This window comes from Macaca mulatta, chromosome X, assembly GCF_049350105.2.
Source record: "Macaca mulatta isolate MMU2019108-1 chromosome X, T2T-MMU8v2.0, whole genome shotgun sequence".
NCBI classification, from domain to species: Eukaryota; Metazoa; Chordata; class Mammalia; order Primates; family Cercopithecidae; genus Macaca; species Macaca mulatta.
The window spans coordinates 108372468-108444556 of record NC_133426.1 but is presented as its reverse complement, the minus strand read 5'-3'; the positions used below and the strand labels follow the sequence as shown (position 1 = coordinate 108444556).

Genomic DNA, 72089 nt, shown 5'->3' with positions numbered 1-72089 from the left:
TTCTTAGCTTCCTTGCATTGAGTTAGAACATGCTCCTTTAGCTCAGACGAGTTTCTTATTATCCACATTCTGAAGCCTGCTGCTGTCAATTCGTCAAACTCATTCTCTGTCCAGTTTTGTTCCCTTGCTGGCAAGGAGTTGTGATCCTTTGGAGGAGAAGAGGCATTCTTGTTTTTGGAATTTTTCAGCCTTTTTGCACAGGTTTCTCCCCATTTTTGTGAATTTATCCCCCTTTGGTCTTTGATGTTTGTGACCTATGGATGGGGTCTCTGAGTGGATGTGCTATTCCTTTCTGTTTGTTAGTTTTCCTTCTAACAGTCAGGTTCCTCTGCTGCAGGTCAGCTTAAATTTGCTGGAGGTCCACTCCAGACCCTGTTTGCCTAGGTATCACCAGCGGAAGCTGCAGAACAGCAAAGATTGCTGCCTGTTCTTTCCTCTGGAAGCTTCATCCCAGAGGGGCACCTGCCAGATGTCAGCCAGAGCTCTCTTGAATGAGGTGTCTGTCGGTCCCTACTGGGAGGTGTCTCCCAGTCAGGATACACGGGGGTCAGGGACCCACTTGAGGAAGCTGTCTGACCCTTAGCAGAGCTCGAATGCTGTGCTGGGAGGTCCACTGCTCTCTTCAGAGCTGTCAGGCAGGGACATTTAAGTCTGCTGAAGCTGAGCCCACAGCTGCCCCTTCCCCCAGGTGCTCTGTCCCAGGGAGATGGGTTTTTCATCTGTAAGTCCCTGACTGGGGCTGCTGCCTTTTATTTCAGAGATGCCCTGCCCAAAGAGGAGAAATCTGGCAGTCTGGCCACAGCGGCCTTGCTGAGCTGCAGTGGGCTCCGCCCAGTTTGAACTTCCTGGCAGCTTTGTTTACACTTTGAGGGTAAAATCGCCTACTCAAGCCTCAGCAATGGCAGACTCCCCTCCCCCCACCAAGCTCAAGTATCCCAGGTCAATCTCAGACTGCTGCTGTGCTGGCAGCAAGAATTTCAAGCCAGCGGATCTTAGCTTGCTGGGCTCTATGGGGGTGGGACCCACCGAGCCAGACCACTTGGCTCCCTGACTTCAGCCCCCTTTCCAGGAGAGTGAACAGTTCTGACTTGCTGGTGTTCCAGGTGCCACTGGGGTATGAAAAAAAAAAAAAAAACTCTGCAGCTAGTTTGGTGTCTGCCCAAACGGCCACCCAGTTTTGTGCTTGAAACCCAGGGCCCTGGTGGGGTAGGCACTGGAGGAAATCTCCTGGTCTGTGGGTTGCCAAGACCATGAGAAAGGTGCGGTATCTGGGCCAGAGTGCACGGTTCCTCAGGCACAGTCCCTCACAGCTTCCCTTGGGTAGAGGAGAAAATTCCCTGACACCTTGTGCTTCCCATGTGAGGCAATGCCCCACCCTGCTTCAGCTCACCCTCCATGGGCTGCATCCACTGTCCAACCAGTCCCAGTGAGATGAACCAGGTACCTCAGTTGGAAATACAGAAATCACCTGCCTTCTGCATTGACCTTGCTGGGAGCTGCAGACCAGAACTGTTCCTATTCTGCCATCTTGCCAGCAATCCCTCATGTCAATCTATTTTTTAAAATCAGTTGTAGTCCTATATACCAGTAGCAAACAATAGGAAAATGAACTTTTAAAATCCAGGCCATTTAGAATAGCATTGAGAAGCCACAAAATCTTAATAATTATCCTAACAAAGTATGTGCAAGTCTGAATCTGAATGCCACCTTATTGAAAGAAATTAAAGAACAAAAGAATGAGTAGTAAACCATATTAATGGAATGAGTAACTCAATATTGTAAATGTGAAATGTGTTAATTCTCACCAAATTGGTCTGTAGATTCAGTGCAGTTCCAAACAAAATTCCAAGAGTGTGTGGGTGTGTGTGTGTGTGTGTAATTTGGCAAACTTATTTTTTAAATCTATATGTAAATGTAGAAATATCAAGAATAACCAAAATAATGTTGAAAAAGAACAATAAAGAGGATTTATATTAGCAAATATCAAGTTTTACAATAAAGCTGCAGTAATTGTGACAAGGTACAAGAACACAGGTGCAAGGATAAAAAATAGACGAATTGAAAGAATAGAAAGTCCCAAGATAGATTCATACATATATAGCAACATAACTATTACAAAGGTGACACTGTAGTGTAGTGGAGGAAAGAATGGCCTTCTCGAGAAATGGTGCTGGGTCAATTGGATATCCATATGTGAGGAAATTGAATCTTGATCCTTACCTACATCACATACAAAAAATAAATTCTAGGTGAATTATAAATCTAAATGTGAAAGGCAAAATTATAAAGCTTCTAGAAGATAATGTAGATAATCTTCATGACGTTATAGTAGGATAACGTTTCTTTAAAAGAATAAAGTAAAATGAAGGAAAATATTGATAAATTTTCCTCTATCAAAAGACACCATTACATAGTGAAAAATGAAGCCATACAACCTTAATATCAAAACTTCATGATGAGAAAGATACTTGATGATGATACATTAATCCCACCAATGAATGTACATGCAAAATTTTAAATATATAACAAATATAATCCGTAAGGCAAAAAATACAAATTAATCAATTGCTACAATGAGAATTAAATCATCGAACTCCAATGTCCTTCTTACACTTGTTTAATTTTTTTTGTTTTTGTTTTTGAGATGAGGTCTCACTCTGTTGCCCAGGCTGAAGTGCAGTGGCGCCATCACAGCTGCCTTGACCTCCCGAGTCTCAGGTGATCCTCCCACCTCAGTTTTTGTGGTGGGGGGGGGGGGATTTTGGTAGAGATGAGGTTTCACTATATTCCCCAGGCTGGTCTCAAACTCCTGGGCTCAAGCAATTTACCTGCCTCATCTTCCCAAAGTACTGGGATTACAGGCTTGAGCCACCGTGCCCAGCCTCACTTATTTCATTTTATCCCTTGTGTTATTTTCTCTATTTGTACTCAATATCTTTTTTAAAGTTATATTTATATCTTACCCACTTTGTCAGATAGAATGTCACTTTCTCTTGCAAGTGCCTGCAAAGATGTCTTGATTAGTATTGCTCATGTCTCTAAGATCTAATAGCATGTTTTGTGTTTCTGGGATGTCTCATCCTTTGGTTGCAAGGCACAGATAATATGTAACTTGAAGAACAAGATTAGCCAGCAGACTGAAAAATGCTCAAACACACTGATTAGCTCATTCATTGTCATGTATCCAGAGACAGAAGATATTATGAGTACTTTAATTGCTGACTCAGAATTTTTTTTGTCCAGACCACCTTTTATAAATTGTAAAATTGAAGAATTTTAATAGCCCAAAGTATATTGTAGCCTGCTCAATGGTGTTTTAGGGTCTTTCATAATGGACTTGTGACACAATTAGTATCACAACCTTTCCTAAGTTATGTGTCATCCTAGACTCACTTGGCCCCACTATGTATCCTGAGCCCTGATCAACTTCCTTACTTCCTGACCAGAGGAAGCAGCAATGATCTATGCTGTTTCTACATTCTTAGAGCCTAGGCCACTGCCACTGCCATTGCCATTGGTGTTCCAGCCACAGCTTGAAGTCACCTAACATAGTGTCACCTAACAAGGACAGAATATTACAGTTGCAAACTAGACAGACTAGATGCATAGATATACAGAGGAATTAATGTCCCATGGAGCTAACTTTGATCAATGGAAATCTGGCTACTCAAAAGAGCTGACAGCAAAAATCTTTTTTATTTCTGCCACTTAGATAGACTGTTCTTAGATGCAGTAATTTTAGATGTACTTACTGAAGACATCACATGAGATAAAATAATCAGCTGTGTTTTTGTTGACAAGTTATGTCCAGATGGGTAACTCACCGCCTCATATTTGCTTTCTGTCTTTCCTTGCCTCACTTGCCTTTTCTCCTCACTTGTATTGCACATCCCAGCAGCATCACCAGGTAAACCTTTGCCCCAGGTTCTGTTTTCTAGACCTGAGCTAAGAAACCACCCAAACCATTAATTCTATTTTTAATAAAACAAGCTCTGCAGTATAGGACTTCACCAATAGTAGCTAGTAGCTCAGTGCGCCATGCCTCCAAAGTAGCAACCATAAAAATAAAGATCCTATTTATGGAAAAGAATAATACTCTGTAAATAACCAAAGACTAATAGAATATAATATGTCTTCCAAGAAGTATGCTATCTGGGAAAAGTGTTGAGAATAGATGTCTACTTGTAATATACATGATTGTGTATAATAGAAAAAAAATTAAACAAAATGTTAAAATGTGTATATAAAATGCTTGAAGGGAATATGAGTCTATTTTTATAACCTAGAGCTTCCTCAGCATGACCAAAAACCTAGAAGCCACAAAGGGAAAATATGTAAGATTTGATCACAAGTAGGTAATCACCTATAAAGGAAAAAACATGAACAAAGCTAAATGAATTAGGGAATCACAAGACCCTCCAACTTTGATGGCACCAACCTCTAGTTAAGTTGGTTAAGTTTCCTGAGCATTAAATAAATAAATAAATGATAATGTGGTTTCCGATGTAGATTGATCTTAGGGAGAGAATGTTCTGAGCAGCAAACACTAAGGATCTGGTCTGCTTGATAATTATATTTTTTTACAGTAACGTAAATTATCATTTTGAATTTTTTTTATTTTCAAAAGGGAATTCCACCCCATTTGACAGTATGTCATGTCCTCTGCAAACTTAAAAATGCTCCATAAACGAAGAGGCTTTATGCCAAAACGAAGATGCTAGTATCACACCTACTCTTTCACTTTTTAAAATGTTGATGATCAACAGGGCCAGAGACTGACACTTAGCCCATTCTTAATGGTGAAGTGAATTACATTTTCAAGACCCTATCAGGATAAAAGTACCCCCTCCGATAAGGCTTTCTTCACTCCATCCTCCCTTCTCCCTCCTCTCCTGCCTATCCCCAAACACAAACATTGCCCAAGCCCTTAGTACAATGCCTGAGAGGGCCCCAATGGAGAGGGTCAAGCAAGAAGCTATGCTACTCTGATAAGTAAATACCCCCTTTCCTGCTAATACCACACCCTTAGGGCAGAGCAGACCAGAGCCCCCAGGATGGTGGTGAGACAGCTCTGGCTTAAAGGCAAGGAATGAAACCCCCTTTGCAAAAATTATAACTGAGAAAATTATGACAGTGAAAGAGATCTGACCTAATCAACTCCATCTTGCTTCTAACCTCCAAGCTGTCCTTGTTCATTCCTGGGTATAAGCTGAACTAACTTTGGGAGGAACTTAATTTATAGCTTAACTTTGAAATAAAGATAATAACAGTCCTTTCCAAAAACAAACCCCCTTTCTTTATTTCAGGAAAGGGCTATTTGAGAACCAGACTGCCTTTGTAGGACTAAGAAATTAGACATAAGATTAGAAATTATGACTTAGGGCCAGGTGCGGTGGCTCACGCATGTAATCCCAGCACTTTGGGAGGCTAAGGCAGGTGATCACCTGAGGTCAACAGTTCGAGACCAGCCTGGCCAACATGGCGAAACCCATCTGTACTAAAAATACAAAACTTAGCTGGGCATGGTGGCACGCGCCTGTAGTCGCAGATACTTGGGAAACTGAGGAAGGAGAATTGCTTGAACTTGGGAAGCGGAGGTAACAGTGAGCCGAGATCACGCCATTGCACTCCAGCCTGGGTAACAGAGCAAGATTCCATATATATATATATATATATGACTTAGGAGTCACGCAGCTAGAGGCCACAGGATTCTAAACCTCCCCAGTTGTTCCTACGGATAACATCACTATTATAAAACCTAGGATTGGTGCTCCAGATATTTTTCAGACCCTGTACTCAATGGATCAGCTGGCACCACCCAGATCAATAAACTGGCTCATCTGCTCTTGTGGCCCCCACCCAGGAACTGACTCAGCACAAGAGAACAGCTTTGACTCCCTATGATTGCAATCTCCAACCCGACCAGTCAACACTCCCCACTCCTTGACCTCTTATCCACCAACTTATCCTTTAAAAACCCCAGTCTCCGAATTTGGGGGGAGATTGATTTAAGTAATAACTCTGTCTCCGGCGTGGCATGGCTGGCCTCATGTCAATTAAACTCTCTTTACTGCAATGCCATGGATTGATTTTATTTGTGTAGCCAGCAGGAAGAACTCATCAGGTAGTTGCAGGAAGAGCCATGGCTTAAAGAGAGAAACCAGAGAAAACCTTCATCCTAGGATGTGATGCAAAATTAATGTAAAAAGTTAGGCTTGAAAATAGTATGAATCATTATTTTAAAAACCATTTTCAAGGGAACTTAGCAGAGAAATTAATGACAAGAGCCGTAAACATAAATTTTGCCCGAACCACATCAATTTGCTAAACATACACTTGGAATGTCTTCTGAAACAAGATAGGTAAAATGTGAATTTAAAAAAAAAAGATTTCCTGAGCTTTGAAATATTATATATATTGGTTGACAATTTATGACAAGACAAATCTTGAAATATTATGTATACTGGTTGACAATTTACAACAGGACAAATACCTACCTTTTTTTTTTTTTTTTTTTTTTGAGACAGAGTCTCACTCTGTTGCCCAGGCTGGCATGCAGTGGCATGATCACAGTTCAATGCAGCCTCAACCTTCCCAGGCACAAGTGATCCTCCCACCTCAGTCTCCCAGGGTGCTGGGACTACAGGCACATGCTAACATGTCCAGCTAATTTTTGTATTTTTTTTAAGAGAGGGGGCTTTCACCATGTTCCCCAGACTGGTCTCAAACTCCTGGGCTCAAGTGATCTTCCCATCTCAGACTCCCAAGGTGCTGGGATTACAGGCGTGAGCCACCAAGCCCTGCTAAAAACATGACTTTTGTAAAATCACCTTTGATCACATTTCAACTGGGATAGACTCACTTATAGTCCTAAAACTGTTAAATGAGAACAAAATAGCAGGACATCCTCTGAGTTTCTAGTTTCCTTGGTTTCCCAGGAGCTGCCATCCTCTCTAAAGTAGAGGACACTGCCTCCTCCCTGCCACCATTAGCCACTATCCTAGAACTCTGCCCTTCCCAAAAGGATTGGGAGTGACAGCATCCCATGTGAAAACATTGGGACATCAACGTGTGACCTGGCTGCCTGGACCCGGCAGTCACACATCTATCTCATACCACCTTTCCCAGGCTCCGGGTTATTCAGTCTAAATAAGACCAGATGCAGGACATCAAAAATTCATGCAGTGCACATGTGGCCATGCCAAGCTAAGACTAGTTCCGTCTCAGTCTCTGTTCTGTTCAGCAAAGTTTCCAAAAATTCTTGGCATCCAGTCACACCCAGGGTCACCTTATGACTAGAGCAACGACAGTTGTTATTCTGTATTGAATGCCCACTGGTACATGGCATGGTGTCATGGAAATTGAAGGGTCAGAAAAGCCCAGGGAGGCTACCACCAATGACGTCCCAGAAGGAGGAAATAAAGATAAGTAGGAGGGAGGAAGTGGAAAAAAGAATGAGAAGGGACAAGGGAAAGGGGAAAGGAGCAGATGGATGCTATTCAGACCTGCCTCACTGGGACTTTTCACTGCTCAAATTAGCCTCATTTTTACTCCAGGTGTAAAATTCACTCTGCATCTCAAGTTCAATGTATCAATACAGAAATTATTATTTGCCCCATACCCAAACTGCTCATCCTGTCACACAGAAGCAGCAATATAAATAGTAGTTTATCTGTTCCTCATCCGAGTCTCACCTATTGGCAATTCCTGAGATTTTGCTCTTTCCTCTACATGTTGCTGTGTGGGTATCTATAAAGTTATGGGCTCAACAAGAAGAATCTCACATCCTTCTTCATCTTCATCAAGAGGTGGTTTTGTGTTGAGTAACTAAAGAGGCGTTATACAGGTGTTTGTCTCCATATGAAGTGATTTTAAAGCAACCAATTACTCACGTTTGGAAGGCCATTAGCCCTGCTTTTTAGTAACTGAGTGATCTTGGAAATTTTACCTAACTTCTCCAAGTCTTATTTCTTCTGCAATAAAGGTGTAATAGTGCTTACTTGACAGGACTGTTGAAGAAATTGAGTGGAGAAAAAAAATATGTGAAGCGCCAAACAGTGTCTGATAAATATTAGGTGCGACCCACCTCTTTTCTTCTATAATATACATGTCTTTGACATAAGTGGATTGCTTATAAAATTTGAGTAATATTATTCTAAAAAGGAGAAAACTCCTCAAAGGCCCCTATCATTGTTTGAAATTATTTTTATTATGATGTTACTTAAAAATTTACATACCTAAAACCAAAAACAAATGCTTCAAGAATTTTATACACACATTTTAATGTTTTATTTTAAAATGTTTCTATTATACACAATCATGTATATTACAAGTAGACATCTATTCTCAACACTTATCTTTTTCAGACAGATGGCATACTTTTTAGAAGAAATTTTATATTATATTAGTCTTTGTTCATTTACAGCTTTCACAGAAAGTATAAAACAAAGCGACTTCACAAATTAAAAATAAGCCAAGATATAAAGCCAAAGAAATGTAAATAACATATAATTTCATGAGATTGATAATGTTGCTTTGGCAGCCCTAAATCACAATCTGTAACATGAACATGGTATTGATGACAACACGAACTCTCTTAATTTAAACATTCCTTCATTAAGGAGAGCCTGATGATACAATCTCATCCTTCTGCCAGTGTCCTTACTCAAACTCCTGCAAAATCTCTGCAAGTACAAACTTATGTATTATAGAGGAAATACATCTGCTGCATATTGAGTACATCTTTACATTTTTGTCATTGACTAGAAAAAGAATTTCATTAATCTATGATGCCTCTGATTATTAAATACATAATTATTTTATTTTTATTTTATTTATTTATTTATTTATTTTATTTATTTTTTTAGATGGAGTCTTGCTCTGTCACCCAGGCTGGAGTGCAGTAGCGCGATCTCGGCTCACTGCAACCTCTGTCTCCCAGGTTGAAGCAATTATCCTGCCTCAACCCCCTGAGTAGCTGGGATTACAGGCTTGTGCCACCACACCCAGCTAATTTTCGTATTTTTAGTAGAGACGGGATTTTGCCACGTTGGCCAGGCTGGTCTCAAACTCCTGACCTCAGGTTCTGCCCACCTCGTCCCCCCAAAGTGCTGGGATTACAGGTGTGAGCCACCACACTCAGCCTACATAATTATTTTGTATACCACTAAGAAGGAAAAGTTGGCCGAGCGCAGTGGCTCACGCCTGTAATCCCAACAGATTGGGAGGCCGAGGTGGGTGGATCACCTGAGGTCAGGAGTTCAATACCAGTCTGGCCAACATGATGAAACCCCGTCTCTACTAAAAATACAAAAAATTAGCTGGGCGTGGTGGCGGGCACCTGTAATTCCAGCTACTCAGGAGGCTGAGGCAGGAGAATCGCTAGAACCCGGGAGGCAGAGGTTGCAGTGAGCCGAGATTGTGCCATTGCACTCCAGCCTGGGCAACAAGAGCAAAACTCCGTCTCAAAAATAAACAAATTAATTAAGTTAAATTAAATTAAAAATAAAGAAAAATACTTCTAATTAAACTATGACACAATGCTAAGGTATCATCAGTTGTAAGTGCATCATAATTTTGGAGATACTAAACAAGTCTATCTTATGATGAATGAATACAATAGTGCTGCTTAGTACCATGACAATATTTAATATAAACCCAAAATTTGGCTCCAAAATCACTGGGTAACACGTTAAAATACAAAATATATTTATAACGAATTTATTTAAATTACCAGTGACCTGAAAACAACATTTAAAAGACATTTCTAGGGAACTTGTGAAACCTAAAAACATATACATGCATTCCTGGTATTCCACCAACACTACTTTGAGAAACACTGACTTAGGCTTCATGTCTAAACCACAGTAACATCACTGAGACATCAGAAATGTCGTAGAAATTGACAAGATCACAGCAAGGAAGCATTCTCAATTCTTAAAAGAGAACAAAGACCCTACACCTAAGAGAAATTATTTTAACATTTTGTTTACCAAATGCCACTTATGTATGATAGAATGACACCTTAGAAAAAAAGGAAACCAAAAATTTTCGACTCTGCCATTTTGAAAACTAAGGGTGTTCACTTTCAATAATTAACTGCTATATTCCAACACTATTTTAGCATTTTATGTACATTACCCCAATGTGATATTATCCACATCTTCACAATACATCTATAATTTTAATGCATCTCCCTTTTTGTTGTAAATATTTTCCACTCAGTATGTGTTCCAAAAATATCCATGTAAACTCTGCCATTCTATCATCTCCTTAACTTCCAACCTTACCTGAATTCGACATTTTTCTTTCCCAACAATTACACAACTCAACATCTATTATAGATAGGAAAACATACATGAGAATAAAAGAATAAATATTAAATTCATACATTATCATTTTACCAATAAATAACTACTCTTCTCATTTGGGTATATAGCCTTTGAGAAGTTTTAATGCATATAAAGCTTGATACTTCTCAAAAATGGGATATACTGTGTATATAGTCATGTAACCACCTTTCCTATTTAAAATTATATGCTGCATTTTTTCCATGTAAATAAATGTAGATGTCAATCAATATTTTCAATGGCTGCAGAATATTTAAATATGCAGATATATCTTAATTTTATGGGTAAAAAGTCGATAAAATCATCCATAGAGAACTAATAACATTCTCGGAGTATGCAGCAGAGTTTATGCAGAGATAATTTAGATATGTTTTCTTCATAAAAAGTGTGGCATGTGATTTTACAGCCTACTTTTCCCACTTAAGATTATATGCTGCCGTTCTCTCTTATTTGTGGAAGATAAAAATTCAAACAATTGAACTCATAAGAGAGTAGAATGACGGTTACCAAAGACTGAGGGGAAGTGGGAAGTGGGAATGCTTAATGGGTACAAAAAATGGATAGACTACAGAATGGGAGAAAATTTTTGAAGTCTACTCATCTGACAATGGTCTAATATCCAAAATCTACAAGGAACTTAAATAAATTTACAAGTAAAAAACAAACAACCCCATCAAAAAGTGAGCAAAGTATATGAACAGTCACTTCTCAAAAGAAGACATTTATGTGGCCAAGAAACATGAAAAAAGGCTCAACACCACTGATCATTAGAGAAATGCAAATCAAAACCGCAGTGAGATACCACCTCACACTAGTCAGAATGGCTACTATTAAAAAGTCAAAAAACAACAGATTCTGGCAAGGCTGTGGAGAAATAGGAACACTTTTACACTGTTGGTGAGAATGTAAATTAGTTCAACCATTGTGGAAGACAGTGTGGTGATTCCTCAAGGATCTCGAACCAGAAATACCTTTTGACCCAGCAATCCCATTACTGGGTATATACCCAAACGATTATAAATCATTCTACTATAAGGACACATGCATGCGTATGTTTATTGCAACACTATTTACAATAGCAAAGACATGGAACCAACCCAAATGCACATCAATGATAGACTGGATAAAGAAAATGTGGTACATATACACCATGGAATACTATGCAGCCCTAAAAAGTAATGAGATCATGTCATTTGCAGGGACATGGATGAAGTTGGAAGCCATTATCCTCAGCAAACTAACACAGGAACAAAAAACCGAACACCGCATGTTCTCACTCAGAAGTGGGAGCTGAACAATGAGAACACATGGACACAGGGAGGGGAACAACACATGCCAGAGCCTGTTGGGGGGTAGGGGACAAGAAGAAAGAACTTAGATGACAGGTTAATAGGTGCAGCAAATCACCATGGCACACGTACACCTATGTAACAAACCTGCACGTTCTGCACATGTATCCCGGAACTTAAAGTAAAATAAAAATTAAAAATAAATAAATAAAACTAAATGGTTAGAAATAATGAATAAGATCTAGTATTCGATAGCTCAACAGGGTGACTATAGTCAATAATAATTTAATTGTACATTGTAAAATAGCTAAAAGAGTATAACTGGATTGTTTGTAACACAAAGGATAAATGCTTGAGATGATCGATACCCCATTAACCCTGATGTGATTATTATACATTGCATGCCTGTATCAAAATATCTCATGTAACCCATAAATATATATACCTATTATATACCCACAAAAATTAAAAATTATTTTTTTTAAAAAAACTATATGCTGAATTTCTGATGTAGGTAAATGTAGATGTCCATCAATATTTTCAATAGCTGCATAATATTTAAATGTGTAGACATACATTAATTTATTTAGCTAACTGCCTATCTTGAGATACTTGAGTCATTTACAACTTTACACCTTTCAAAACAGTTTGAAGATGCACAGCTTCCTACAAGCTAATTATGTGATTATTTCCTAAAGATACATTTCTACAAGTGGAATTACAGGGTCAAAGGATGTGCATATATTCCAATGGACCTTGTACCAGTGTATACTCCCACCAGCAGTTTGAGAGTGCTCCTCCCCTGACACCCTCACCCTCACTAAGGCGTGGGAGTGAGGTAGATTTTCTATGTGTATCCCAACAACACTCTCTATGGTTCCATAAAGGCCCCACCTTAACCAACCTTATAAAGGAAATCTGATACAAGCACTAAAACTTATTCTTTCTTATTATTCCAAAGTTGTAACTGTTTACTTACATGAATACCAGAACTGGCCAAGAGGACATTTTTCTGTCAAATACCCCAAGGACCCTAAAATAAAATTGGTCCTCTTTGTATGTCTCCAGAATACATCTCAGCACTTTTTGGTTCAAAAGGTCTCTCATTTCCATCCTCTCCTTACCATTCCCATGGCCACTAGTAAAACTTCACAACTTTATTATCTCATGCCTGGACTAACTTGTGGTAGCTTCCTGTTTTTTCCAATCTCCAGTCACCACTCCTATCCCCACCCCAGCTTGGACTCCTGTTGCACATAAATCTACCATATCGTTTTCCTTTCATCTTGTCATTCCTCTGATCACAAAAGGCCTTGATGTCTCCCAGGGGTGGATGCAGTAATATTCACACACCCCAGTTTAGCAGTTAGGGGTGCTCCATGAATAGGACTCACCTTTACCGCCTGACTCTCTCTGTCATCACTACCCTCCCTACACTTACCATTCCAGCAGGTCAGCACTTCTCTCTGGAGAAGGATTCCCATCTCCATGCCTTTCTTTTCATCCCTCCTCCTGTCTTGAGTGCCCTTCTGACTTTTTGTATCCTGTCCTTCAAACCCAGCTTACTTAAGAGTTCTCCTTTGTAAAACTTTCCTTGCGCACTGTTGCCTGCAGCTGTTTCTGCTGCCTCTAAGCATTGATGGTCTCCTGGGTTTGTTAATATCTCTTTGTTTTAGTTTCCATATATCTTACCTTTCCAAACAGATCATAAACTGAAGGACAAGGACAATGTCTTTTTTTTCTGCTGCTTAAAACACAACTTTATTGATGGAACACAAGTCTTAGATTAACAAATATAAACTAATATAAAAGTGTAGCTTATTCATGATGTATAACTAATTCATTGTCAGTTTAGGTAGAGGAAAGAGTAAAAATATCTCAATCTAGGTAATAAGATCAAATCAATAAATTCTTTCTGTGTACAAGTACTAATATTCCATTTGGCATCATTAAAATGGTTCATCCTCAACCCAACCATTAAAACCAACATCAGTCACTGTTATGATATATGATAGTCATTATTCCAAAATAGCAGCTGAAAAGATCTCTTTACCATATATTCACAATGAAAAACAAAGAATTTACAAAACACATCGTACCAAGTGCAAATACCTCAATACTCTTTGGGACAGACTCCAAATTAGAGTTTGGTTAATACTTTCAGGACTTTTACTTTCACCACCAGATCATTGTGATTTGCTAGTGCTTTGATTTTCTTAACACAAACTCCAGACTCTTTGAATAAGAAAAAAAGTGAACTTCTGCTGAATTCTTTCCTGGATGATGCAAGCCCTTCATTTTTTATGTTGTCATTTATATTCTCAAATAGGGTAAGGATATTAAGAAGAATCTCTCTATCCCATTCTTTATTAAAAAGGGAAATCAATTCTGATGGTACTTTACAACTGACCAGCTCTCTTGTCATGGCTGGATTTTCAGTAAAGTTTATAATTAGTTTCATAGTCTGTATCTTGGTGAAGTGATTTCCCAGGAATAACAAAGCAAAAAAGTCTGGAAAAGAATAGGAAAGCAAATGTTGGTAATGATTAGTCACAGTCATGTTGGTTAACAGTCTTAACCCAGCCATCTGCACAGCTGAGTCCAAGCGACAGACCATGGTGTCATCACACACTTGACTGATGTACGTCTTAATCTTACCCTGATTTTCTGCATTCACACTCAAGTTATTAAGGGCATTGTAAGTCTTTTCTCTAATTATGGGGTCTTTCGTTTTTATCAGTTTTGCAATAATTGGGACACCACCCAATTCACGTATGGCATTCTGGTTAAATGAATATGCTGCATTGTTACCCAGAGTGACCAAGGCTACTTCTTGAATAAAAGGATCATTTGTTCGCTCCAGTATGTTGAGGACCTTTTGAAGATCGGGAGCACTCAGAATATCATCAATTTTATAAGGAAAGTTGAACTTGCCTCGGCGGACAGGCCATGTTGTAGCTGGAGCCCTGGTGCTCTTACTTCGGGCCTTTCCCTTGGATTTTCCACTTGCCCTGCTCCCAGCCCTAGATCCACTCCTGGTAGGGTGGCAGCCTCCACCCCTGCCTCCTGGGCAGGGTAAACTCGGTGCAAGGGTCCTGTTCCCAGAGATGGTACCCACCCTAGCCCCTTTGCCTGCCTTTGCACTTGCCTGTTCCTTCAGCGTGTTGAAAAGGGCCTTGGCCTTGGCCTCTAGGCCACCTCCACTGTGGGATCCTGAATGGGCCTTCTCTTTTACACCTGGACAATCCTCGAGTCCCAAACTCACCTCAGGCTTGACCTTTGAATCACCCTGAAGTTTGGCCCCAGACCCTGCCCCAACGTTAGTTTTAGCTCCTTTCACAGTCTCAACCCCAGTCTCTGAGGTGTCCGTAGACTCCTCGTCTTCATCCCAGATTTTCTCGTTCTCGTCTCTTCCCCAGGCCAGTCTGTATACACAGTAGCAGGCACCAGCCCCGATAACCACACCAGCGGCCACGCAGCCAGCTTCCCGAGTGCGGCCCATGGTATAGCCGGGACAAATCTCTTAACCGGAGCACAGAACAGGCTCGCTCTGGCCCAGAGAAGCGCGAACACGTCGCGGGCGGAGTCTGCAGCTACTGCTGGCCGGCTCTGAGGCAGCTTGACCTAGGAATAAAGGATGCAGTTCAGATTTCAGGCTCCTCCTCCTTTTGTGTCTTTGCCACGCAAACAGACTGAAACAACGGCAAGACAAACAAACGTACAAAAATACAGATATATTGGCAAACTCGGGGCTTAATATCTAGATCACTGATTCCTTTCTTCCATCCGGAAGCTAAGTTTGGAAATTTTCCCCACTTCAAGACTGTCCAACCTCACGTTCCACCACGTCGCCCCAGAATGTTAAAGTTCCCTGCCATCCTGCCCTTCAGATGTCCTGGGAACAGTGGCGCCCCCACATGCACCCACAGAGGTCCAGGCAGTTTTTTCCTTCTCTTTCTTGCTTCCAAGGGCACTGCTTCGTGCAAACCTGCAGACAAGGACGCGAGGAGGGGGTGCCGAGAGCTAGGGGGACATACAGATATCACCCGGGACGGGACATACATCCCTCTTCTGAATTCCTAGCCCTTTACAACTGCCTTGCCCGATGTTTCCCGCCTTCGGTTGCCCTCCACTCCTCACCGAGGTGCGGCTTTGGAATTCATTGTCTCCCTTCCTCTTCCTCCTTCGATGATTCCTCTAACCCTCCATTCCACCTCCACCCCTACTCTTATCATTGGCATCCTCCGAAGATGTCGCCACACATTTTCATTGTTAACATTTTCCTTGTAACAAAATGAAGTGAGAATATCTAAAAGCCGGACTGGCGTGAAATGTGTAAAGGTCTCCAACTCTGTCCTTGCCTCCACCAACTCCTCCATCTCAAAGGTACCAGGACACCCCCACTCACCCCCCACCCCCGCCGTGTCGTTATACCAACTACCTCTGCTCGGGAGCAATTTCTTACCTCCCTTACCTCAGTTTCTGCTTCCACTAAACCTTCAAGACTAACAAACTTCAGAAGTGAGTGCTTGGTCGACGGACCAACACCAAGGACACTGTACCTCAAACAGTAATTTGGAGTAACGTCCTCCCAACCCCTGGACTCTCTTGACGCCCACCCCTTCTCAGCTATTTGCTTCCCTGTCTTGTACCTGCAGAGCAATTTATTTTGCAAGATCCGAAATTGTGTAGGGAAGAAGGGAAGAAGGGAGATGTGGAGGGGGTCCACGGGCCCACTCGAGTTGCAGTCGCCACCATGCTCCACCCCCAAATAATGCCATCACCCTTATTATGACCTACTTGGTTCTTGACAACTTTGCGTTTCTTCCTGCTCCAAGGGTTGGACTGGCCTCTGGCCCCAAGATCTGCAGACACAAGCAACAAGGCAGAAACTGATGGCTCAGCGGACAGAAAAGCACTTCGGAGAGTCCCAACATCCGCTTTTCCTAATTCAGGGTCCTGGCTGTCAACGGAGTTTACCTTTTTGTCTGTCACCCTACCCTCACTTCTCTGGACTCGGCTGACACCAGCCCTCCCGCTACGTAGTGTTCCCCCACCCCCGGTCCCCGCCTCCGGCCCTCCCTCCCGCAGCCCCAGCGGTCGGCCATTTTCCCAGCAAAAACCACACCCCTTTCAAACCACTGGAAGCGGGGCGGGGCGGGGCGAGGGGGGAATATGGAAAATACGAGGAGGAAAACAAAACCAACCGATCTCTTCTATCCCTCTCCCCAATGCACCCTACCCGCAATGACAAGCACTTTTCCTGCAGGCACTGTTACATCCTTTTTTCCTAAAGGAAAAAAAATGGCAGGAAGATTGCTTGAGAGTCGGTAAAGGGCCCAAGTTAAGGCAAGGACCTCAGTCATCCCAGTCCTTCCGGGGGCCGCGGAACAGCCCCAGCTTTACACTGACCTGCAGGGATTCCAGGCAGACTATTCCTTTGTTCCCAAATGGCACAGCGCCCTACTGAAAGAAAAGGGGAATGACTGTCAGACAGACGCACAGCCCCAAGATTCTGGCTTGGTAGATGGACCAGCACACAGGATACGAATCCGAATATCTGCCCTCCCTGATTCAAGGCCCTGGATGTTAAAGGTCCCACCACGCCCGAGTCTGGGGTCGCCCCTGGAATCCGGCCCCAAGGTCCACCATTTTTGTTCTAGAAAGGGACAGGAATACTGCAAGGGTTTGGAGAAAGCGAACTGCTCCCCCTTCGGCCTCCACCCTTCACTGCCCGCGCCGCAGGGATCCCCTGGCAACGCCCATCCACACACAAACCTGCTGGGATCCAGGCAGTAACCTCGTCCTCCTTCCCCCAGGCCACAGGCCCTCTCGCCCTCTGGGCGATAGGGAGAGTGCAACCGGACCAAACGAAGACTAAGATTAGAAGGACGTCTGCACGCGTCGGCTCCAGCTCACGTGAGGGCCACGTCAACCGTGAGATCAGGACCCCAATTACCACTCCCATCAGCAGTGCCGCAGAAGCCGGCCCTCCCCTTCCTTCCCTGACACATCAGGTCCTGCCACTCATTTTCCTCTTTGCCAATCCCGGAGACCAGAAGTAGCTTCCGTTTGTGGTTGGAATTTGCCTTTCTTTGGCTTACAGGGAGAGGCTGTATCTGCTCCCGTGTCCGTTGGCCTTTTCTTCCTCTTCGAGGAATAATTTTTTATCTTCTCTCGTCTCAGTCCAACTGTCTCTCTCTATACCTCCCCCCACCACCAGTCATGAATGTCCAATATTTCTTCTGCACCACTGTAAAATGTGGAGCAAGGTGTTGGAAAAGGAGACAGATCGTGGGAGTGTCTTATTTAAACTTTTCTGCTCATTTGTTTTTAAATCAGTAATGCATTACTTTTATATTGAGGAAATAAAATGATGCTATCTTCCTTTGAGTGGAGAGTTTAAACGGGAGAGAAAACCCAAAAGGCCTCATTAATTTCGTTATTTTATTTGTAACAGAAGGAAAATATTTCTACTGGTTACAGCCAAATAGTAGCTTTTAAAACAAAATAACTCATTTTTAAAATTGAAAAGCGGGCTGAGGTGGGTGGATTGCTGGAGCCCAGGAGTTTAAGGCTGCAGTGAGCTATGATCTCACCACTGCACTCCAGCCTGGGTGACAGAGAGCAAGCCTCTATCTCTTAAGAAAAAAAAAATGGATTTTTTACATGATCTATGAATTAGTCCACAAAGAGACAACCAGTTGTCTAATCTTGGCCGTTTTACACAAATGATTCCTTACTTTTTCAATTTTTGAATCAACTTGCAATTTGATAAGATAAAAGCAACACAACCCTGTCTTATTTAATTAAAGCGTGTATTTAACATCCCAAAGTCTTGACCAACTGTTATATGAACCTATGGTGATTTGATGGCTACTCTGATCACCTGCCTTTGAATTGAATTCCAGTCTACCAAGGCTGAGGCACCTGAGGGTGTGAGGGATGCAGAGATGTTCTAATCCTCCCTGCCCTGTCAACAGCGGAAGAAGGTGCTACCCTCCCACCCTTCCACATTCCATAGCCTCTCATCCCCTGTATTCAGGCACTGGTCTGTTGTTCACTCCAAAAATATATATAGATGAGTGACCAAGGTGGTAAATGCCACGTTTACTCAGGTGACCAATCAGAGTAAAGACCTCTGGCTCCTTCCCTTCCTTCCTCAAATTCCCACAGAGGTAACTCAGCAATGCATCGAAGGGCTTACTGTTCCTACCTACGCCTCTTGCCATTATTCATGGTGCCTGAGTAGTTGCTCCTAGTACTGTGTGCTGCCACCACCTGACCAGAGAGGTGCAGCCCACTGGGCTTCTTGGCCTCTGGCTTCCTTAAAAAGAGAACCTAATCTTGTTGCAGAGTTACTGCCTGCCAGTTCATATCCACCTTGGTGCCCACTCAGCCAAATGTATGCCCAAGGAACAATCCCCACGGATTAACCCAGAGTAGGCATTCTCACACGGACAACCTTGTGGACCACCTGCGATTGTGTGCATAGGTATATTCATTTTCGTGGAGAAAGGAGCCAGCCATAGCTTTCATCGGATTCTCACAGGCGTGTATGACTTTTAAAAAGTAAGAACTACTAATACTTTCCTGAAAAAAAAAGCTATATATCCCCTCAACAGAAAATCTACTCCTGCCCAGCACTGTGGGATGCTGAAGCTGGCGGATCACTTGAGGTCAGGAGTTCGAGGCCTGGCCAACATGGTAAAACTTTGTCTTTACTAAAAATACAAAAATTAGCTGGGGGTGGTGGCGCGCACCTGTAGTCCCAGCTACTTGAGAGACCGAGGCAGGAGAATTGCTTGAACCCAGGAAGCAGAGGTTGCAGTGAGTTGAAATTGTGCCACTGCACTCCAGCCTGGGCAACAGAGCAAGACTCCATCTCAAAAAAAAAAAGAAAAAGAAAAAGAAAGAAAGTCTATTCCTCTCCCCTCTTCTCTGTCTCTAGTTATATACTTATATTTTTTAAGTGCAGAAATCTGTAAAGTAGAATGCAAAACTGCCCTGCAATGCCTATTCTACTGCCAAGCTCTTTCAATGATATCCACCTTTCTTCCTGCAAATATACAGTATATGTATGTGGATGTGTCAAGTTCCAAGTCGAACAATATACAAAACAAAACAATTGGCATTTACTGCAGTACTTGCAATAAATCTGCACTTTAATTAGAGAATTTATATCTTTAAAAACGGAGTCTTTCTATCCATGCCAACTTTTGAGATTTTCAATAAATGTTATGTTTCTTTATACTCATTTCTTATTATGTTTGTGTTTTGTTTATATGAATGACATTCCCATTATGATTGCATGCTCTACCTGGTTATTGTTTGTGTCAGGTAAAGTAATTAATTATGATATATTTATCTTTAGTGACCATTCTTATTATTTCTAATAGTTTTTTCATTGATACTTTTGGTTTTTCTAGGTATGCATGCATAATATCTGCAAATGATGATTTTTCATTTCTTCTTCATGAGTATTTATATTCCGTATTCTTTCATTTTCTGCATGTATTCCATTGACCAGAACCTCCAGAATTAGCTTGAATGATAATGGTGATTGAGGGCCTCCGGATCTTATTCTTGAAGTAAATGGGAGTGCCCTTAATATTTCATTGTTTAGTGTAACCTGACATTTGCTGTTTGTTTTTCATGTGTTCTTCATCTGTGTATGGATGATTTGGGGGGATGCCTAAAGCTGCACTTTTATAACCCTTTATATAAGACTGAGGAAAATTAAATTGTCCACATCATAATACTGGGAAGGAAAGGAAGTAGGGAGAGTGGCCACAAGTGCTGAGCTTATTGGGAATGTATTGGTAAGCAAAAACAACACAGACTCTTCTCTCATGGTGGAAATAAGACCTTAATAAAATAAGCGTGCGCGCGCACACACACACAGAGAGAGAGAGAGAGAGAGAGAGAGAGAGAGAGAAATACTGTAAAGGAAAAAACCTCTGTTAATGTAGTTTTTAAAAAAGTGGTATAGTCTGAGAATCAGGGAAAGTTTCCTTACTGGGGCAGAGAGAATGAAGTTTTCAGCTGAGATGAAGGAAAGCAGGTGGTAACTAGGAAAAGAGGGGAAGAGAAAATTAAAAATCTCAATTTCCCCCACCCTTCTGATAACTACTGTGATAACCAATCTACTTCAATCCTAGGATAAATCCTATGAAAACCACTGTTAATTTTTCAGGTGACTCCTTCCAGGTTTTGTTGTTGTTTCATATATATTACCAAACAATATATGTAGATACATTATGTGTGTGTGTACACATATATCTTTCTAAAATAATTTGGGATTATAGTATGCATATTATCCTGCATAACTATTTTTTTCACCTGATATGTCATGTAAATCTTTTAGCAGACACACTAATATTCTGTAGCGTGGATTTACCAGAATTTAACCAATCTCTTACTGATTGATATTTAGCCTCTTCCTAATCTTTATCTACTATAAAAATGTTGCAGTGAAGACTTTTGTATACATATATTTTGGCAACTATGATATTATTTCCTCAAGATAAATTCCTAGAAGTAAAATACTTGTGTCAAAATGGGTGTTCATTTTAAATTTTACCCATGCTGCCAACTTTCATCTCTTAAATTTATAAATATATACATCGACAGATAGATACATACATACATACATATATATATGTGCATTCTATGTTGTACTCCAAATAATTTATTTAATTATAAGTGAGATTAAACATCTTCTCAGAGGTTTGTTAAGCGTCTGTATTTATCTTTCTGTGTACTGTCTTTCCTCATTTTTTAACTAGGTTGTTCATCTTTTTCTTACTAATACATAAGAACTTTCTGCAAATTAAGCAAATGAGTCTTTTGACTTTCATAAGTGTTATAAATATTTTCCTGATTTATAATTTTTTTGGACTTCTACTATATAGAATTTTTCATCTTTACAGTACAAAATTTACCAACTTTTTTCTTTACATTTTTGAGGTTTGTATCCTGCTTAGGGAGATCTGTGTTTTCTCCTAATTTTTATGTTTCCTTTTATATTTATTTTTGGTCCATATGGAATTATTTTCTTCCAAATGGCTAGTAAATTGTCCTAATGCTAATTATCAGATAATCCCCTCTTGAGCTCACTGATTTAAAGTGCCATCTTTACCATAATTATCATAATCTACACATCCACATATGTTTGTATCTAGTTCTTTATTCTTTATTATATTCTTTTAATCTGTTATCTTTTCTTTCTTCTTAAATAACAAACTGTTTTAACTATAGTGTCTTCATAATATGTTTCAATATCTGAAGGGTAAGGTCTCTCATAACTCATCTTTTTTATCATTACCTGCCTATTCACATGTATTTACTTACTGACTAAAATTTGTTATTTTGTTACAGTCCCCTAAAAACTACCGTTTTTAATTTCAATTTGTGTTGCATATAATTTATAAGTTAACTGAGGGATAATTGGCATCTTCACAGGAATATCTTTCTATCCAACAACCCAGTTTTTCTATTTATTTGTCTTTATTTTTCTCAGCAGGGTTTTTAAAGTTTTTTAATAAAAATAACTCCTAGAACATAGCCTGGCACACTGTAGGTTATCGATCAATATTTACTGAATGAATGGATATGTCTTACAAATTTTTTGTTAAGTTTATTCAAAAGTAGCTTATCTTTTCCCGTGCCTATTGTCATTTGGATTTTTTCTTTTTTTACATTTTTGTTTGTTGTTTTTATATATGAAAGTGATCAGTTTTTAATCTATTGATTTCATAACCAGCCTTTTTATGGAGTTCCAAAGGTTTCAAGTAGTCTTTAGTTGATTCTGTTAGATTTGCTTCATTTGTAGTAATGATAATCTTGCCTGCCCCCTCCTTTCCAATATTAATATTACATTTATTTCTCTTGGTTAATTGCATTAACTAGTACTTCTAGAACAATGTTAAATAATTATGGAAATAACTGGTATTCTTGTCTTTTTCCTAATTTTAATGGAAATGCTTCTTCTAGTGTTTATCCCTTAAACATGAAAGGCTTCTTGTTAGAAATGTATATATTTTGTCATATTTAAGAAATATTCACCTATTCTTACTTCAGTAAGTTGCATCCAGAAGTTATCCGACTTTAAGTACAATTTGACTAAGATTCTGCTTCATTCCTTACATATAAGCTTTATCCTTGACTGTGCATTGTAATGGTATAAAAATAGCTGCAGTAATTCTAGGCCTCATACCAGCACCTCAGTGAGAGTCCTAGCTAGAAAAAACAATCTAAATCAGATGGTTCAAGGGACTTTAATGTAGAGACTACTTACAGAGGGAAATGCAAGATTATGAGACCCAACAAGCAATTTTGTGGCACCCAGAGGTTAGCAATAGCAGGTAGCTATTATCCTAGGCCTAAAAGGGCAAGAGGAAGAAATAGTATTTCTGGAGCCTAGTGAGAGCTAGAGTCATGGAGGAGGGGACTTCTGGAAGAAGCTAAAATCTTGAAGGGATGTAGTCACTGCCAATAAAAAATAGTCCAAATCAGAGTGGGAGCAGTGAAGAAATACATTGTCTTCTCTCTTCTTCCCGCCAAAGCTGTGCCAGTGCATTCCATTGACCAATCCCAAGCAGAAGTCAATTACAAATGGAGCCAGGGGGATGTAGTCCCTAAGGATCAGCCTCCCAGGGCTGAGAAGGACAGGAAATTAATAAGGATGTGTGGGAAAATAAAGACTAACCACCATGGCCTACTCCTTTCACATTCAGCATCTATTCTTGCTATTCTATTCTCCCAACAGGGAGGCAGGGACAAAAAAAAATCCCATCAGCCATTGTACTGTTACAGGATAATGCTAATGCAACCATATTCGCCCACCTGAAACCTGATTTATAACAATTGTCTCAAGTGTTTTTCATATAAACAGAGGAAAGGAAGAAAAAATTAAATTAACAAAGATGTGCATAGCTGTTACAGTTTCTCTCTGAAGCTGATCATGAGGCCAAAGTTAATAATCAACCTCATTCTTCTACCACCCATTTCATATTCCCCTTACAGCAACCTGGTCAAAATTATTTCCCTGACGCAGTCACCCTAATCTTCAATCCTGTGTTTATTGAATTTCTGCACTTTCCCACTTACCAGGACTATTAGGCAAAGCAGTACTAGGAGGTGCCCCAGTAAGTATCCGTGGGCTCTGAGCATAGCTCTCCCTGTTTGTATAGCAGCAACCTTATTTCCCCTTAGTAATTGGGTTCAATCCCTCTAGCCACTATAGCAGCCCCTTTCCCTGCCTGTCAGTTCAGTGGCAGGAGAGGACAAAAATGGTCAGAATGTAGTCTCAGCTTTTAATGTAATGGAATCATAGCTTTATTCCCTGGTGAAAGCATTCATCCCTGCTGTACCTAAGAGTCCAAGGTTATGAAGACAGAAAACAAGAATCACATATTTCTTCAGTAGGTTAACTGGTGTAATAGTGAAAAGGGCCACTCCTTTCATGACTGCTTTATTCCTAGTCCTGTGTAACCTCACTATGGGGGGAAAAAGCACAATATATGGGTGGTTCTGTTAAAGCACCTATTGCAATCTTCTCATACAGTACTCCCAGGAACAGCTGATCCCATAACTAACTATGTTATGGGATAACATAGTAAGTTATTTATTTTTGTGTAAGGCAAGCTGCTTCTGCATGGTAAAGTAAGCAGTAAAGACTAGTGAATCTTTGGATGTGCACTTCACTTGTCATTAAATGAGTTCCTTGGTCAGAGACAACTTTGTGTAGGATACCCTGATGATGATTAAGGCATTCTGGAAGTCCATGGAGATGGTGATGACAGAATCATTGTCAGCAAAGAAGGTAAATGTGTGTCTGAAATACATGTTCATTTCCATGAGGAAAAGTTTCTGTTTTTGTCATGATGAAAGGTGTCCCATGTAATAATCCTACGACCATGGGACTGACTGAGACCCCTAAGGAATGGTGTCTTATAGAAGCTCATCATCTTCTCTGTTGTCAGGTTGAGCACTTAGTATTAGTACAAGATCAGCCTTGGTGAGTAGAAGTCCGTATTGTTGAGTCCAGGCATAGCCTCCATAATGTTGATGCTAAAATCTAGCAAAGATAACACAGACATAAAAATATGACTATTTGCACTGTTCTATTATTTTGCCACAGTACTAGCTTGAATTTACTACTATTTTATTTTGGATATTTTCGTCTGTAGTTCTAAGTTAGACTGACCTCTCACGTTTACTTTTTTACTTCTATTCTTCTTTGTTTGGATGTAAGTATTATGTTAGCCTTAGAGAACGAATTGGGTACATTTCTACATTTTCCTATGCTCTAGAACACTTTAAATTGTATAAGAATTATTGAATCCTTGACAATTGTTGTGGTGGGAAGAATAATGGCTCCTCAAAGATGTCTACATATTGGAACCTGTGAATATGTTACCTCATATAGCAAAAGGGACTTTGCAGATGTGATTATGTTAAGAATATTGAGATAGAAAGATTATCTAGTACTATCTGGATGGGCCCAGTGTAATCACAGGGTTCTTGTAAAGGAAGGAAGGAGGCAGATGAGTCAGGAAAAGATGTGACAATAGAATCAGGCAATGAAACAGTGGAATTCAGGCAGCCTGTGGAAGCTGGAAAATGCAAGGAAATAGATTCTCCACTAGAGCATCCAGTGGTAACACAGCCCTTTCAAAAATAGGTTCTCCACTAGAGCATCCAGTGGTAACACAGCCCTTTCAACCCGTTTTAGTCTTCTGACCTGCAGAACTGTGTGATAATATATTTGTCTTGTTTTGAGCAATCGAGTGTGTGGTAACTTTTTATACAATTTGTTACAGCAATAAGAAACTAGTGTAACAGTTATTTTTAAAGAACAAAAGAGGAAAAAGTATTTTCTATTTACCCAGATATTTGTAATTTCTATTGCTTCTCCATTCCCGAGGTTCAAGTTTCCCTCTGGTATCATTTTCCTTTAGTCTGAAGAGATTCTTTTAACATTTCTGGTCCAGCATGTCTACTGGCAACAAATTGTGTTAGCTATCCTTCATCTGAGAATATTTTCATGTTGTCTTCATTTTTGAAGGATATTTTTGCTGGATGTAGATTTATGGGTTGGCAATTCTTTTCTTTCAATGCTTTAAAGATGTTCCACTCTTTTCTAGCCTTCATTGTGATAAGAAAACCAGTCATTCAAATTATTGTTCCCCTAGAAGTAATGAGTTATTTTCCTATAACTACATTAAGATTGTTTTCTTTTTTATATATACCACTTTTTTATTTTTATTTTTATTTTTTATTATCCTTTAAGTTCTAGGGTACATGTGCACAACGTGCAGGTTTGCTACATATGTATACATGAGCCATGTTGGTTTGGTGCACCCATTAACTCGTCATTTACATTAGGTATTTCTCCTAATGCTATCCCTCCCACATCCCCCGACTCCATGACAGGCCCCAGTGTGTGATGTTCCCTGCCCTGTGTCCAAGAGTTCTCATTGTTCAATTCCCACCTATGAGTGAGAACATGTAGTGTTTGGTTTTCTGTCCTTGCGATACTTTGCTGAGAATGATGATTTCCAGCTTCATCCATGTCCCTACAAAGGACATGAACTCATCCTTTTTATGGCTGCATAGTATTCCATGGTGTATATGTGTCACATTTTCTTTATCCAGTCTATCATTGATGGACATTTGGGTTGGTTCCAAGTCTTTGCTATTGTGAAGAGTGCCACAATAACAATACTTATACATATATCTTTAAAGTACCATGATTCATAATCCTGTGGGTATATACCCAGTAATGGGATGACTGGGTCAAATGGTATTTCTAATTCTAGACCCTTGGGGAATTGCCACACTGTCTTCCACAATGGTTGAACTAGTTTACAGTCCCACCAACAGTGTAAAAGTGTTCCTATTTCTCCACATCCTCTCCAGCACCTGTTTTTTCCTGACTTTTTAATGATCACCATTCTAACTGATGTGAGATGGTATCTCATTGTGCTTTTGATTTGCATTTCTCTGATGACCGGTAATGATGAGCAGTCTTTCATTTGTCTGTTGGCTGCATAAATGTCTTCTTTTGAGAAGTGTCTGTTCATATACTTTGCCCACTTTTTTTTTTATTATTATACTTTAAGTTCTAGGGTACATGTGCACAACATGCAGGTTTGTTACATATGTATACATGTGCCATGTTGGTGTGCTGCACCCATTAACTCGTCATTCACATTAGGTATATCTCCTAATGCTATCCCTCCCTCCACCCCCTCCCCAAAATAGGACCCGGTGTGTGATGCTCTCCTTCCTGTGTCCAAGTGATCTCATTGTTCAATTCCCACCTATGAGTGAGAACATGCGGTATTTGGTTTTCTGTTCTTGCGATAGTTTGCTGAGAATGATGGTTTCCAGCTGCATCCACGTCCCTACAAAGGACACGCACTCATCCTTTTTTATGGCTGCATAGTATTCCACGGTGTATATGTGCCACATTTTCTTAATCCAGTCTGTCACTGATGGACATTTGGGTTGATTCCAAGTCTTTGCTATTGTGAATAGTGCCACAATAAACATATGTGTGCATGTGTCTTTATAGCAGCATAACTTATAATCCTTTGGGTATATACCCAGGAATGGGATGGCTGGGTCATATGGTATTTCTAGTTCTAGATCCTTGAGGAATCACCACACTGTTTTCCACAATGGTTGTGGAAGTGAAGTAGTTTACAATCCCACCAACAGTGTAAAAGTGTTCCTATTTCTCCACATCCTCTCCAGCACCTGTTGTTTCCTGACTTTTTAATGATTGCCATTCTAATTGGTGTGAGATGGCATCTCATTGTGGTTTTGATTTGCATTTCTCTAATGGCGAGTGATGATGAGCATTTTTTCATGTGTCTGTTGGCTGTATGAATGTCTTCTTTTGAGAAGTGTCTGTTCATATCCTTTGCCCACTTTTTGATGGGGTTGTTTGTTTTTTTCTTGTAAATTTGATCGAGTTCTTTATAGGTTTTGGATATTAGCCCTTTGTCAGATGAGTAGATTGCAAAAATTTTCTGCATTCTGTAGGTTGCCTGTTGGCTCTGATGGTAGTTTCTTTTGCTGTGCAGAAGCTCTTTAGTTTAATAAGATCCCATTTGTCAATTTTGGCTTTTGTTGCTGTTGCTTTTGGTGTTTTAGACATGAAGTCCTTGCCAATGCCTATGTCCTGAATGGTATTACCTAGGTTTTCTTCTAGGTTTTTATGGTTTTAGGTCTAACATTTAAGTCTTTAATCCATCTTGAATTAATTTTTGTACAAGGTGTAAGGAAGGGATCCAGTTTCAGCTTTCTACATATGGCTAGCCACTTTTCCCAGCACCATTTATTAAATAGGGAATCCTTTCCCCATCTCTTGTTTGTGTCAGGTTTGTCAAAGATCAGATGGTTGTAGATGTGTGATATTATTTCTGAGGGCTCTGTTCTGTTCCATTGGTCTATATCTCTGTTTTGGTACCAGTACCATGCTGTTTTGGTTACTATAGCCTTGTAGTATAGTTTGAAGTCAGGTAGCGTGATGCCTCCAGCTTTGTTCTTTTTGTTTAGGATTGTCTTGGTAATGTGGACTCTTTTTTCGTTCCACATTAACTTTAAAGTAGTTTTTTCCAGTTCTGTGAAGAAAGTCATTGGTAGCTTGATGGGGATGGTATTGAATCTATAGATTACCTTGGGCAGTATGGCCATTTTCACAATATTGATTCTTCCTATCCATAAGCTTGGCATGTTCTTCCATTTGTTTGTGTCCTCTTTTATTTCACTGAGCAGTGGTTTGTAGTTCTCCTTGAAGAGGTCCTTTACATCCCTTGTCAGTTGGATTCCTAGGTATTTTATTCTCTTTGAAGCAATTGTGAATGGGAGTTCACTCATGATTTGGCTCTCTGTTTGTCTGTTATTTGTGTATAGGAATGCTTGTGATTTTTGCACATTGATTTTGTATCCTGAGACTTTGCTGAAATTGCTTATCAGCTTAAGGAGATTTTGGGCTGAGATGATGGGGTTTTCTAAATATACAATCATGTCATATGCAAACAGGGACAATTTGACTTTCTCTTTTCCTAATTGAATACCCTTTATTTTTTTCTCCTGCCTGATTGCCCTGGCCTTAACTTCCAACACTATGTTGAATAGGAGTGGTGAGAGAGGGCACCCCTGTCTTGTGCCCGTTTTCAAATGGAATGCTTCCAGTTTTTGCCAATTCAGTATGACATTGGCTGTGGGTTTATCATAAATAGCTCTTATTATTTTGAGAAACATCCCATCAATACCTAGTTTACTGAGAGTTTTTAGCGTGAAAAGCTGTTGAATTTTATCGAAGGCCTTTTCTGCATCTATTGAAATAATCATGTGGTTTTTCTCTTTGGTTCTGTTTATGTGATGGATTACATTTATTGATTTGCATATGTTGAACCAGGCTTGCATCCCAAGGATGAAGCCCACTTGATCGTGGTGGATAAGCTTTTTGATGTGCTGCTGGATTTGGTTTGCCAGTATTTTATTGAGGATTTTTGCAATGATGTTCATCAAGGATATTGCTCTAAAATTCTCTTTTTTTTGTCTCTTCCAGGCTTTGGTATCAGGATGATGCCGGCCTCATAAAGCCAATTAGGGAGGATTCCCTCTTTTTCTGTTGATTGGAATAGTTTCAGAAGGAATGGTACCAGCTCCTCTTTGTACCTCTTGTAGAATTCTGCTGTGTATCCATCTGGTCCTGGACTTTTTTCAGTTGGTAAACTATTAATTATTGCCTCAGTTTTAGAGCCTGTTATTGGTCTATTCAGGGATTCAACTTCTTCCTGGTTTAGTCTTGGGAGGGTGTATGTGTCCAGGAATTTATTCATTTCTTCTAGATTTTCTAGTTTATTTGCATAGAGGTGTTTATAGCATTCTCTGATGGTAGTTTGTATTTCTGTGGGATTGGTGGTGATATCTCCTTTATCATTTTTTATTGCATCTGTTTGATTCTTCTCTCTTTTCTTCTTTATTAGTCTTGCTAGCAGTCTATCAATTTTGTTGATCTTTTCAAAAAACCAACTCCTGGATTCATTGATTTTTTGGAGGGTTTTTTGTGTCTCGATCTCCTTCAGTTCTGCTCTGATCTTAGTTATTTCTTGCCTTCTGCTAGCTTTTGAATCTGTTTGCTTTTGCTTCTCTAGTTCTTTTAATTGTGATGTTAGGGTGTCGATTTTAGACCTTTCCTGCTTTCTCTTGTGGGCATTTAGTGCTATAAATTTCCCTCTACACACTGCTTTAAATGTGTCCCAGAGATTCTGGTGTGTTGCATCTTTGTTCTCACTGGTTTCAAAGAACATCTTTATTTCTGCCTTCGTTTCGTTATGTACCCAGTAGTCATTCAGGAGTAGGTTTTTCAGTTTCCATGTAGTTGAGCGGTTTTGATTGAGTTTCTTAGTCCTGAGTTCTAATTTGATTGCACTGTGGTCTGAGACAGTTTGTTGTGATTTCTGTTCTTTTACATTTGCTGAGGAGTGCTTTACTTCCAACTATGTGGTCAATTTTGGAATAAGTGTGATGTGGTGCTGAGAAGAATGTATATTCTGTTGACTTGGGGTGGAGAGTTCTGTAGATGTCTATTAGGTCCGCTTGGTGCAGAGCTGAGTTCAAGTCCTGGATATCCTTGTTAACCTTCTGTCTGGTTGATCTAATGTTGACAGTGGGGTGTTAAAATCTCCCATTATTATTGTGTGGGAGTCTAAATCTCTTTGTAGGTCTCTAAGGACTTGCTTCATGAATCTGGGTGTTCCTGTATTAGGTGCATATATATTTAGGATAGTTAGCTCTTCTTGTTGAATTGATCCCTTTACCATTACGTAATGGCCTTCTTTGTCTGTTTTGATTTTTGTTGGTTGAAAGTCTGTTTTATCAGAAACTACAATTGCAACCCCTGCTTTTTTCTGCTTTCCATTTGCTTGGTAGATCTTCCTCCATCCCTTTATTTTGAGCCTATGTGTGTCTCTGCACATGAGATGGGTATCCTGAATACAGCACACTGTTGGGTCTTGACTATCCAATTTGCCCGTCTGTGTCTTTTAACTGGGGTTTTAGCCCATTTACATTTAAGGTTAATATTGTTATGTGTGAATTTGATCCTGTCATTAAGATGTTAGCTGGTTATTTTGCTCTTTAGTTGATGCAGTTTCTTCCTAGCATTGACGGTCTTTACAATTTGGCATGTTTTTGCAGTGGCTGGTGCCAGTTGTTCCTTTCCATGTTTAGTGCTTCCTTCAGGAGCTCTTGTAAGGCAGGCCTGGTGGTGGCAAAATCTCTCAGCATTTGTTTGTCTGTAAAGAATTTTATTTCTCCTTCACTTACAAAGCTTAGTTTGGCTGGATATGAAATTTTGGGTTGAAAATTCTTTTCTTTAAGAATGTTGACTATTGGCCCCCATTCTCTTCTGGCTTGTAGAGTTCCTGCTGAGAGATCCGCTGTTAGTCTGATGAGCTTCTCTTTGTGGGTAACCCAACCTTTCTCTCTAGCTTCCCTTAACATTTTTCCTTCATTTCAACCTTGGTGAATCTGACAATTGTGTGTCTTGGGGTTGCTCTTCTTGAGGAGTATCTTTGTGGTGTTCTCTGTATTTCCCGAATTTGAATGTTGGCCTGCCTTGCTAGGTTGAGGAAATTCTGCTAGATGATATCCTAAAGAGTGTTTTCCAACCTGGTTCCATTCTCCCCGTCACTTTCAGGTATACCAATCAAACGTAGATTTAGTCTTTTCACATAGACCCATATTTCTTGGAGGCTTTGTTCATTTCTATTTACTCTTTTTTATCTGAACTTCTCTTCTCACTTCATTTCATTCATTTGATCTTCAATCACTGATACCCTTTCTTCCACTTGATTGAATCGACTACTGAAGCTTGTGCACACGTCATGTAGTTTTCATGATATGGTTTTCAGCTCCATTAGGTCACTTAAAGTCTTCTCTATGCTGTTTATTCTAGTTAGCCATTCATCTAATCTTTTTTCAAGGTTTTTAGCTTAGTTGCAATGGGTTTGAACATTCTCCTTTAGCTCGGAGAATTTTGTTATTACTGACCTTCTGAAGCCTACTTTTGTCAACTCATCAAATTCATTCTCCATCCTGCTTCATTCTGTTGCTGACAAGGAGCTATGATCCTTTGGAGGAGAAGAGGTGCTCTGGTTTTTAGAATTTTCAGCTTTTCTGCTCTGGTTTCTCCCCACCTTTGTGATTTTATCTTCTTTGTTCTTTGATGACAGTGAGCTACATTTGGGGTTTTGGTGTGGATGTCCTTTTTGTTGATGTTGATGCTATTCCTTTCTGTTTGTTAGTTTTCCTTCTAACAGTCAGGACCCTTTGCTGCAGGTCTGTTGGAGTTTGCTGAGCTCCACTCCAGACCCTGTTTGCCTGGGAATCACCAGCAGAGGCTGCAGAATGGCAAATATTGCAGAACAGCAAATGTTGTTGCCTGATCCTTCCTCTGGAAATTTTGTCTCAGATGGGCACCTGGCTGTATGAGGTGTCAGTCGACCCCTACTGGGAGATGTCTCCCTGTTAGGCTACACAAGGGCCAAGGACCCACTTGAGGAGGCAGTCTGTCCATTCTCAGAGCTCAAACTGCATGCTGGGAGACCCACTGCTCTCTTCAGAGCTGTCACACAGGGACGTTTAAGTCTGCAGAAGTTTCTGCTGCCTTTTGTTCAGCTGTGCCCTGCCCCCAGAGGTGGAGTCTACAGAAGCAGGCAGGCCACATTGAGCTGTGGTGGGTTCCACCCAGTTCAAGCTTCCTGACTGCTTCGTTTACCTACTCAAGCCTCAGCAATGGCAGACGCCCCTGCCCCAGTGTAGTCAATCTCGGACTGCTGTGCTAGCAGTGAGCAAGGCTCCATGGGCGTGGGACTCACCAAGCCAGGCATGGGATATAATCTCCTGGTGTGCTGTTTGCTAAGACCATTGGAAAAGAGCAGTATTAGGGCAAGAGTGTCCCGAGTTTCCAGGTACCATCTGTCATGGCTTCCCTTGGCTAGGAAAGGGAAATCCCCCGACCCCTTGCACTTCCTGGGTGAGGCGATGCCCCGCCCTACTTTGGCTCACCCTCCATAGCCTGCACCCACTGTCCAACCAGTCCCAGTGAGATAAACCAGGTACCTCAGTTGGAAATGCAGAAATCACTCGTCTTCTGTGTTGATCACACTGGGAGCTGTAGACCAGAGCTGTTCCTATTCAGCCATCTTGGAACGATCACTCCAAATTTTTTTTCTTTACTTTTCATTTTCAGCAGTTTAATAAGATGTGCCTAGAGGATGTGGAGAAACTGGAACCCTAGCACACTGCTGATGGGAATGTAAAGTGGTGCAGCCATTATGAAAATCAGTATGGAGCTTCCTCAAAAAACTAAAATAGAACTACTATATGACCCAGCAATTCTACTTCTGTATATATATCTAGAAGTATTGAAATCAGAATTTTAGAGCGATATCTGCAGTCTCATGTTTATTGCAGCATTATTCACAGTAGTCAAGATAGAAAACAACCTAAATGTCCACTAAAAGATGAATGGAGAAAGAAAATGTGGAATATAAAAACAATGGAGTGCTACTTGGTCTTTAAAAACAAAGAAATTCTGCCTATGTGCCTATGTGACAACATGGATGAAAGTGGAAGACATGCGAAACGAAATAAGCCAGTCACAGAAGGGCAAATACTGTGGGATTCCACTTATAAGAAGTATCTAAAATAGTTAAACTCAGAAACAGAGAGTAGAATGGTGGTTGCCAGGAGCTGGGTGTAGGGGGAAATGGGGAGTTGCTGTTCAATGGATATAAAATTTTAGTGATACAAGACAAGCAAGTTTTGGAGATTTGCTATAAAACATTGTACTTATAGTTAACAAAGCTGAAAATTATAGTTGATACATCATGGATGTGGCTTATACAAGGAAAATGATGTGAAACTCTAACCAGAAGATTTATACTCAAAGTTAAGTTGTTGGTTCTGTATCAAAGGCAGCCAAGTGAAAGAGAATCTGTATATTTTAAGTTAAAATGCCTAATATATATTTTATTATTTTCTCCAATATCTCAATTACTTTTCAATTAACTGATGAGCTACCAGTCCAAATTTCATTGGATAATAGGGCTTCTGCTATATTTCTAATAATTTTAATTTATATATTTCAATGATATGCTGTTTGATAAACAATTTCTTGTATATTCTTGGTGGATCACACCATTTATAAATATAAAATAAAATATATAGATATAAAATAAAATAGTTATTTTAAGCTCTGATAAACTCTGATATTCAAAGTTTACCAGAATATACATTCTTCTCAGCACCACATAGCACTTTATTCCAAAATTGACCACATAATTGGAAGTAAAGCACTCCTCAGCAAATGTACAAGAACAGAAATTATAACAAACTGTCTCTCAGACAACAGTGCAATCAAACTAGAACTCAGGACTAAGAAACTCAATCAAAACCGCTCAACTACATGGAAACTGAATAACCTGCTCCTGAATGACTACTGGGTACATAACGAAATGAAGGCAGAAATAAAGATGTTCTTTGAAACCAATGAGAACAAAGATACAACATACCAGAATCTCTGGGACACATTTAAAGCAGTGTGTAGAGGGAAATTTATAGCACTAAATGCCCACAAGAGAAAGCACGAAAGATCTAAAATTGACACTCTAACATCACAATTAAAAGAACTAGAGAAGCAAGAGCAAACACATTCAAAAGCTAGCAGAAGGCAAGAAATAACTAAGATCAGAGCAGAACTGAAGGAGATAGAGACACAAAAAACCCTCCAAAAAATCAATGAATCCAGGAGTTGGTTTTTTGAAAAGATCAACAAAATTGACAGACCGCTAGCAAGACTAATAAAGAAGAAAAGAGAGAAGAATCAAATCGACGCAATAAAAAATGATAAAGGGGATATCACCACCGACTCCACAGAAATACAAACTAGCATCAGAGAATACTATAAACACCTCTATGCAAATAAACTAGAAAATATAGAAGAAATGGATAATTTCCTGGACACTTACACTCTTCCAAGACTAAACCGGGAAGAAGTTGAATCCCTGAATAGACCAATAACAGGCTCTGAAATTGAGGCAATAATTAATAGCCTACCAACCAAAAAAAGTCCAGGACCAGATGGATTCACAGCTGAATTCTACCAGAGGTACAAAGAGGAGCTGGTACCATTCCTTCTGAAACTATTCCAATCAATAGAAAAAGAGGGAATCCTCCCTAACTCATTTTACGAGGCCAACATCATCCTGATACCAAAGCCTGGCAGAGACACAACAAAAAAAGAGAATTTTAGACCAATATCCCTGATGAACATCGATGCAAAAATCCTCAATAAAATACTGGCAAACCGGATTCAGCGGCACATCAAAAAGCTTATCCACCATGATCAAGTGGGCTTCATCCCTGGGATGCAAGGCTGGTTCAACATTCGCAAATCAATAAACATAATCCATCACATAAACAGAACCAAAGACAAGAACCACATGATTATCTCAATAGATGTAGAAAAGGCTTTTGACAAAATTCAACAGCCCTTCATGATAAAAACACTCAATAAATTCGATATTGATGGAACGTACCTCAAAATAATAAGAGCTATTTATGACAAACCCACAGCCAATGTCATACTGAATGGGCAAAAACTGGAAAAATTCCCTTTGAAAACTGGCACAAGACAGGGATGGCCTCTCTCACCACTCCTATTCAACATAGTGTTGGAAGTTCTGGCTAGGGCAATCAGGCAAGAGAAAGAAATCAAGGGTATTCCGTTAGGAAAAGAAGAAGTCAAATTGTCCCTCTTTGCAGATGACATGATTGTATATTTAGAAAACCCCATTGTCTCAGCCCAAAATCTCCTTAAGCTGATAAGCAACTTCAGCAAAGTCTCAGGATACAAAGTTAATGTGCAAAAATCACAAGCATTCTTATACACCAGTAACAGACAAACAGAGAGCCAAATCAGGAATGAACTTCCATTCACAATTGCTTCAAAGAGAATAAAATACCTAGGAATCCAACTGACAAGGGATGTAAAGGACCTCTTCAAGGAGAACTACAAACCACTGCTCAGTGAAATAAAAGAGGACACAAACAAATGGAAGAACATACCATGCTCTTGGATAGGAAGAATCAATATCGTTAAAATGGCCATACTGCCCAAGGTTATTTACAGATTCAATGCCATCCCCATCAAGCTACCAATGAGTTTCTTCACACAATTGGAAAAAACTGCTTTAAAGTTCATATGGAACCAAAAAAGAGCCCGCATCTCCAAGACAATCCTAATTCAAAAAAGTAAAGCTGGAGGCATCACGCTACCTGACTTCAAACTATACTACAAGGCTACAGTAACCAAAACAGCATGGTACTGGTACCAAAACAGAGATATAGACCAATGGAACAGAACAGAGTCCTCAGAAATAATACCACACATCTACAGCCATCTGATCTTTGACAAACCTGAGAGAAACAAGAAATGGGGAAAGGATTCCCTATTTAATAAATGGTGCTGTGAAAATTGGCTAGCCATAAGTAGAAAGCTGAAACTGGATCCTTTCCTTACTCCTTATACGAAAATTAATTCAAGATGCATTAGAGACTTAAATGTTAGACCTAATACCTAAATGTTAGACCTAATACATAAAATTCCTAGAAGAAAACCTAGGTAGTACCATTCAGGACATAGGCATGGGCAAAGATTTCATGTCTAAAACACCAAAAGCAACGGCAGCAAAAGCCAAAATTGACAAATGGGATCTAATGAAACTAAAGAGCTTCTGCACAGCAAAAGAAACTACCATCAGAGTGAACAGGCAACCTACAGAATGGGAGAAAATTTTTGACATCTACTCATCTGACAAAGGGCTAATATCCAAAACCTACAAAGAACTCAAACAAATTTACAAGAAAAAACAAACAACCCCATCAAAAAGTGGGCAAAGGATATGAACAGACATTTCTCAAAAGAAGACAGTCATACAGCCAACAGACACATGAAAAAATGCTCATCATCACTGGCCATCAGAGAAATGCAAATCAAAACCACAATGAGATACCATCTCACACCAGTGAGAATGGCGATCATTAAAAAGTCAGGAAACAACAGGTGCTGGAGAGGATGTGGAGAAATAGGAACACTTTTACACTGTTGGTGGGATTGTAAACTAGTTCAACCATTATGGAAAACAGTATGGCGATTCCTCAAGGATCTAGAACTAGATGTACCATATGACCCAGCCATCCCATTACTGGGTATATACCCAAAGGATTATAAATCATGCTGCTATAAAGACACATGCACACGTATGTTTATTGCGGCACTATTCACAATAGCAAAGACTTGGAATCAACCCAAATGTCCATCAGTGACAGACTGGATTAAGAAAATGTGGCACATATACACCATGGAATACTATGCAGCCATAAAAAAGGATGAGTGCGTGTCCTTTGTAGGGACATGGATGCAGCTGGAAACCATCATTCTTAGCAAACTATCACAAGAACAGAAAACCAAACACCGCGTGTTCTCACTCACAGGTGGGAACTGAACAATGAGATCACTTGGACTCGGGAAGGGGAACATCACACACCCGGGCCTATCATGGGGAGGGGTGAGGGAGGAGGGATTGCACTGGGAGTTATACCTGATGTAAATGACGAGTTGATGGGTGCTGACGAGTTGATGGGTGCAGCACAGCAACATGGCACAAGTATACATATGTAACAAACCTGCACGTTATGCACATGTACCCTAGAACTTAAAGTATAATAATATTAATAAATAAATAAATAAATAAATAAATAAAATTAAGTGAAGAAATAATTTTTTATGTGAAGCCTTGACCAAAACCAATTAGTCAAATACAAGATTACTGCCACGGGTATCAACTATCCAGGCCGGTGGCATGAGCAGTAAAAAGATTTTATCAAGACAGTTGTAGGTAAATAAAGGTAAATTTATTAGAGAAAGTATGAAAATATGCTGCAAGAAAGCAACAAGCAAATCATGAAGAGAGGAGCTGACTGCAAGGAGACAAAGGCTTGCTGGCGATTTTTTAGGATGGTGCTTGTACTGGAGAGGGCTGCATGCAGTACTGATAATGCCAAGGTTGCAGTGAGCTAACTTGCGTTTTTCTGTCAGACGAGGGTTTGATAATAGCTGAGGACAGGAAGATTGTGAGTTATCTGCGCAGGAGGGGTATGTGTCCTGGACCATGAAGAAAGACAGATTTATAGATTATCTACTTTCTCTTCTTGTTTTCTCCTGCTCCCGCCAGCCTGACTCCTTTTCCTTTATTAGGACTCCACAATTAACGTATTATAATACAACTCAAACTCTAATAACACAACACATTTGTTAGAGATTTGGATGCAGATATAACTACAGTTGAGGAACTGAATGTTCTTTAGCTAGGGGGTAATCAGAGAAAAAGATATTTTGTGGATCAGGCCCCAATTTTTTATTATTTTATTGATAACAATGCCTTACTTTGTTTATTGAAGAATGTTTCTTCCAATTAAGATACACTTACAATTTTATAATGTTAGTGAGGCGAAAAGAGGGGCCCACTTTTCAGAAATCCACTGTTTATAAAGTTATTATTTAGACATGGAATGTCTAATTAGACATTTTCTGCTCTGATGACAACCACATTTTTTTCCAAGTATTGACTTGCCAATTTATCCTCGACAAGTGATTCAGAAAGATAAATGAGCTTTCTGACTTTGCAAATAAGAATGTGGATAGATTTTTTTCTGAGAAACTGTGTCCCATCATCTGGCCCATACTTCTAATTGAAAATATAACTGTTATCTCAACAAACAGCATTAATTTTAAATTTTAAACTTAAATCATCCTTACTGCATTGTTCTCATTCTCTGTACTTCTTATTTTTATATTATTTCTATAAAGAATCTTAAGTGCGAATTCTGTGGCTTTAGAATTAGTTCTCTATTCTGATTAGATTTAAAGAGACTAATAACTCTGTTTCCAGTGGTAAAGAGAACACGGATAGTCAATGTCATGATGAGGCAGTAGAAATACACAAAACATGGCTGTGCACGGTGGCTCACGCCTGTAATCCCAACACTCCGGGAGACTAAGGCAGGAGAATCACTTGAGGCCAGGAGTTCAATACCAAATTGGCCAACAAAGCAAAACCCCATCTCTACTAAAACTACAAAATAATTAGCTGGATGTGGGGGCAGCTGGCTGTAATCCCAGCTGCTCAGGAAGCTGAGGCACGAGAATCGCTTGAACCCAGGAGGCGGAGGTTGCAGTGAGCCAAGATTGCACCACTACACTCCACCCTGGGCAACAGAGTGAGACTTTGTCAAAAAAAGAAAGAAAGAAAGAAGGAAAGAAGAAAGAAAGAAAGAAGGAAGGAAGGAAGGAAGGAAGGAAGGAAGGAAGGAAGGAAGGAAGGAAGGAAGGAAGGAAGGAAGGAAGGAAGGAAAGAGAGAGAGAGAGAAAGAAAGAAAGAAAGAAAGAAAGAAAGAAAGAAAGAAAGAAAGAAAGAAAGAAAGAAAGAAAGAAAGAAAGAAGAGAAGAAAAGAGAAAAGAAAGAGAGGAAGGAGGGAAAAAAAGAAAAGAAAAAGAAAAGAACACAAAATATCATCACTGGATACTCCTAATCACATACTTGGAAGAGTCAAGGTTCTGAGTGATCAAACATGAATTTTATACCTGAGAACATTTTATGTCAAACTAACAAGTAAGATGAGATTAGTTGGTTGCTGTTAATCACGCTGGATAAAGTTGCAGAAGAAAGGGATGAGCTCAGGGCTTCAAATTCCCAACACAAGTACTGTATAAATGACCTGGAAGTTTCTATGTCTGCAAGTGGCTGAATTACAATGTAAATTGAATTCCCAATTCTCAGGGTGTCTGATGTTAAAGTGAGAGCATTGATTAGGAGGGAATTGGATTCTGAAAGTTTAAATGAGGACATATGGGTAGATCCTGATGAAGCTGGGGACCTTCGTTAAGGAATTTAAACCCCCAAATTCAACTAAGTCTTCTTTGCCAGTAAAGACAGCCCTTCCATCCCTTTCTAAGGAGATTAACCCTGCCAGCATTAAAGACCAAAACTGAGTCCTCCATATGGAAACCTTCCCCAGGGAAATTAACTAGCTACCTGGAGGCAGGTTGATTATGTTGGACCACCACCATCATGGAAGGGGCATCATTTTTTTCTTACTGGAACAGACACTCTGGATATGGATTTACCTTCCCTGGTTGCAATGCTTCTGCCAAAACTGTCATCCATGGATGTACAGAATACTTTATTCAGCATTGTGGTATTCCACTCAGCATTGCTTCTAGTAAGAAACTTACTTCACAGCAAATGAAGTACAACAGTAGGCGCATGGTCATGGAATTACTGGTATTAAACCATGTTCCCTATTATCCTGAAGCAGCTGGCTTAAGAGAATGGCCTTTTGAAGACTCAGTTACAGCATGAGGTAGGTAGCAATTTCTTACAGGCAACTCTATATATAGCAGTAATGTTCTCCAGGAAGTTGTATGTGATCTACATCAGCAACCCAATATATGGTGCTATTTTTTTCATAGCCAGGTTTCATGGGCCCAGGAATCAAGGGGTGGAAACGAGAGTGGCATCACTCTCTATCACCCCTAGTGTTCCAATACCAAAATTTTTGCTTCCTGCCTCCATGATCTTATGCTCTGCTGGTCTGAAGATCTTAGTTCCAAAGGGAGAAATGTTTCCAGGAGGAAATTCAACAATGATTCCATTGAAGTTAAGACTGCCACCAGGCCACTTTGGGCTTCTCGTGCCTGTGAATAAACAGGCAATGAACAGACTTGCTGTACTAGCTGGGGTTATTGGTCTTGATTAACAAGGGGGAAATGTGAGTTTATTCCACAATGGAAGTAAGGAAGAACTTGTCTGGAATATAAGCTATCCCTTAGGGCTTAGTACTACCATGCACTAGTATCCCTTAGTACTAATACTAGTACTAATATCCACTAGTACTAGTACTAGTACTAGTTCTAGTATTCCTTAGTGTTTCTGTGCCCTGTGATTAAAGTCAATGGAAATCTACAATAACTCAATTCAAGCAGGACTAATAAAGACCCAAATTCTTCAGGAATGAAGGTGTAGTTCACCTGACCTAGCAAAGAACCATGACCAGCTGAAGTACTTGCTGAGGGCAGAGGGAATATGGAATGGATAGTGAAAGAAACTAGTTATAAAAACCAGCTATGACCACATAACCAGTTGCAGAAATGAGGACTGTAATTATCATGTGTATTTTTTCCTCATTTCGCTATGATTAAGTTTGTGTGTGTATATAGCAAATATCTTTGGGTCATTCCCTCTCTATTCCCTTATCGTATAACAAAATATGTATTAGCTTTACATCATAGAATTTAAGTTACAGGATATCAAGCGGAAGTGTAAACATTACCCAAGGACTTTGCATCCTCTTCTGGGGAAAAGGCTGGTGCATTTTCAGTTGAACACAGGATATCTGTATCATGATAAGTGGAAGTATCGCTTTGTTATTGTCTATATTTGGAGATTATGTATGGTTTAAGGAGATGTGTATGGGTGCCAAGGTGACAAGGGGTAGACTGTGATGGTTAATATTATGTGTAAAGTAGGCTAGGTTGTGATGTCCAGTTGTTTGTTTAAAAACTAGTCTAGATGTTGCTGTGAAGGCATTTTGTAGATGTGATTAACATTTATAATCTATTGACACAATGGATTGTTTTTCATTGTCTGGATGGGCCTCACCAAATCAGTTGAAGACCTTAAGAGCAAAACTTGAGGCTTCCTGGAGAAGAAAGAATTCTGCCTCAAGACATAGAAATCCTACTTGACTTTCTAGCCTGCAACATGCCCTGTGGATTTCAGAATCAGGATCACAACATCAACTCTTACCTAACTTTCCAGCCTGCCAGCTTTCCCTAAAAATTTCAGGCTTGTCAGTTCCCATCATGTGAGCCGACTCCTTAAAAATGAATCTCTCTCTCTCGCTCTCTCTCTCTCTCTATATATATATATATATGTTTAGATAGATAGATAGATAGATATAGATATTCTCCTATTGGTTCTATTTTCTCTAGAGAGTCCTAATACAGAATACGACATATGCATTTTATCTCAAGTCCATATTGAAATCCCATTAAAATAATCAGAAATATAAACAGAAATGGAAAAGAAATAATAGTTCATGGAATATATTAACAAAATTTTGGAAGATCAGTGGATAAACATTGAAAGACCTAGAAAAACAGGAAAAGCTGAAACTCCAATCTCCCATTAATGATGATGATGAGCTAGGAGTATGTGATTCACTCCACAGAGCAATACAGAGGCTCAGGAATTTGAGGCACCAGTTAACTGCTGAAGTGTCCTCACTAGACTAAGAACAAAAGGATTAGTTGAAATTTTTGTTTTCTTCTTTTCTTGAGATAGAGTCTTGCTCTGTTGCCCAGGCTGGAGTGCAGTGGTGCAATCACAGCTCACTGCAACCTCTGCCTCCCAGGTTCAAGTCATTGTCCTGCCTCAGCCTGGGATTACAGGCACCTGCCACCACACCAGGCTAATTTTTGTATTTTTAGTAGAGACAAGGTTTCACCATGCTGGCCAGGCTGGTCTCGAACTCCTGACCTCAAGTGATCCATCCACCTCAGCCTCCCAAAGTGCTGGGATTACAGGCGTGAGCCACCGCTCCCAGCCCATTAGTTGAAATTTTTAATCAGGGGCAGTTAGACCCCAAGATCGTCTCCTCCAGCCCCTATACTAGGTGAGTTCTCTCAGAAAACAGAGGGTTTATTTTCTGGAGAAGTTAAACAAGAGAAGGTCTGAACTTACAAGTGCAGCTGAGGGTGGGTATAATAAGATGTACTAAAAAAAAAAAAAAAGGAATAATTAAGTGAGAGTTTGCATATTGAAAGGTGAGACATTCTCCCCACTCAAGGTCCTTTCCCTTGCTCAGCCTCCTGAGCACTGTCAACTGTGCTTATATGCCCAAGGAAGGAGACTAGAGGATTCCTCTCCATGTAAACTAATTAGCCTAATAAAAAGTACCTACAGAGGTTGAGGTGGGAGGTTAACTTGAGCCAAAGATTTTGAAGTTACAGCAAACTATGATCATACCATTACACTCCAGTGTGGGCAACAGAATGCTCAGAAAAAAAAAAAAAGTGTATATGAAAAATGGCATTTGTGTGTGCTGCAATGATATAACTGGATCCCTTCTAACCCTATGGAGAGGCCCATTCTTAAAGATAAATAGATGTTTGTTGGAGGACTAACATTGTTTTGGTGAGACCAAGACAAACAGCCATAAAAAGGAAGCTGAAAGTAAAATAGACAATACATGAAACAGAAGAAAGCCATACAAATCTATAATATCCATAAATAGATAAGAATATATAATATCCATGAGACAAGTGCAGAATTCTATTTTAAAAGAAACAATCAGAGGTCAGGAAAAGCTCCATGTATCAATAGAAGGTCAAAAGAGTAGGGAAAAAAATCCCCAAATGTAGAATACAATAAGAAAGAGATTTTTAAAACAGGAAAAAGATAATAAAATTATCATATGAGAGGTAAAATATAGAAATAGTACAATTTCCATAATGAAAGAACAGAAAAATGGTAAGAAGAAACAATCAAAGTGCTAATACAAGAAATCAATGGAACCAAAAAAGACTCCACATTGCCAAGACAATCCTAAGCCAAATGAACAAAGCTGGAGGCATCACGCTACCTGACTTCAAACTATACTACAAGGCTACAGTAACCAAAACAGCATGGTACTGGTACCAAAACAGAGATATAGATCAATGGAACAGAACAAAGCCCTCAGAAATAATTCCACACATCTACAGCCATCTGATTTTTGACAAACCTGGCAAAAACAAGAAATGGGGAAAGGATTCCCTATTTAATAAATGGTACTGGGAAAACTGGCTAGCCATAAGTAGAAAGATGAAACTGGATCCTATCCTTACTCCTTATATGAAAATTAATTCAAGATGGGTTAGAGACTTAAATATTACACCTAAAACTGTAAGAACCCTAGAAGAAAACCTAGGAAATACCATTCAGGACATAGACATGGGTAAGGACTTCATGTCTAAAACACCAAAAGCAACGGCAACAAAAGCCAAAATTGACAAATGGGATCTAATTAAACTAAAGAGCTTCTGCACAGCAAAAGAAACTGCCATCAGAGTGAACAGGCAACCTACAGAATGGGAGAAAAATTTTGAAATCTACTCATCTGACAAAGGGCTAATATCCAGAACCTACAAAGAACTCAATCAAATTTACAAGAAAAAAACAAACAACCCCATCAAAAAGTGGGCAAAGGATATGAACAGACACTTCTCAAAAGAAGACATTCATACAGCCAACAGACACATGAAAAAATGCTCATCATCACTGGCCATCAGAGAAATGCAAATCAAAACCACAATGAGATACTATCTCACACCAATTAGAATGGCAATCATTAAAAAGTCAGGAAACAACAGGTGCTGCAGAGGATGTGGAGAAATAGGAACACTTTTACACTGTTGGTGGGACTATAAACTAGTTCAACCATTGTGGAAAACAGTGTGGCAATTCCTCAAGGATCTAGAACTAGAAATACCATATGACCCAGCCATCCCATTCCTGGGGATATACCCAAAGGATTATAAGTCATGCTGCTATAAAGACACATACACACATATGTTTATTGCAGCATTATTCACAATAGCAAAGACTTGGAATCAACCCAAATGTCCATCAGTGACAGACTGGATTAAGAAAATGTGGCACAAATACACCATGGAATACTATGCAGCCATAAAAAAGGATGAGTTTGTGTCCTTTGTAGGGACATGGATGCAGCTGGAAACCATCATTCTTAGCAAACTATCGCAAGAACAGAAAACCAAATACCACATGTTCTCACTCATAGGTGGGGAATTGAACAATGAGATCACTTGGACACAGGAAGGGGAACATCACACACTGGGTCCTATTTTGGGGAGGGGGGAGGGGGGAGGGATGGCATTAGGAGATATACATAATGTAAATGATGAGTTAATGGATGTAGCACACCAACATGGTAAATGTATACATATGTAACAAACCTGCACATTGTGCACATGTACCCTAGAACTTAAAGTATAATAAAAGAAAAATATATTGAAAGGTACAATAGTAAAAAGAAAAGGATAGGAGACAACAGTAACACAAGTTTAGAAGCTGGAGTACAGATGGGCACATTGCAATCAACTTACTAGATTTGAGATAGCTGCATCCTATCCTAAAGTAGAAAAAGGTGAGAAGTAATCTAATTTACCTCACAGAACCCCCAAGCTCAGAGAATAGTATTCTCTAATAAGCAAGGGTGAAAATAAGACCAAAAATAGGAGGCTTGGTTAAATGTTTCAAAAACAGTTAGACCCTCACTCTTCCACTCCAAGTACCTCAGTGACTATCCCTCCTCGATCCTGGCAGAAGACTGGAGATTAGTTATTGAAGCAATGTTTGTCATTGGAGTGACTGGAAATAATCAAAATATTCATTGGAAGAGAGCTTTCTAAATAAAATTGGTACATTCACACAAAGGGAGATTATGCAGCTGTAAAATGTGAGTAAATTATGTACTCATGTGGAAAGACTTCCGAGATATACTGTTAAGTAAAACAAGCAAATAAACAACCTAAAAAAAGCAAAGTGCAGGACAGCAAGTGTGTGAATGTATATGTGTATATATACTATATTTTATCTTTTATAAAAGGGGTAAAATAAGAATATTTACATTTATGTTTCCTTACACATGCAAGAAGAAATCCTGGAAGTATGAAAGAAACTAATAACAATAGTTATCTGTTTTGGGAAAAGGGGAACTGAGTGGAAGAAGAATGTTGGTTGGAGGGAGGTTTTTCGCTGCATTTTTTTATTATTAATTTGAACCATGTGAATGTATTACCTAGTGAAAAAGCAAATACATAAAAAAGAACTGGAGTAACATCTGACTTCTCAACAGCAACACTGGAAGCTAAAATACAATGAAACAATGTCCTCAAAATTCTTAGAGAATTTCCAATTCAAAATTCCATCTCCAGCCAAGCTATCAATCAAGTGTTAGAGTAGAAAAATGACATTTTCAAACCTGAAAGATCTCAAAAGTGTGCTTTGCATATACACTTTCTCAGGAATCTACTGGAAGATGTGCTCTGCCAAAAGAGAGCATAAACCAAGAAAGAGGGAGATATGAGATCCAGGAAACAGTGAGTCTAACACAATAGTGAGCAAAGAAAGTCACTAAGATTATTGTGAAAAGAGATCCCAAAATAAAAGTTGTGTTGCATGCCTAGAGTGCAACCAGTCTAGTTTAAAGCAGTTCAGAAGATTCCAAAGAGAAACTTTGTCCAGAAAATGAAATTGGTAGAATACCTAATTTATATAAACATAATGGAAGAATATTTACATAATTGGGAGTATATTTTGGAAATAAATTGGTGATAAATACATAGGAAAAGAGAGGGGGAAAGAAATTAAATCTAGAGAAAATAAAAAGTTGTGCAGGACAGGAAAAAATAATCCTAATGTACTATGTAACTCAACTTTCAATAACAAGTACATAGTCAACATAATACTGTCAATATAACTAAAATAAGAATAAAGTAATTGGGAGGGCAGGGTATAAGAAATGTAGAAATGTATGATTACAGTAAGCAGTGGTGAGTATAAAAGAAGAGTTAAACTCATCCTCCATAGTGGGAAGTCAGTGACTTAAAACTCAAAAATCAAGAAACAATATAAGTATGTTATTTTGACATAGACAGATAATCCCAAAATAATACATTAAAAGAGTTGAAATTTATTGCTTCTGGGTGTGGGAAATAGTGTTGAGATACAGGATATTGCTGTTTTTCATAGTAAGCTGTTATGTACTGAATCGTGTCCCCCAAAATGTATATATTGAAGCCCTAAACCCTTAACATGACTGTATTCAGAGATAGAGCCTTTAAGGAGGTAATTATGGTTAAATTGGGTACTAAGAGTAGAGCCCTAATCTGACAGGATTGGTGTCCTTATAAGAAGAGACAAGAAAGATCTCTCTCTATCTCCATGCACACACAGAGAAAAGACCATGTGAGGACACAGCAAGAAGGTGGCCATATACAAGCCAGGAAGAGAGGCTACACCAGAAACTAACCTTGATTGCATCTTGATCTTGGAATTCTAGCCTGCATAACTATGAGAAAATAAATTTCTGTTGTTTAATCCACCCAACCTGTGGAATTTTGTTATGGAAGCTCAAGCAGACTAATACATTAGCCTTGTATGATTATACTCATGCATTGCTTAACAATGAAGATACGTTCTGAGAAATGCATTGTTAGGTGATACAGTCATTGTGTGAACATTGTAGAGTGTATTTACACAAACCTAGATGATATAGCCTACTACATACCTGGGCTATATAGTATAAACTATTGCTCCTAGGCTATAGACCTGAACAGCGTGTTACTGTACTGAATAGTGTTGGCAATTGTTACACAATGGTATTTACATATCTAAACATTTAAACATAGAAAAGGTAATGTGCTGTGCTGCAACATTACAATGGCTACGACATCACTAGCTGATAGGAATTTTTCAGCTTCATTATAATCTTACGGGACCACCATCGTATATGCTGTCCATCATTGATGTTGTTATGCAGTGCATGACTGTATTGGATTTTTTAAACTATATGCATATACAGCTTTGATTTGAAAAGTAAATTTTTAAAATTCTGAAGGAAATGACCTAAATTTAGAATTTTATATCCAATAATTATCAGTCAAGGGTAAGGGTAGAATACAGGCATTTTCAGACAGGCAAAATCTCAAAGTATTTATATACTATACACTCTTTCTCATAAACATAGATTTATTTTGTCAAAATGAGGTCATAAATCAAGAAAGATGAAGCCACGGAATGTAGGGAAAGCAAAATCCAACATGAAAAAGAGACTAAGAAAATTCCACTATGATGACAAGGGAGTTTCTAGGACAATAGCTATACCTTAGGCCTGAAGAGTAATCTTCCAAAACGGAGCAGGAATACCGAAGGATCCATGAACTCTAGGGGAAAAATGTATACAATGAACAACAATAATATATAATAGATGCCAATTACTATGTACCAAGTATGACTCTGAGTGCTTAATCTTTTAATCCTCATAGAAATCGTATGAGATATGCCATTTCCCATTTTAAACATGGTGAAAGTGAGACAGAGAGTGAAAGAGATTTGTTCAAGATCATGTAGCTATTAAATGACAAATTCAGGATTTGAAGCCAGGCTGTCTAGTGGCAGAGTCTATGCACTTATCTGCCTCTCCTTCTAATGTCTCAATTGTGAAAAATCCTTACATAGACATAATGTAAACACTGAATGTTGATTTAACATAATATAGTGATACAACAATATATTGGGAGAATATGGGAGAAGTGTGGTTGTGTATAGGATGGGAGGTATAAGACAACTGAATCCTTCCACTGTAGGAAGTCCTAGCTGATACATAAAATTTAGAAATCAAGAAATAAAATGGTTGATAAAAATATAAAGGCAATATCAGAAGAAAGAGTTAAGACAATTGTAAGTAATCTGGAATTAAAAGTAATTTTAAAAAGAAATTGAAATTAATTTGGAAGCAGAAATCTGGGGAAGGGAAGGATGAAGGAAGGTTCTGCTGGATTTCTGTAATTGTTATGGCACCCTATAACTGTGAAAAATACATTTTAAAAACCAGATTCTGAGATTGAACATAGAGTAGGACTCCAATTCTGTGTAAAGAACTGGAAACTTGAGAACCATTACGGACTGAATGGTTGTGTCCCCGCAAAATTCACATGTTAAAGCCCTAACTTCCAATGTGGCTGTGTTTGGAAATAGGACCTCTAAGGAAGTAATTAAGGTTAAATGAAATCATAAGGGTGGGGTTCTGATTTTGTAGGATTCGTACTCTTATAAGAGACATCAGAAAGTGCCTCTCTCTCTCTCTCTCTCTCTCTCTCTCTCTCTCTCTCTCTCTCTCTTTCTCTCAACGCACCAAGGAAAGGCCACATGAGGACACAGTGAGAAAGCAGCCATTGACAAGCCATGAAAAAAGCCCTTACCAGAAATTTTTGGCATTTTGATCTTGGACTTCTTAGCCTCCAGCAAATAAGTTTCTGCTGTTTGTGAGCCACCCAGTCTGTGGTATTTTGTTATAGCGGCCCAAGTAGACTAATAGAAGAATATTATGCTAAGTCACAAAAGGACAAATCATATATGGTTCCACTAAAATGAGGCACCTTCAGTAGTTACATTCATAGAAATAGAAAGTAGAATAGTGCTTTGCAGGGGCTGGGGGAGCAGTGAGGGGAGTTACTGTTTAACAGGTAAACATTTCAGTTTGGGAGATGAAAACAGTTCTGGGCGGGACGTGGTGGCTCTCGCCTATAATCCCAGCACTTTGGGAGGCCAAGGTGGATCGATCACCTGAGGTCAGGAGTTCGAGACCTGCCTGGCCAATATGGTGAAACCCCATCTCTATGAAAAATACAAAAAATTAGCCGGGAGTGATGGCAGGTGCCTGTAATCCCAGCTACTTGGGAGGCTGAGGCAGGAGAATCGCTTGAACCCGGGAGGCGGGAGTTGCAGTGAGCCATGATCGTGCCATGGCACTTCAGCCTGGGCAATGAGTGAAAATCCATCTCAAAAAATAAAAGAAAAGGAAACAGTTCTGGAGATGAATGGTGGTAATGGTTGCACAACAATGTTAATATATTTAATGTCACTGAACTGTACACCTAAAAATGGTGAAGATGGTAAGTGTTACGTATATTTTACTACAATTTTTAAAGAAAAAAGAAGGATGTACAAGGGTATGCATAATAATACTCATGGAAGGCTGTATTCTCGGTTTCAATTCTGCACTATTTTCTTCCAAAGCCCCACATGTACTAGGCTTCCTCAGTGTTCTGTCCTCAGTTTTTCCATCTGTACTCCTCACTGAGGCTACCTGACTTACTCTTCTGTTATCATCCATAATATGTATCTTCATCCCAGACATTTATTCTGAGCTCTAGATACATACCTCTCAAATAAGTACTGAGCTTCTCCACTTGTAAGTCCCATAGTGTCTTAGTTTGTTGTGTGTTGCTGTAAGAGAATGCCTAAGACGACATTTATAAAGAAATGTTTTATTTAACTCACAGTTTTGAGGGCTGGGAAGTTCAAGACTGGGCAGTCACATCTGACAACTTCTTTTGAGGGCATCAAAACATGGCAAAGAAACAAAAGGGGAAACAGGTACATGCAAAAGACACCGAGCACAAGAGGCAGACTCACTTTATAACAACCAACCTTCTCACAGTAACTAATCCAGTCCCATGAGCACAAGAACTCTCTCACTCCAAAGAGACTGCATTAAAACCCTCATCAGGACAGATTCCTCATGACACAAACACCTCTTAAGGTTACCACCTCTCAACACTGTCACATTGGGAACTCATCCTCAACATGAGTTTGGATGGTGATAAACCATATTCAAATCATAGTACATAAGCACTTCAAATTCAAAGAGTTCAAATCAGGATTAATCCTCTTCCTCTCCCAAATCTTCTCCTTTATGTCCGAAAAATAAAAGGGGAAGAGAACTGTTAATATCCCTCTCCATTCATTCCTCACTCCAGATTATACACTTTCCCCTACACTAAACTGCCTCAAGGACCAATCAGTTCATGTGATTTTCAGAAATGGACATTTTTGCCCAAGAAGAAAGATTGCATTTTCACCTTTGGAAAGTGGTCTTATATGACTCCTTATATGTGCATGACCCAGCAAAGCCACTGTACTCAAAATCTTAAACCAACCTCTGAGCCCTGAGTCTACTACTACAACAACACTAGAGTAAGAATCTGGAGACCTGAGCAGAGTCAGACCCCAAACTGACTATAAGACCACCTATCTCTCCAAAACATTTAGAAATGTTGTCCACTGCTACCCTAGCCCCATAAGTAGGCATGAGGACTCTTAGAACTGAGCAGAAGGCCCCCCTAAGTCCCAAGTTTTGAATGGTCTTGGGTCTAGAATCTCTCTCTCCTTGTCTTTCTCTCTCTCTCTCTCTCTCTCTCTCAGACACACACACACACACACACACACACACACACACTTATTAAAGAACACTTGAATGCCTCTGTCACATGGGATCTGGTGTAAGGCCATAGCTGTAGATAAGGAAAGGTACTAGTGCAACAGTGGTAGATATCATAGAGGATCTACTCTACCTGATCGTGCAACTGCTTATGCCCTCCAGTCCTGCTTGTGCTTGATCCCATATATAAAACTTCCATCTTGGCTGGACACAGTGGCTCATGCCTCTAATCCAAGCACTTTGGGAGGCCAAGGTAGGAGAGGCCCTCGAGCCCAGTAGTTCGAGACCAGCCTGAGCAACATAGTGGAGCCCAAGTTCTACAAAAAAATTAAAAGATTAGTGAGGTATGGTGATGTGTGCCTATATTCCTACTACTCAGGAGGCTGAGGTGGGAGGCTCACTTAAGCCAGGAGGTCAAGGCTGTAGTGAGCCATGATCATGCCACTGCACTCCAGCCTGGGTGACAGAGCGAGATGCTGTCTCAAAAAAAAGAAACAAAAAAGAAACTTCCATCTCATTGCTGGGGCTACTCAACCTTATACCTCGGTGGATCTGACAGAACTCAGCTCATAAAGCAATTCTGGCTGCATGGCCACTGGATGTCCTATAGTCAGGCATTTCATCTCTACCAGGATGTAGTAGCATGTCAGGAGCTGTTCTTAAAAGGTATATAATTTTCCATTCATATGACATGGCTTTGCTCCACAACCCTAGCTATGTTGTGATTTCGCCATAGGGGCTTCCCATAGGGCCTTTCCCATAGGGGCTTCCAAATACTCCACATGGCATCTTTTTCCAACACAGATACCTCTAATACTGAGATAGGAGATCAGCAGGACTTGTTTTCCGAGCACTGGTAATGGCTCTATCAAAAACAGGCTGATCAAAAACAGGATGCAGTAAAGACACCAAGAGATGATGAAAAAAGCAACCTCTGGTTGTCCTCACTGCTCATTATTAATACTCCAACCAGTGCCATGACAGTTTACAAATGCCATGGCAATGTGCCATGGCAATGACCCAGAAGTTGCCTTATATGGTTCCAGGAACTTCCCACTTCTTTTCTAGAAAATTCCAAAACCCCATTCCTTCATTAGCATATAATTATGAGTGGGTATAAATATAGCTAGCCAGCAGAACTGCTGTCCTGCTCCCTCTGCTGCTCCAGAATGCTACTGTTGCTATACACTGCTGCTGCTGCTGCTGCTGCTGCTGCTGCTGCTGCTGCTGCTGCTCCAGGCTGCTTTGCCTGTGGAGGAGCAACTTTGCTGTACACTGCTACTCAGGGCTCCTCTGCCTATGAGACAGCCCTGGTCTGTCTATGGAGCAGCCATTTCGCTATACACTATTGCTCTAATAAACTTGCCTTCTTTTACCGTCAGCTCGCTCTTGAATTCTTTCCTGAGTGAAGGCAAGAACTCCCCTGGGCTAAGCCCCAGTTTTGGAGTTCACCTGAATCAGTACCATAAGGACTGTCCCTTGTATGCATCAAGTGGCAGAACTGCTTAAAACTGCATCCTGGACCTGCTATAGGGGCTTGTTCTGCTATAGTTCTCAAAGCTGGCACCTTTTGTGTCACCCAGTATATGGGGTGAAACAGTAATTCCAGGTGTGAAATGTGGTATTTCCAGAACCCAAAGAGGCCTACCAGGCAGTGCACTTCCAGAAAATTCTCTGTGAAGAAGGTAAAAAAATACCTTAATTTGTCCTTCCCTTTGAGAGGATATTGTGGCATTCCCCAGGCCATTCAACTCCTAAAAATTATACTTAATGTGGTCAACCCCCTAGGTCTTTGTAGGGTTCATCTCCCATACTCCATAGTGCATGTGCCTTCCTAAGGCCTCCAATGTGCTAGCCCCTTCCTACTCATTTTGGTCCAATTAGCATGACATCACTGACATTGTGGACTAGTACTATATTCTGAAGGATGTTTGAGTGGTCCAGATCTCTTCAGACTGTATTGTGACAGAGGACATGAAAGTTAGTAGAGCACTGAGGAAAAACTGTGTATACATACTGTTATCCATTCTGTGTGAATATGGACTTTCCATTATGATACAGATAGGAAAAAAAAACACATTTTCTAAATCAATAGCTGAAAACTAGGTACTTAAGGCCATGCTTTCTGCTGTAGCAAAGATATCATATCTGGTATGCCACTGCAATTGTCTTACTACTTGGCTGAGTTTTCAGTAGTCTAGTGTCATCTAGGCTCTGTCCACATTTTACAGGTTAAACTGGTGAATTAAATGAAGATATGATGGAGACCACACCTCTTCATTCTCTAGGTCTTCAAAGGCGGCAATAGTTTCTGCCATCCTCCACTACACAGATGCCATATGTTTTCATTTACTATCTTGGCCAGGGAAGGTGAGGACAGTTTCAGAAGCTTCCACTTGGCCTTCTCATATACAAATAGCTCTGACTCCACAGGCCAAAGAACTACTATAGGGCTTGTACCAACTAACCAACTATGTCTATTCCAATTATACATTCAGAGATCAAAAACATAACCACTGAGTGGGTCTGTGAACTCAGTGGGCCCACTGTGAACCCTACCTAGGCCAGGATCCCCTTTAATACTTGGCTCCCATGTGCCTCCATTCTAATAAGGGGGCCAATTAAGACACTTTAGGTCTCTGGGTATCAATATCAAGTCAGAACCAGTGTCCATCTCTTCTCAAAATGTTTGAGTATTTCTCTTTCCTTGGTACACAGTTACCTGAGTAAATGGAAGGACTAGAAAAATCATTACTACACATGCGTTGTAGGGTCCTTCTTCCTGGGCACTCAGCCTTTCCTTCAAATCATGTGTTGTGGATCAAAACCTGACTTGAGACTAGAAGCTGGATAAGTAATTATGACTTTTTATTGAGGCAACCTCCCTCAAACCTGTGACCACCTTTCATTTCTTGTGTTTGTATAGAGTGCAAATTGTTGGCTGCCTATTTCCCCCCAGGATATTATGTTGTATTGACTGTCCATGTCCTATTAACTGTCTCTTAACCATCTACCCACTAGGGGTACTGTGTTCTATTAACCATCTCCATAGCTCTCTGCAAGTCAGGCCTCCCCACCTGCCACTCTGACCCTGTAGTGCATTGTGGTATTTACATCCACTTGACTTCTGACAGTTAAGTGCAGCCATCTTGCCTCTATTGTTTCAGAGGCATCATCATTTCTATCAGTGATCCTTGTTCCATAAGATGCTCTCCTACTCTGAGCCCTGGCATGCAGAAGAGATCCACTACTGAACTTCACATATCCCTCTCACCAGAATATTCCTTATAGCTGTGGTAAATGGTTTGTCCTTTGGATCCTCCTGCAGAATATAATCTTCTAGAGGGTTTTCTGGCCTTACCTAATAGGTTTATTATATAATTCTCACCTCTCTGAGTCTTTGATCCCTTTTTCCACCATCTTCTATGGCAACTCTGGCATTTACACCTCACTTAATGTAGGCCATGGCTTTTTCCATACTTTGAGGCGCCATCGTAGTAATGAGTTCATGTCATTTCCTGTGTTTTTTTTCTAGGGTATTAAATCCTGTATTCTGGGAGAGCACTTTCAAATTGATTAATTCTCTTATATTCAAGTTTATATTCCAGCCCTCCTGATCGAGCTCCTCAGAATTTGGTGCCATACTTATTCCCTCAGCACCTTCTGGTACACGCTGGCTAGGTTACATCCTGAAACTCTTTGTTGGTGTATTCTCTTTCTTTCCTTACTACACCCAGCACATCGCCAGCTAGATTATGCTGTGGCTTAATCCTAGTTATAGGCCCAGTGGCCAGGATAGGAGGTGAGGGCAGATTCTGAGGGAAACCCAGGTTATCTTACAGGGGAAAGGATTCCATATATTGAAGCAAGATGGAGTGCCAGCCCTTAATAGGGAGGAATAGGACACTTCTCAAGGGGCTCAGGGGAATCTGGGAATATAAGAATTTTTAGGGACATCAATCCAGATGTCCCCATCCCAAGTGTCAGAGTCCCATTCCTTCTTAACCATGGCACTGAACTTGGCATAGAAGACTTGTCTTGGTTAGAATTTTAACTTTCTTTGAAGCTTTCTTTTAGCAAATCCTGAGTCTACTCCTCAGATTTCTCCACCATTTACCTGGAAAAGATGAGAACCTCTTTATATGTTATGAATAAAGCCCTCTGGCTTTCAAACATAGCTTTCAATTGTTGATTAATTTAATTCAGCTTTTTGTTATTCTTTTCTAGAGCTCAATCCACTTAGCAACAGCCACCCAATTTTCTGGCCTTCCTTATATTTAATATTTCCCATATTTCTCAAAGGTCTGATACATGGCACCAGTTAATGTGTCCCCTTTTACCTGTATGCCACCCCAGTTAACCACATTGAAAGTTTTAACAATTCCTCTGCTACCTTGTTCCAGAGGCCTGTCTACTCCACCTACCACCAATGACGGGTCTTCACTGACAGCTGAGTAGCAGGTGATTCATCTCCAAAATTTCATCACAGTGTTTGCTTTCTCGAACCACTTCTTGAACCAACTATTGCAGGTTGGCTTCCCAGGAAGCAGACCCAGAGACAGAGTTCAGCAGGAAGGGTTTTTACTAGGGAATGCTGTTGGGATCAACACCTGTGGAAGGGAAAAGAAGGAAGCAGGATTGGACAGAGGGAGGAGTGAAGCTGTCCCAATTTGGGGCAAGAAAGCCATATCCATCAGTAATTGGATGTGAAATACCCCCAGGTAGGGGGTGTAACCTTGGGGGAGGTGGCTTTCTTCAGCTGAGGAAATTCCTGAAGAGGCCTGACAGCTGAGGACTGTGTACTTGCCGCACTCCTGGCAATTAAAATAATAAGCTTTTCATTCCTGAAGGGGGATCAGGGCATCAGATGGCAGAATCCACTACAAGCGTGACACCATTTTTTTTACAGTAGAGTAGGTTGGTGGCCATCGAATGCTAGTATTGAGAATGGTTTCATTTTTAAAATACCTAATAAGATTTAAATTTTAAAACACTTATTGCTTTACAAATAATATTTATTTAAAATTTTAAGTTATATTTTCCAAATATGTAGACATAAATACGTGAGCCTCCATTTATGCTTTTGCCCCAGGTCCCTCAAATACTATTGGCCAGGCCTGCCTAGTATGAATCCATCCTTTTCCTTGTTGGTAAATTATGCATAAAATTTCATTTATTATATAAATATCATAAATAGAGTTAAATAAAAAACAAATGAGCCCGGGCGTGGTGGCTCACACCTGTAATCCCAGCACTTTGGGAAGCCGAGGCAGGCAGATCACCTGAGGTCAGGAGTTCAAGACTAGTCTGGCCAACGTGGTGAAAGCCCGTCTCTACTAAAAGTACAAAAAAAATAGCCAGGTGTGGTGGCAGGCGCCTGTAATCCCAGCTACTCGGGAGGCTGAGGCAGGAAAATCGCTTGAACCCAGGAGGCAGAGGTTGCAGTGAGTCCAGACCGCGCCATTGCACTCCAGCCTGGGAGACAGAGCAAGACTCCGTCTCAAAAGAAAGGAAAAAAAAAAAATGAAATCACCCATCAGTCTAACACCCACAGAAAACTATTAACATTCTCAGAGTATGTAGCAAGATAATTTAGATATATACTTTTTCTTCATTAAAAGTATGGCATGTGCTTTTACAGCCTATTTTTCCCACTTAAGATTATATGCTGAATTTCTAATGTAGGCACATGTAGATGTCCATCAACATTTTCAATAGCTGCATAATATTTAAATGTGTAGACACACATCAATTTGCTTAGCCAACTGCCTATCTTGAGATACTTGGGTTATTTACAATTTTTCACCCTTCCAAACAGTTTGAAGATGCACAGCTTTCCACAAGCCAATTATGTGATTATTTCCTAAAGATACATTTCTACAAGTAGAATTACAGGGTCAATGGATGTGCATATATTCCAATGGACCTTGTACCAGTGTATACTCCCACCAGCAGTTTGAGAGTGCTCCTCCCCTGACACCCTCACCCTCACTAAGGCGTGGGAGCGAGGTAGATCTTTTATGTGTACCCCAACAACACTCTCTATGGTTCCACAAAGGCCCCACCTTAACCAACCTCATAAAGGAAATCTGATACAAGCACTAAAACTTATTCTTTCTTCTAGTACACTTTCTTATTACTTCAAAGTTGTAACTGTTCACTTACATGGATATCAGAATTGGCCAAGAGGACATTTTTCTGTCAAATACCCCAAGGACCCTAAAATAAAATTGGTCCTCTCTGTATGTCTCCAGAATACATCTCAGCACTTTTTGGTTCAAAGGGCCTCTCACATCCATACTCTCCTTACCATTCCCATGGCCACCAGTAAAACTTCACACCTTTATTATCTCATGCCTGGACTAACTTGTGGTAGCTTCCTGTTTTTCCAATCTCCAGTCACCACTCCTATCCCCACCCCAGCTTGGACTCCTGTCGCACATAAATCTACCGTATCGTTTTCCTTTCATCTTGTCATTCCTCTGGTCACAAAAGGCCTTGATGTCTCCCAGGGGTGGATGCAGTAATATTCAGACACCCCAGTTTAGCAGTTAGGGGTGCTCTACGAACAGGACTCACCTTTACCGCCTGACTCTCTCTCTTATCACTACCCTCCCTACACTTTCCATTCCAGCAGGCCAGCACTTCTCTCTGGAGAAGGATTCCCATCTCCATGCCCTTTTTCCCATCACTCCTTCCATCTTGAGTGCCCTTCTGATCCTTTTGTATCCTTGAATTCCAGCTTACCTAAGGGTCCCCCTCCTTTGTAAAACTTTCCTTGAGCACTGTTGCCTGAAGCAGTTTTTGCCACCTCTAAACACTGATAGGAGGCATCTGGCCATGATTGGAAGCTCCCAGTTTTATTACTATCTTTTTGTTTCCATGTATCTTGCCTTTCCAAACAGATCATAAACTCAAGGACAAGGACAATAACTTTTTTCTGCTGCTTAAAACACACAACTTTATTGATGACATAAAAATAAAGTCTTAAATGTATAAACATAAGTCCACACAAAGGACCAAAGATTACCTTACTTATGAAGAATCCGTTCAGTTTCTGCTCATGAAGCATACTAAAAATATCTCAATCCAGACAAGATAAAAATCAACACATGTATTTTTAGTACAAGCTTGAATTCATTTGGTGTTCATAAAATGGTCTGGCTATAGACCATCATAGGTAACATCAGTTTCGAAGTTATAATGCAATTTACAATGTGCATTACTTCCAGAGTGCAAAACCAAAATGTTACTCAAATTTGTTTGGGAACATACAGCAAATCAGAGTTTACTTATTAATAGTTCAACTCTCTCTTTCACCTCAGGGTCATTGCATTCTGCTGCTAAGGCTCGAAGTTTCTTGGCACATGCTTTAGGTCGTTGGAATAGGAAATAAAGGGAATTTTTACTGAATTTGTCCTGGGTAAATGCTTTTGCTCTTCTTTTAAAATGGTAATTTATATTTTCAAATAGTGAAAGAGCATTAAGAATATTCTCCTTTGTCTCTTTCTTGCTAAAAATGTTAATCAGTGATGTCGGTGCACTGGCAATGAGCAAGTCTTTTGTCATAGATGGATTTTTAGAGAAATTCAAAAGCATTCCCAAAACATGATCTTTAGTTTCTCCACTTCCCACTGTTAACAAACGAAGAAATTCTGAAATATAATTTGTAACCATATGCTGATATTCACTGGTAATAGTCAGATGCCTTATCAATCTTAGTCCAGCTAACTGCACATTTGAATTCAAGGGATAGGTGACGGTGTCTTCACATACTTGGTTTAAGTAAGTTTTAACCTTCCTATGGTTTTCAGCAGCCACTGAGATATTATTCAGTGCATTTAAAGCCTTCTGCCTAACACTGGGGTAGGGATTATTGAGCAAGCTTTCAATAACTGAAATTCCACCTACATTACGAACAGCTTCGTGAGAATAAGGATAATCAGCACTGTTATATAAAGCATTATTGGCTATTTCATGAACAGAAGGATCTTCAGTCATCTCAATCATGCAAATGAGTTTTTCAAGATCTCGTGGATCCATATTAGCTTCGCGTTTACAGCGGCAAGACCAGGGCCGAGGTTTTTCCCCAGTCCTGGTTTGTTTTCTGGACTCATCTTCAACTGGGAAACTGGCCTCACTTTGGTGTGGAAACTTAGTTTCCGACCAGATCATGGCTCCATCCCATGACCCCATTCCTGCCCCAGGGACCATGGACGGATATGTGCCTCTTGACTCAGATGACTTTTTGGCTTTAGCCTTAGATGCAGATTTGTCCTCATTTGTATTTTCATTACCATCACAGAACCAAGACCCTATATCAACTCCACCAGCAGCCTCAAACTTATCCTCGATGCTGGTGTTATCCCCAGCTCCAGAATCAAAATTGGCATCTTTCCCACTCTTAGATCTGAACGTATTACTGTTCTCACTCTCAGCCCAAAACAAAGACCTTAAACTGATCTCCTCAATATCGGGGCTGGACTCTCTACTTAGCTCATCCTCTCCCACATCCCTAGCCAAGGTCCAGGACTCTACACCAGCCTCTTCCCCAGCCCCAAGCCTAGACTCTACAGTGGTTGCATCTCCATCCCAGGACCAAACCCCAGCCCCAGCCTCAGCCCCAGCCCCAGCCCCAGCCTCAGCCTCAGCCCTAGCCCCAGCCTCAGCCTCAGCCTCAGCCTCAGCCTCAGCCTCAGCTCTAGCCTCAGCCTCAGCCTCAGCCTCAGCCCCAGCCCTAGCCTCAGCCTCAGCCCCAGCCCCAGCCTCAGCCTCAGCCCTAGCCTCAGCCTCAGCCCCAGTCCCAGCCTCAGCCTCTGCCCCAGCCCCAGCCTCAGCCCCAGCCCGAGCCCCAGCCTCAGCCCCAGCCTCAGCCTCAGTCTCAGCCACAGCCTCAGCCCCAGCCTCAGCCTCAGCCCCAGCCTCAGCCCCAGCCTCAGCCTCAGCCTCAGCCCCTACACAGGAGCCCATATAAGCCACCTCCTCAGATCTAATCCAGGAGCCACTACTAGCCTTGTTCTCAGCCTCAGTCCTAGAACAAATGATGGCCTCTTCCCCAGCCTCCGATCTGGATGCAGTAGTGGCCTCATCTTTATCATCAGGCTTGGACACAACATCAGCTTTCGCCTCTGTCCAGCACCAAGACCCTATAACGGCCTCAGCCCCAGGCCCAAACCAGAATCCTTCGTTGGCCTCCACCTCAACACTGACCTGGAACCTTCCACTGGCCTGGTCCTCAGATCTAGCCCAGGATCCTCCAGTGGCCTGGTCCTCAGATCCCATCCTAGACCCTCCAGTGGCCTCATTCCCAGGCGTAGATCCAGCCCAGGATTCTCCACTGGCTTGGCTCCCAGCACCAGCCCAGGAGCTTCCCCCACAAGCCTGATCCTCAAATTCAGGCTTGGAACAGTCACCAGCCTGATTCCCAGGCCCAATCCAGGACCTTCCACTGACCTGATTCCCAGTGCCAGCCCAGGACCCACCACTGGACTGGTCTGCAGGCCTAGCTCCCCCAAGGACCTGGCCACCAGCCACACCCCAGGAACCTATTCCACTGGACTGATCCTCAGACCCTGGCCTGGAGCCTCCACCAGTCTGGTCCCCAGGTCCAGGCCAGAACCCCCCTCCAATGGCCTGATCCTCAAATCCAGGTTTGGAACAACCACCAACCTGATCCACAGCCCCAGCCCCAGTCCAGGAGCTTCCACTGACCTGACTCCCAGGGCTATCCCAGGACCCAGCACTGGACTGGTTCGTGGGCCCTGGCCTAGACCCTCCAACATCCTGGCCACTAGCCCCACCCCAAGACCCTCCATTCGTCTGACTCCCAGGGCAAACACAGAACCATCCACTGGCCTGGTCCCCAGTGCCAGCCCAGGAATCTCCACTAGACTGGTCCCTAAGCCCCAGCCTAGAGTCTCCAACAACCTGGTCCCCAGCATCAGCCCAGGACCCTCTGCCACTGGCCTGATCCTCAAATATAGGCTTTGGCCCACCACTAGCAGGATGCCCAGCCCCAGTCCAGGATCCTCCATTGGCCTGGTCCACAACCCCAACTAAGAATCCTCCACTGATTTGGTCCCCAGAGTTAGCCCATGACCTTCCACTGGACTGGTCTTCAGACCCCACCTTGGACCCTCCACCAGCCTGGCCACCAGCCCCAGCCCAAGACCCTTCTTCAGTGGTCTGATTTTCAAATATGGGCTTGGACCCACCACCAGACTGATCAAGTGTCCCAGCCCAGGACCCACCACTGGACTGATCTACATGGCCCAGCCTAGACCCTCCACTGGCTTGGTCTGCAGTGTCAGCCCAAGACCTTCCACTGGACTGGTCCTCAGGCCCCAACCTTGACCCTCCACTAGCCTGGTCACCAGCCCCAGCCCAGGACCCTTCTCCACTGGCTTGATCCTCAAATCTAGGCTTGGACCCACCACCAGATTGATCACTAGTCCCAGCCCAGGACCCTCCACTGGCCTGATCCACGACGCCAGCCCAGTATGAAACACTACTCATATTCCCAGCCCCAGCTCCAGCCCAAGACCCTCCACTGGCTTGGTTCTCAGCCCCAGTCCAGGACCCTCCAATGGCCTCTGCCCCAACCCAGGACACCCCACTGGCCTGTCCTCCAGGCCAGGACCCATTACTGGCCTGACCCACAGCCCAAAGCTCTCCAATGGCCTGATTCCCAGCGAGAACCCAAGACCCCCCACTGGCCTGGTTCTCAGCCCCAGTCCAGGCCCCTCCACTGGCCTTGTCCCCAGCCCAGGTCCCCTCACTAGGCTGACCCCCAGCCCAGAGCCCTCCACTGGCCTGCTCCCCAGCTCTAGCCCAAGTCCCAATACCAACCTCATTCTCAGCCCTGGCCCCAGCCCAGGACTTAACACTGGCCTCATCACAAGCCATAGCCCAAGACCTAATAATCCCAGCCTTATCACTAGCCCCACTCCAGGACCCAATACTGGCTTCATTCTCATCATCAGCCCAGGACACGCTATTTTCCCAGTCTCCATCCATGGTCTGAAATCTAAATTTGATCCACCGCTCAGCAGCAATCCAATCTTCAACACCAATCCCATTCCAGTAGTAGTCATGGATGTTAAGCTGAGTCTTTCTGCAGGCTTGAGTGCCTGACCCACCCTCACTCTCAGAAATGGGCATGGCCTGAGCCTCAGGCTTTGCATAGACCTCATCTTCTGCTGTGGTTTCTGCCTCAGAGCTGGGCATAGCCTTGTCCCTTGCCCCAGGCAAGGTCTCACCCTGGGAACCGGCCACAATCTGAGGCTGGGCAGAGTGCCTTGTGCCTGCCCCAGTCCCTGCTTTAGGCACAGTATTGGTACTGCCCTTGACCTTATTCCTGGCACCAAGCAAGGTCTCACTCTGGGAATTAGCGACAGCTTGGGGCTGGGCAGAGCCCACTGTATCTGCCCCAGCCTCTGCCTTAGGCACAGCATTGGAATTGCCCCTGACCTTATTTTTGGCCGCAGGCAAGACCTCACCCTGAGAACTGGCCACAACCTGTACCTGGACAGAGCCCATTATGCCTGCCCCAGCCTCTGCCTTTGAAATAGCATTGGAATTGCCCTTGGCCTTATTCCTGGCACCAGGCAAGGTCTCACGCTGGGAGTTAGCCACAACCTGAGGCTGGGCAGAGCCCATTGTATCTTCTTTGGCCCCTGCCTTAGACACAACATTGGGATTGCCCTTGACCTTATTCCTGGCACCAGGCAAGGTCTCACGCTGGGAGTTAGCCACAACCTGAGGCTGGGCAGAGCCCACTGTATCTTCTTTGGCCCCTGCCTTAGACACAACATTGGGATTGCCCTTGACCTTATTCCTGGCACCAGGCAAGACTTCACCCTGGGAATTGGCCACAGCCTGGGTCTGGGCAGAGCCCCTTGTATCCATCCCAGCCCCTGCCTTAGACACAGCATTCCAATTTCCCCTGACCTTATTCTTGGCACCAGGCAAGGTCTCACAATGGGCATTAGCCACAGCCTGGGACTGAACAGAGCCTGTTGCACCCATCCCAGCTTCTGCCTTAGACAGAGCATTAAGATTGGCCTTGACCTTATTTTTGGCACCAGGCAAGACCTCACCCTGAGAATTGGCCACAGCCTGGGGCTGGGCAGAGTCTGTTGTATACGGCCCAACCCCTGAATTAGGCACAGTAGTGGAATTGCCTCTGAACTTATTCTTGGCACCAGGCAAGACCTCACCCTGGGAATTGGCCACAATCTGGGGCTGGACAGAGCCTGTTGTATCTGTCCCAGCCCCTGCCTTAGACACAGCATTGGAATTACCCTTGACCGTATTCTTAGAATCAAGCAAAGCCTCACCCTTGGAACTGGCCTCAATCTGAAGCTGGGCAGTGCCCATTGCACCTGCTCCAACTTCTGCCTTAAGCACAACATTGGGATTACCCTTAACTTTATTCTTGGTACCAAGCAAGGCCTCACCCTGGAAACTGACCACTGCCTGAGGCTGGGCAGAATCTGCTGTACCTTCTCCAGCCCCCACCTTAAGCACAGCATGGGGATTGCCCTTGACTTTATTCTTGGCACCAGGCAAGGCCTCACCCTGGGGATTGGCCACAACCAGGGGCTGACCACAGGCCCTCTGGTCTGCCTTAGTCCCAGCTTTAGAAGTGGCATTAGGATTGCCCCTACCATCAACCCTGGAATCAAGCAAGGCCTCAGCTGGGGTCTTGACCCCAGTCTGAGGTTGAGTACAGGTTTTCATGTCCATCCCAGACCCTGTCTTACACTTGGCTTTGGCTTTGCCCCTAGCCTTACCTCTAGTATTAGGTAAGGCTTCCTGGCTCTGGGCCATACCTTGAGCCTTCATATCCACCCCAGCTCCTTCCTTAGGCATGGTATTTACATTGCCCTTGACCTTAATTCTGCCATCAGACAAGGTATTAGCCTGAACACTGGCCACAAGCTGAGGCTGTGTACAGGACAACATGTCTGTTCCATCCCCCGCCTTAGCGATAACATTGGGATTGCCTCTGCTCTTATCCCTGGCATCAGGCAAGGCCTCAACCTGGGAGTTGGCCCTCAGGTTTGCCCTGGCCCCTGCTTTAGTCATGGCATTGGGATTGCCTCTGTCCTTAACCTTGGCATCAGACATGGCCTCAGCCTGAGCGCTTGCAACAGCTTGAGGCTGAGCAGCAGCTCTCATGTCAGCTCCAGTTATTGCCTTAGATATGACATTGGTATTTCCCCTACCATCAACCCCGGCACCAGACGTCACCTCAGCCTGTTTCTTGACCACAGTCTGAGGTTGTACACAAGCTCTCACATCTGCCCCTGCCCCCACCTTACACATGGCATTGGCGTTATTCCCGGCATCAACCTTTGCCCCAGGAATGGCCTCAGTCTGGGTTTTGGCAACAATTTGAGGCTGAGCAGAAGCCCTCGTGTCTTCCCCAGACTCTGCCCTAGACATGGTTTTGCAATTCCCCATGTCCTCAATCCCAGCACCAGGCATGTCATCACCCTTGATCTTGGTGACAGCCTGAGACTGTGCACAGGACTTCACGTCCACTCCAGCCACCTCCCTGGACATGCCATTGGGATTTCCCCTAGCATCAACTGTGGCACCAGGCCAGGCCTCAGACTGAGTCTTAGCCACACTCACAGTCTCTTCCAGAGCTCTTGTCTTGGTTTCATCCACAATTCCAGTCTTGTTCGTGGCCCCCATCTTGACCACTTCCTTGGGTACTGCCAAGGTCTCACTCTGTGTAACCATTACTCTGTTAATCTCTGTCTCTTTTTCAGCCAATATATGAGTTTCAGCTTTGGTCTGGGTCATTGCTTCTCTCTTGGCCTCTGTCTTGGCAATCAGTGCCCAAGCTTTAGCCTTGGTCTGCGTCACTGCTTCTTTCTTAACTATTTTGCCAGCCTCAGCATCAGTTTGGGTCACTGCTTCTTTCATGGCCACTTCTCTGGCTTTGGCCTTGACCTCAGTCAGAGTCACTGCCTCTGTCATGACCAGTGTTCCAGCCACCACTTTGGACTCAGATTGAGTCTCTGCCTCTGCCTCAACCATTGTTTTGGCCTGAGAGTTGGCTCTGTGTCTGGCTATAGCAGTGCCCTTGGTCTCTACTTCAGCCCCAGGCCCACCTCTTGTTCCAGTTTCTGCTCCAATCTCAGCCTGGGGTTTAGTCTTAATCTCTGCTTCACTTTTGGCCAAGGTCTGGCTCTGTACCCCAACCACAGTCTCCATCTTAACTGTGGATCCATTTCTGGCAAGTGTCCTCACACTCTGGGCTCTTCCCTTGGTAAATTTGTAAATGTAGTAGCAGGTGCCAGCCCAGATCACCAGTCCTGCAGTCACCCAGCCCACTTCCTGAGTGCGGCCCATGTAATCACCCCTGCTGAAAGCACGAACAAGGTATGGTAGAGCGCACTTGGGCTGGGGTAAAGAGAGTGGTAGTTGTGGGTGTAGGCCTGTGAGGGTGCTGGTCTTCAGCCACTCAAAGGCCACTACAGCTGCCACTGGAGGTGGACCTAGAAGTGGAGGAAGGAAATGGACTAAAATTTCTCTTCTGATTTTGTTGCATCATACAGATAGATACATATAGGAACAGAAAAGGGTAGAACCATGTGCTTGGTGGAAGAGAGGATGATTAGCAGCCTCTCCATTCCTCTTATTTCATCCTCTCTCCACCTTCCCCAACGCCCAATAATTTTCTTCCAAGGTACTTCTATACACATTTCCATACACCAAATGAACAGTGGAAAGGATGGTAGGAAGTCTGACAATAAATGGGAGCAACCGAGAAGTCCCAGACTTTGATTTCTACTGGACCTACTCTGGTCACCTGTCTACAGGGCCGCACCCTCATACCAACCTGTAATGATCCGAGGCAGTTCCCTCCTCTCCTCTTGCTTATCTTGGCAATACACCCTAAAGTAGATACATAAATTCATGAGATCTCTGGACCTAGAGAGAGACAGACAGACAGATGGAGGGACAGATGGGAGTAGAGAGTTTGTTCTTGATGGGACAGGCATATTATTAGCAAACTACCTTTCTTCAGTCCACCCCAAGACGCTGTCACACTCTTTTCCCTGTACCAGAATTAAGGTGAGGGTATGGAGTAAGTGACAGGGATGGTGGGAAAGGTGGCTGGAAAAGGAGAGGCTGAGGATCCTCATCCTCCAGACTGGTCACTGGTCCTTACTGGATGCACACTGGTCTCCACCAACCCACTCTAGAGGTCTACCCAGGCAGTCCCCACACTCTTACCAGTCTATACTGATCAGGAGCAATCTCCTCTTTGTTTCTTTGCTTCCAGTGATCTTACGCCCTGTAGCAGATATGCAGGCAGATCTATGGACAAGTAAACAAAGAGTAGGTAATGGAAACCGAGTCTCTGGTAGAACAGACAAGCACCCTGATCCCTGACCCCAATGTCTGCCTCGCCAGAGCCCAGGCTCAATATACTAATGTGTACCATTTCATGGTCCCCTCATCAAGTCTTCCCCCAGTCATACTCCAGCCCACCCTTACCCCCATATTCCTATCATTTCCTGCACTGAAATCCACAGGAGGCATGGCAGCACTGTGGCAATCCAGCACTCCACTGAGATCCTGTTAAATCTCAGCCACCTCCTATGCCCACCCTTTCTTGTCATCCCCAGAGACTATCCCCGCTTCACACCAACCTCCATCCTTCTAGATTGGTCTCCTCCTCTTTCCCTTGCTTCCAACGGTAAACAGCCCTACTGCAGGCCTATGGGAAGACCTTGGAACAGATGGAGAAAAAGAAGAGAGTGGATGTTAAGTACTTGTGACACTTTACCATCTAAGACATAGGTCCCTGTACCTGCCTGTCTGGATTTAGAGACCCATTTGCTGGCAGAAAAAAAAAAAAAAAAGCCTGGGGCTTCCCCAGCACTGAAATGGGAAGGATGGAAAAGCGAGGCAGGAAAAGTAAAAGGCAACAGACAGAGGCACATTATTTTATTTTATTTTATTTTATTTTATTTTTTATTTATTTTGAGACAGGGCCTCACTCTGTCACCCAGGCTGGAGTGCAGTGGCACGATCATGGCTCACCACAGTCTTGACCTCCCAGGCTCAAAAGATGTCCCACCTCCGCCTCCCGAATAGCAGGAACTACAGCCTGTGCCACCACGCCAAGCTAATTTTTAAATTATATGTAGAGACAAAGTCTCGCTATGTTGCCCAGGCTGGTCTTGAACACCTGAGCTCAAGCAATCCTCTTGCTTGGGCCTCTCAAAGTGCTGGGATTACAGGCAAAAACCACTGGGCCCGACAAGGCAAATTATTTTAAAACCACCTGTAGCGTTCTAGGGATTTCCCCAAAAGCCCACCATTTCCTTCACCAAGATGGTGAGGTAGGTAGAGGGATCTGGAAAACTGGAGGATGGCAGGAAAGATGGGAGCCCCCAGATCCCATACTCTAGAACCACAGCCTACCGTTGTCTACGTCCCTTTCAACTTATCTCTAGGAGTCTCCAGCAGAAGAGAAAAGCTATAGGGGAAGCCTTTTGCTTCTACAAAATCACTATCCTTCCCCGCCAAAGGCCATCTCAAAAAAAAAAAAGTAACATTATTTAATACAATTTATCTTTTCTCGATATTATCTGAAATGCAAATAAAAGCATCTGTAGAAAAGTTTGCTGTCTTTATTGATCTTCAACATACAATTTAAAAGTCCTAAGCTTGGTAAGTAAAATGCAGTTTAGGGAAAGTCCCCAAGCTAGCACCACCCCACATCCCAATCAGACAACCGCACCTAAGTTCCTGTCGTAGAATTCATATAGAACTCCAAAGGTTCAGATAGTGCCTGTACGCCCACTAACCTCCGTGATCCAGTGCAGTTTTCTCCTCTCCTTCCTTTCTCCTCGCCGCAAACAGTTCCAAACCGAACTACCGTCCGACAGACAGGAGAGAGTAAAACCACTTAGTGTTGGTCTAGAGCCCAGGACATAGATCCCAATACTCGCCTTTCCGGGTTCAGGAACCTGGTTATCAAACGTCCCTCCCCACATTCTGAGACACCACCCTTACCAACCCCACCGTCCAGTCTCTAAGGCCCACCATTTTCTCTGCAAACGCCACCGTGGCGCATCCCTTCCACTAAATTGAGCAGGAAGCGAACGGACATGTGTGGCCAGCGATTTGAGTGATGGGCATCTCAATCTCTGTATTTTCCTCTGGCGGAGACAATCTCCCCACAAATCAAAGCCCACAGTTCGCCTGCACAGATGTAGGCGGAGGCAGGGGGGCTAGGGAGAATCAGAGGCAAAGGCTCCTCGAACTTGAGGCAGCATAGACCACCGTCCCCTCAAGCCCCGAAACCGCTGCCCGGTTCAGTGAGCTTCTGCCGGCCTGGCCAGGACGCGTGGGCCCCGGGGCCCTTACCTGCTCCGCTATCCCCGGGCCCGATGCCAGCCCGCCGAGCGCAGGGCAGCGGGGAGCTGGTAGCCAGACGCTAGTGACGACTGCACCGAAGGCTGCGTAGCTCTGCAGCTCCGGGTCACGTGAGGACCGCGCGTCACCGCCGAGCTCGTCCTCCTCCCCACCACCCCCTACCACCCACCAAGGGCTGGCGGCCAGTCACCAGGAACTACCCCCTCCTCCACTCCGCACGCACAGACATCCCCCTTCTGCGGTCTGTGCTCGGTGCCCCAGTGCGCACGCCCTTGTCACTCATCTCAGTCCTCTCCAATCTGAGGGCCCACAAGTGGCATCATCGCCTTGCGGTTGGAGTTTACCCATCTTCAGTTACAGGGGAGGGTCTGCATCCCCCTACCCACTCCTGGACCTTGACTGTGGCCTTTTCCGCTTCTTCTTTGAGTAATCCTTTCTTTCTCTCTTAGGCTGTAAGACCAGCACTCCCCACCCGCCCCCTACACGACATGCCCTCTCTAAGTACAATGCCTGCACCAAATGGGCTGTGGAAGGGGGTATCAGGAAGGAAAGCAGAAGGTGCAAGTAGAGCTTTAACTTTCTTTTTTGTGTTCCTTTTTTTTTCTTTTAATATGACATTCTTTTATAATTTTGTAATCAGAAAATACAGTATAGCCATTTTCATTTGACACAAAAAATATTCAGGGCATAAAAATAACAAAAGACTCATTCTTTTGTTTACATTATTTTGTGCCACATTTTAAAATGTTTTCTAGTTACTGTAAACTATTTCACAGTTTTTAAAACAGACTAGTAATTCTTGACATTTTAAATACAAAATTGTCCTAAACAAAACCAGCACGTTTTCAATATAATCTATAAATTAATCTTTGGAAAGACATTTCGTTTTCTAATCTTGACAATTTTACACAAGTGATTTGTAACCTTTGAGGTGCTGGCTGAACTCAGCGTCTTTTTTCAGGTGTCTAAGACCTTCTTCAGAGAAGACTCCTAGAGGATATATATAAGACCCAACTCGTGATGAGCCTACTGCTTTACTAGTGACTTACCAAATTAACCTGCTTTACTAGTGACTTCCCAAATTAACCTGTTTTCCATTCGAGGGGCTTTATTTGGATTTTACATAAGCATGTAATCAGATCAGCCTCACCGCACCCATGGAACAACCAACTGCAAGAGCTTGGATGTAAAGGAGGCTTAACAGGTGGAATTTTCATCCATCACAACACTTAAGATCTCGCCGGTGTCTGCCATTCATGTACTACACATTACCCTAGCAGTGGCGAGTGTTCAATATTTTCAAATGGAGATGGTGGTGAGGGTCTGTGGGTGACTGTGAATCACTGCAACACACCTAATGTCTGTGTCATTTTTTTTTCCCTCACAAGTGGAAGGGCAATGTACAGGATCTCAAGCAGTTGCCAAGAAAAAGAAGTTTTTTCATGTCCTGCCTTGTGTTACAACTTCACTGCAGCTTCCATACAAGTCCCTCAGAATAATCCCAAAACTCAAGGACCAAATATGCAGAAGTTAGTCCCCACGCATCCACCTGTCCCTACTGCAGAGTAATACTCCAAATATAGACCCTCCAGGCAGCCTCTTTCTTAGAACATTGAAAAATGACACCCCAGAGGGAGGGGCTCCACTGTGAGGGGCCCCTGTGTGGAGGAGGCCCTTTCAAGAGCCAAGGAAGGAAGTCCTAGTGCCTTACAATCTTACTAATGACTTTTCAGAACTCAGTTGCCAGTGACGAACTCACTTTCTCCACCAAAGGAAAATATTGATAAATTAATTGAATAAAAATTTTAAGCTTTGGTAAAGTAAAAAAAAAAAAAAACCCATAAACATTGACTGTCAAAAGCTAACTTGTAATAATCTAAAAGCTCTTACATATCATTAGTAACATGATAAACAACCCAATAGAAAAATGTGCCAAAAGACATGAACAGATTTGTTCACAGAAAAGAAATACAGATTACTAATAAACATATGAAAAGATGCTCAAACACAGAAATGCAAATCAAAACAACTATGCCTTACCATGTTTCAAGTATGATTTTCTCAAAGTTTAGAAACTTGATAATGTTGTTGACTGGTTTGTCAGAAAGTGGGCACTCATCTACTCTGTTGGAGGCAGATATTGATGCAACCTTTTTATATAGGACAATTTGGCAAACTCTATTAAATGATAACTATAATATTTCACAAATTCTTTGACCAATAATTCAATTCCTTGGAATTTAGCCAACCTATATACCTACACAGTTTCACAAAGATATATATACCAGAATTTTGTTTTTTTTGTTTTTTTGTGTTTTTTTTTTTTGCAGTGCTTGTAAGGTTTTAAAAAACTGACACAGTCGGGCGCGGTGGCTCACACCTGTAATCCCAGCACTTTGGGAGGCCAAAGCAGGTGGATCACGAGGTCAGGAGTTCAAGACCAGCCTGGCCAAGATGGTGAAACCCTGTCTCTACTAAAAATACGAAAATTAGCCAGGCGCACTGGCAGGCGCCTATAACCCCAGCTACTCGGGAAGCTGAGTCAGGAGAATTGCTTGAACCCAGGGGATGGAGGTTGCAGTGAGCCGAGATCGCACCACTGCACCCCAGCCTGGGTGACAGAATGAGACTCTGTCAAAACAAAAACAAAAACAAAAAAACCTGACGCAACAAAAAATGGCTATTGATAGGGGAGAGATGAAATAAATCATGTTATATTTATACAATGTGGCTGGTGGAGTTAGGTCTGTGTATCCCGGTGGAAAGATAATTGGGGTGTTTTATTATTTGCTGTTTATTTTACATACAAATTCCACAAGAGTACAATTCTAGTATAAAATTCAAACCCAAGGCCAAGTGTGGTGGTTCACGCCTATAATCCCAATACTTTGGGAGGCTGAGGCAAGAGCATTACTTGAGGCCAAGAGTTTGAGACCAGCCTACATAGGTTTCCCAACATAGGGAAACCCTGTCTATTAAAAAAAAAAAATAGCTGGGCTTGGTGGTACACGCCTGTGGTCCTAGCTACTTGGGAGGTTACTTGGCAAGAGGATTGTTTGAGCTCAGGAATTCAAGGTTACCGTGAACTGTGATTGCACCACCGTTCTCCAGACCAGCAATGGAGTGAAACCCTGTCTCAAAAAGAAAAGAAAAGAAAATTCAAACCCAGAAAAAGCACTAGTACCACTTTAACTCCCCTATCCTTACCCAAATCACAGTTACCTCTCCATTTTAAGTTTGGTGTGTTAACCTTTTGTATACATAATATACACATACATGTCTTACTAAAATATATAAATGAGATTTTTTTTATATGGAGTCTTGCTCTTTCACTCAGGCTGGAGTACAGTGGCACGATCTCGGCTCACTTCAACCTCCGCCTCTCGGATTCAAGCGATTCTCATGCCTCAGCCTCCCTAGTAGCTGGGATTACAGGTGTGCACCACCATGCCCAGCTAATGTTTGTATTTTTAGTAGAGACTGAGTTTCACCATGTTGGCCAGGCTGATCTTGAACTCCTGGCTTCAAGAGATCCAACCACCTGGGCCTCTCAAAGTGCTGGGATTACAGGCACGAGCCACCACGCCTGGCCAGGATCATAATTAACATACTGCTTTGCAACTAGATTTTTTTTCACTTAAAGTTATGTCTCAAAGAGCTCTACATACCAGTACATTTAAAGCTGCTTCATTCTTTTTAACTGCTTCATATTATAAGTTCTGGATCTGGAGCTAATAAAGCAAGTTTACAATGAACAATCTGGCACATACAGCTTTGCCAACAGGTAGAAGAATTTCTTTAGGATATTCTACTGTAAATA

The 72089-nt window shown here is 41.8% G+C and overlaps 2 protein-coding genes across 13 annotated transcripts; both read right to left on the bottom strand.

Moving 5' to 3' along the window:
* Positions 1-13371: 13371 nt before the first annotated feature.
* Positions 13372-55470, bottom strand: ARMCX1 (armadillo repeat containing X-linked 1). Of its 8 annotated transcripts, none has more exons than XM_077987782.1 (8): positions 55285-55470; positions 54249-54424; positions 50994-51177; positions 49921-49970; positions 47743-47801; positions 17051-17104; positions 16439-16503; positions 13372-15262 (listed from the first exon to the last, which is right to left on the bottom strand). In XM_077987782.1, exon 8 carries the CDS (start codon positions 15138-15140, stop codon positions 13779-13781), a length of 1362 nt encoding a protein of 453 aa, XP_077843908.1. In that variant the 5' UTR covers positions 15141-15262; positions 16439-16503; positions 17051-17104; positions 47743-47801; positions 49921-49970; positions 50994-51177; positions 54249-54424; positions 55285-55470; the 3' UTR covers positions 13372-13778. The 8 variants fall into 8 exon arrangements, with proteins under 8 accessions (XP_077843908.1, XP_077843909.1, XP_077843910.1 ...); XM_077987783.1 differs by lacking the exon at positions 54249-54424 and adding an exon at positions 16881-16928; XM_077987784.1 differs by lacking the exon at positions 54249-54424 and adding an exon at positions 16881-16928 and having other exon boundaries at positions 49921-49967.
* Positions 55471-57794: 2324 nt separating this feature from the next.
* Positions 57795-68364, bottom strand: ARMCX4 (armadillo repeat containing X-linked 4). 5 transcript variants are annotated; one of them, XM_077989201.1, is made up of 8 exons: positions 68261-68364; positions 67699-67765; positions 66535-66614; positions 66116-66199; positions 65718-65809; positions 59771-65373; positions 59681-59734; positions 57795-59500 (listed from the first exon to the last, which is right to left on the bottom strand). In XM_077989201.1, the coding sequence occupies exons 5-8, from the start codon at positions 65794-65796 to the stop codon at positions 58142-58144; spliced, it is 7095 nt and encodes a 2364-aa protein (XP_077845327.1). In that variant the 5' UTR covers positions 65797-65809; positions 66116-66199; positions 66535-66614; positions 67699-67765; positions 68261-68364; the 3' UTR covers positions 57795-58141. The 5 variants fall into 5 exon arrangements, with proteins under 5 accessions (XP_077845327.1, XP_077845325.1, XP_077845326.1 ...); XM_077989199.1 differs by having other exon boundaries at positions 57795-65373; positions 66535-66602; positions 67695-67765; XM_077989200.1 differs by having other exon boundaries at positions 57795-65373; positions 65718-65773; positions 66535-66602; positions 67695-67765.
* Positions 68365-72089: the final 3725 nt, after the last annotated feature.

Excerpts from the sequence above, each read along its gene's own strand:
- ARMCX1 (XM_077987782.1), bottom strand. The coding sequence starts at position 15,140 with ATGGGCCGCACTCGGGAAGCTGGCTGCGTGGCCGCTGGTGTGGTTATC.
- ARMCX4 (XM_077989199.1), bottom strand. The coding sequence starts at position 65,796 with ATGAATTTATGTATCTACTTTAGGGTGTATTGCCAAGATAAGCAAGAG. Across the intron at positions 65,374-65,717 it reads ACTGCCTCGGATCATTACAG|GTCCACCTCCAGTGGCAGCT; the intron begins GTTGGTATGAGG and ends CTCCACTTCTAG.